Genomic DNA, 72,089 nt, shown 5'->3' on the forward strand with positions numbered 1-72,089 from the left:
TGGAGGAAAATCTATCAAGCAAATGGAAAGCAAAAAAACAGCAGGGTTTGCAGTCCCAGTCTCTGATAAAACAGACTTTAAACCAACAAAGATCAAAAGAGACAAAGAAGGCCATTACATAATGGTAAAGGGATCAATTCAACAAGAAGAGCTAACTATCCTAAATATATACACACCAAATACAGCTGCAAGCAGATTCATAAAGCAAGTTCTTAGAGACCTACGAAGAGACTTAACACTTCCACACAATAATAATAGGAGACTTTAACACTCCAATGTCAATGTTAGACAGATCAACGAGACAGAAAATTAACAAGGATATCCAGGACTTGAACTCAGCTCTGGACCAAGCAGACATAATAGACATCTAGAGAACTCTCCACCCAAAATCCACAGAATATACATTCTTCTCAGCACTGCATCACACTTATTCTAAAATTGACCACATAATTGGAAGTAAAACACTCCTCAGCAAATCTAAAAGAACAAAAATCACAACAAACAGTCTCTTAAACCACAGTGTAATCAAATTAGAACTCAAGATTAAGAAACTCACTCAGAACTGCACAACTACATGGAAAGTGAACCCTTCAAAAAAAATCAATGAATCCAGGAGCTGGTTTTTTGAAAAGATCAACAAAATAGATTGACCACAGTCAAGACGAATAAAGAAGAAAAGAGAGAAGAAATAAATAGATGCAATAAAAAATGATAAAGGGGATATCACCACCAATCCCACAGAAATACAAACTCCCCATCAGAGAATATTATAAACACCTCTATACAAATAACTGAAAATCTAGAATAAATGAATAAATTCCTGAACACTTACACACTCCTAAGACTAAACCAGGAAGAATTTGAATCTCTGAATAGACCAAAAACAAGTTCTGAAATTGAGGCAATAATTAATAGCATACCAACCAAGAAAACTCCAGGACCAGACAGATTCACAGCCGAATTCTACCACAGGTACAAAGAGGAGATGGTACCATTCCTTCTGAAACTATTCCCATAAATAGAAAAAGAAGGAATCCTCCCTAACTCATTTTATGAGGCCAGCATCATCCTGATACCAAAACCTGGCAGAGACACAACAACAAAAAAGAGAATTTTAGGCCAATATCCCTGATGAACACCAATGTGAAAATTCTTAATAAAATGCTGGCAAACTGAATCCAGCAGCACATCAAAAAGTTTATCCACCACAATCAAGTCGGCTTCATCCCTGGGATGCAAGGCTGGTTCAACTTATGCAAATCAATAAACGTAATGCATCACATAAACAGAAACAACAACAAAAACCACATGGTTATCTCAATAGACGCAGGACAGGTCTTTGACAAAATTCAACAGCCTTTTATGCTAGAAATTCTCAATAAGCTAGGTTTTGATGGAATGTATCTTAAAATAACAAGAGCTATTTATGACAAACCCAAAGCCAATATCATAATGACTGGACAGACCTGGAAGCATTTACTTTGAAAACCTGCACAAGACAAGGATGCCCTCTCTCACCACTCCTATTGAACATTGTATTGGTAGTTCTGGCCAGGGCTGTCAGGCAAGAAAAGGAAATAAAGGGAATTCAATTAGGAAAAGGGGAAGTCAAATTGTCTCTGTTTGCAGACAACATGATTGTATGTTTAGAACACACCATCGTGTCAGCCCCAAATCTTGTTAAGCTGGTAAGCAACTTCAGCAAAGTCTCAGGATACAAAATCAATGTGCAAAAATCACAAGCATTCCTATACACCAATAAGAGAAAGACAGAGAGCCACATTATGAGTGAACTCCCATTCACAATTACTACAAAGAGAATAAATTACCTAGGAATCCAACTTACAAGGGATGTGAAGGACCTCTTCAAGGAGAACTACAAACCACTGCTCAATGAAATAAAGGACACAAACAAATGGAAGAACATTTCATGCTCATGGATAGGAAGAATCAATATTGTGAAAATGGCCATACTGCCCACAGTAATTTATAGATTCAATGCTATCCCCATCAAGCTACCACTGAATTTCTTCACAGAATTGTAAAAAACTATTTTCAATTTCATATGGAACCAAAAAAGAGCCCAGATAGCCAAGACAATCCTAAGCAAAGAGAACAAAGCTGGAGGCATCACGCTACCTGACTTCAAACTGTACTACAAGGCTACAGTAACCAAAACAGCATGGTGCTGGTACAAAAACAGATATATAGACCAATGGAATAGAACAGAGGCCTCAGAAATAACACCACACATCTACAACCATCTGATCTTTGACAAACCTGACAAAAATAAGCAATGCGGAAAAGATTCCCTATTTAATAAATGGTGCTCGGAAAACTGGCTAGCCATATGTAGAAAGCTGAGACTGGATGCCTTCCTTACACCTTATACAAAAATTAACTCAAGATGGAGTAAAGACTAGTTCTAAATCCATAAAAAACATAGAAGAAAACCTAGGCAATACCATTGAGGACATCGGCATGGGCAAATACTTCATTAGTAAAACACTGAATGTAATGGCAACAAAAGCCAAAATAGACAAATGGGATCTAATTAAACTATAGAGCTTTTGCACAGCAAAAGAGACTATCATCAGAGTGAACAGGCAAACTACAGAATGAGAGAAAATATTTGCAATCTACCCATCTGACAAAGGGCTAATATCCAGAATCTACAAAGAACTCAAACAAATTTAAAAGAAAAAAAAACCAAACAACCCCATCAAAAAGTGGGCAAAGGATATCAACAGACACTTCTTAAAAAAAGACATTTATGCAGCCAAGAGACATATGAACAAAAGCTCATCATCACTGGTCATCAGAGAAATGTAAATCAAAACCACAATGAGATACCATCTCACACCAGTTGGAATGGCAATCATTAAAAAGTCAGGAATCAGCAGATGCTGGAGGGGATGTGGAGAAATAGGAACGCTTTTACACTGGAACATCACACACCGGGTCTTGGTGGGGTGGGGAACTGGGGGAGGGAGAGTATTAGGAGGATTACCTAATGTAAATGATGAGTTGATGGGTGCAGCAAACCAACATAGCACATGTATATATATGTAATAAACCTGCACGTTGTGAACATGTACCCTAGAACTTAAAGTTTAATAAATGAAAAAGAGGCAACATGAGTTTCAACATATTTGTGGAAGTTTTTCTCCCCATTTCCAAAGTCTCCTGAAGATTAAGTAGAGGACCAAGATGAATGCCTGCACGAGTACAATGTTAAATAGAATTGGTGATAGCAAAAATCTTTTCTTCTTCCAGATCAGGCAACAAGCTTTCAATATTTTATCATTAAATATAATGTTTATGTCATTATTATTATTATTGAAGTATATTTTAAACATAATATAACATACAGATTTTAAATGTGGAGATTAATCAGTTTTGGTAAATGTGTACAGGCCCCAATAAGTTCCATGTGGTAGGAAGAATTCTTAGATGACCCCCAAATTTCCGAGTCTCTAGGGTTCACACCCTATATGATCCCCTCCCTCAAATGTGGGTAAGGTATGCAAATATGATGAAATATCACTCCCTTTATTATGCTTTGTTATAGAGACAAAGAGATTCTGCAGTTACAATTAACATCCCTAGTCAATCGATTCAACAAAAAGGGTGAGCCTAATGTAATTAGGTAGCTTTAATTTTAATTTTAATTTTATTTTATTTTAAGTTCTGGGATGCATGTGCTGAATATGCAGGTTTGTTACATAGGTATGCATGTGCCATGGTGATTTGCTGCACCTATCAACCTGTCATTTAGGTTTCAAGCCCCCCATGCATTAGGTATTTGTCCTAATACTGTCCCTCCCCTTTCCCCCGACCCCATGACTGGCCCTAGTGTGTTATGTTCCCCTCCCTGTGTCCAAGTGTCCTCATTATTCAACCCACACTTAGGAATTAGAACATGAAGTGCTTGGTTTTCTGTTCCCGTGTTAGTTTGCTGAGGATAAAGGTTTCCAGCTTCGTCCATGTCCTGCAAAGGATGTGAACTAATTTTTTATGGCTGCATAGTATTCCATGGTGTATATGTGCCACATTTTCTTTATCCAGTCTATCATTGATGGGCATTTGAGTTGGTTCCAAGTCTTTGCTATTGTAAATATGCTGCAATAAACATACGTGTGCAATAAACATACATCTGTATAGTAGCATGATTTATAATCTTTGGGTATATACCCAGTAATGGGATTGCTGGGTCAAATGGTATTTCTGGTTCTAGATCCTTGAGGAATTGCCACACTGTTTTCCACAATGGCTGAACTAATTTACACTCCCACCAACAGTGTAAAAGCATTCCTACTTCTCCACATCCTCGCCAGCAGCAGCGGACACACTTCTGATTCATAAAAAAATAATCAGGCATGTTGTGAACTCCCTATAGAAGGGTCCCTGTGATTAGGAAATGAGGGTAACTTTAGGAATTTAGAGTGTGACTACTATCTGGAAGTCAGTAAGAAACATGGACTTCAATTCTACAGATGTGAGAAACTAAATTGTTCCTGCAACAACAAGAACCTGGACAAGGACCTTGGACTCCAGGTAAGACTGTAGCTCTAGCTAACACTTTCTCAACCCTTGGCAGAAGACTCAGCTATGCCATGCCTAGACTTCTGACCTACAGAAACTGTAAAATAATAAATGGATGTTGTTTAAGTTACAAAGTTTGTGGTACTTTGTTATACAGCACCAGAAATCTACTACATTCCCTCATGTCCCTTTCTAATTCATCTTATCCCAGAGGCTGCTCTGATTTCAATCGCCATATCTTAGTTTTGCCTATCCTAGAATTTCATATAAATTGCAACATATATGTAAATAAAATTTTTGGTGTCTGGCATTTTTATTCAAGTTGTGTACATCAGTAGTTTGTTCTTTTTCTTGCTAAGTATTCTATCATATGAATATATTGCAATTTTATTATTTAATCACCTGGTTATGGCACTGGGTTGTTTCCATTTTAGGGCAATTATGAATAAAGCTGCTATTTTGAACATTGTAGCCCCCAGATCTTTTGTGGCCATATGTTTTGTTTCTTTTGGGAAAGTGTCTGGAGTAGAATTCCTGAGTCATAGGGAAGGTGGATGTGTATAAGATATGGCCAGATTATTTTCCAAAAAAATGTATTATTTTTCATTCCTACCAGCAATGCATGAGCATGCCAGTACTTCTGCATCTTGCCAAAACTTGTTTTTGCCAGCCTTTTTAGTAGACCCTAGAGCAAAACTGGCAGAATTTGAATTACAGCATTGCAACTTAATGTATTACCTTGACCAAGTTACCCTCCGTCTCAGTCTTCTTATTTGTAAATTGAGCACAATATTTGTACCTAGTTCATAGGGTTGCTTTGGTGATTAAATGAGTTGATGTATATAAAGTCCTTAGAATCATGCTTGACATTTGGTATTACATAAATGAAAGCTATTGTAATTGAATATTTTTGTACTTGTGTTCATGTAAAAGATTGGTCTACAATTTTCTTTCTTGTACTCAACTTTTAAGGTTTTGTTGACTTTCTAAATTGTATTTATATTTATTGGCAAGTCTTCTTGTAATGATCCTTCAAATTTGTATCTTTAAATATAAACTCAATTTATTTCCATGTTGTTTGTATTTTCTTTTCTTCTTTTTTTGTCATTAATCTTGCCATTGTTTTTATCTGTTCTTAGTGTTTTCAAAGACTCACCTCTTAAATTTGTTGATCTGCTCCTTTGTAGGTTTATTTTCCTTGTCATTTGTTTGCGCTCTTACTTGCGTTTTCTATTTTTGGCAGATTAACTCTTCTCTTTTCCTCTTGTAACTTCTTAATTTGGGTGTTTTATTTTTCCATTCTTAGACTTTCTTTTAAAAATGTCAGCACTTAAGTCTAAGTCTACATTTCCTTCTATGTACACTGTTAGCTGCATACCAAAGATTTTGGTATGAGGTTTTCTCACTAAAATTAGTTTTAAATATTTCCCAATTTTCACTATTATTTCTTTAATAAGAATTGCATATACATGTGATTTTTAAATTTCAATATAAGCATCTTTCCTGGTTATCTTTTTGTTATTGAATTTTATCAAATAGTTTTATGCATTTTTTGAAAAAATTGCATTTCTTATATCTTACATTGTTGTTTGTCAAATTCTGGGACATTTATTGAGACTGATTTATTGCCTAGGTTATGGTCAACTTTCCTAAATCTATATGTGTTTGAAAAAAGTGTGTTTTCTATCCATCAAGTATAGTTTTTTTGTTTGTTTGTTTTTAGACAGAATCTTTCTCTGTTGCCCAGGTGGAGTGCAGTGGTGAAATCTTGGCTCACTACAACCTTTGCCTCCCAGGTTCAAGTGATTCTCGTGCCTCAGTTTCCCAAGTAGCTGGAATTACAGGCGTGTGCTACTATGCCTGGCTAATTTTTGTATCTTTAGTAGATACAGGGTTTCACCATGTTGGCCAGTGGTCTCGAACTTTTGGCCTCAACTGATCTGCCCACCTCAGCATCCCAAAGTGCTGGGATGATAGGCGTGAGCCACTATGCCCAGTCTAGTATAATATTTCATATATCCATTAGTTGAGCTTGCTCATCAAACTCTTTAAAGTCATATATCCTTGCTGCATTTTTGTCTGCTTGATTATTTATTACTGAACATTAATTCTCTTTTTCATCTGTGATCAGTTATAATTTAAATCTGCTCCTAAAACAAGACATGAAAATTTACAACTTTGTTAAGTTTAGCCTCTAATTTGGAATATTTTTGCTTTATAAATATATTTTAAGACTCTTTGATTAGTATTTGCCTCATAACTTTTTATATTTTATCTTTAATCATTTGGCATTTTTATATTTTTGGAGTTTCCTTAGTAAAGCACACTTAACTCAATGTATTATAAAAATTATAATTGACAATCTTTGTCTTGTAAGTGAAGAGTTTAATTTGTTTACGTTTTTGTTATTACTTTCTAAGTTTATTTCTACTTTCTTACTCGGTGCTTCCCATCTTGTCTTTCCATAACTGAGTAATATTTTCTACATAGCATCATTTTCTTATTCTCCTGATTATTTCTTTATAGAAAACAAATATATCCTTCTGGGCTACTTTTTGGATAACTTTTGGATAACCACCAATTTGGAGTCACTTTATCTGAGTTGACATGAATTTGTGCTACAGCCTCACATAATAAAATGATTGCATTGTGATATCTCAGGGGAAGATTTTTCATATTCTTGTAGCAACAAAATTAAGATAGGCAAGATTCCTTGCTGGCCTCTTATGCAGGGCACCCTGACACTGAGGATATAGTCCTGTTATTCACCGGATTTATGTCAGGGAGTTTTATCGGAGTCTCCATTTTTGTCTGCTCTAGGTTGTAAGTTTCACACATGTTGTAGTCAGTGAAACTAAAACTCAGGGTCACTAGAGTTTTGCAGAAGTCATCAGAGTAGCTTAGACACTAGCTGACCTCTCAGAGTTCTTACTTTTACTTCATTTTTTGTCCTCTATTGGTTCCAACCTTTGTGTGTAGGGGTGTGTGTGTGTGTGTGTGTGTGTGTGTGTGTGTGTGTGTTTGCCATTTCCATTGTATACTAAAATTTATCTTTTTCATTATTTTAAAATGTTGCCTAAATTATTAGTTATCATCTGCAATAGGGTTGTTTAGGATATCCAATCTGTCATGATAGAAATGGAAGACAGTTAGGCTTTCTTAATATTTGTAGAATCTATCCCCTTTCTCTGCCTTACCTTCCGCTTTTTAAGTTTAGACCTTCATCATTTGTCAACTGGATTCTGGTTTCACCCTACTTCACATCGTGGTGATGTCAAATGTTCATGGTGTTCTCCTTGAGTTTGGCATAAAATTTAAATTCCTTAGAGAACACAGAGAAGGAACAGTCAATAAGGATTGACTAAAATGGAAGAGTGAACTATTAGGGAGCAGAGCCGATTCAAAAATTGAGTAATCGAAAGTGTATCTTGAAGAATATAAGACCATGAAATTATATCATTTTACTTTTTATCTAAAAGCACAGATTTCTACTTTGTATCTGAGAGAAAAATCAAATTCCCCAAGTTCATCACTTGTATTTCAAAGCACATTATTTGCTTAATCTAAAAAGATCTTTGACAGCAAGTTTCAAGTACTTAAGAATGCACAAGACTTCTTGTCCATGAATAGAATGAACAGAGAGATGGATATATGTCTCATTATAGAAGTCTTCCTGAATGATAATTCTATTGCAGATGGATAATGATATGTTGCCTCTCTTTGCTGTTATTGAGCATTAGATTGTTATTAACACTGTTTCATTTTCTATTACCTACAAAGTGGGGGTGGGGGAGAACTAGGTTCTTTTCACAATACATTTTAAAGTTTATTTTATCAATATCTAGCATACCATGATTTTAAAAGCATGTTATTACTTCCTCAGTTCAATTAATTTAATACTAATTTAAAAACCTACAATCATCAATGGTAAGTAGGGGTTCAAAAATAATGAATCAGATAATACTTTCTGTTATTTTTTCATTTGTCTGTTTGCATGCAAGACACACACTCACACATTTGTCTTCATCAGCAATCCAGTTGAAAAAAGACCTGGTACTTTAAGTTCCTGGACAGAAAGGGGAAGTTTTATTGATAACATATCAATGCATCTAATACATTGGCAAACTTTTATTTAGTAAAAACTCTTTAAAGAGCAAAAAGCAAATTTTGTGAAGAATATTGCCATGATTATAAACAGACGAAGAAACACAGATGTTGAAATAACAGTGTTGATGTAGATGTTTCAGAGAAACAATATGTAGTCAATAATTCCTAACCAAAAGCCTGTAATGGATAACAGGCCTAATATATTCACATAGGTGGGCACCAAACTCAGGTTAGACAAAAACCGCTTTCCAGGAAAGGGTTATCTAAGATTGGATGACTGACTTCATGAAGCCTTCTGCTTTGTTTTATTAAGTGCCTTCATATCTTTTGCTTGTAATTTCCCTATAATCGGCTATGGTTAAAACTGGGCTGCTCTAACTCAAAATATCCAGGCCTTGCTGATTTTCTTGTCTTAATTGTTTCCTGTGACACAGCCATCAAGTAAAGCTGAAACATCATAGTATTGTTGCCTTCTAGACCAATACAGTCCAACAGTAATATAAAGCAGTCCTAAAGCACAAGCCACATATGTAATTCAAAATTTCCTAATATATTTTTAAAAAGGAAAAGGAACAGAAGAAATTAATTTTAATAATGAATTTTTATTTAACTCAATGTCCAAAATATTATAATTTTGATATATAATTTTTATAGAGATGGGGTCTAGCTCTGTCACCCAGGCTGAAGTGCAGTGACACAGTAATGACTCACTGCAATCTCAAGCTTTTAAGCTCAAGCGATCCTCCTGCCTAAGTCTCCTGAATAGCAAGGACTACAGGCATGCACTCCCCTACCTGGTTATTTTTTTTATTTTTATTTTTTGTAGAAACAGAGTCTCACTATGTTGCTCAGGCTATTAATCAGATATTTTAAGTTATATTTTTATACTAAGCTTCCAAAATCTTGTGCCTATTTTACACTTACAGCACATCTCCATTTGGACTAGGCATGTGCCAAGTGCTGAATAGCCATATGCAGCTAGTGGCTCCTACATGGACAGCACAGTTCTAGATTTAAAATATATATATTTTAAGAATTACAGGACCAGGCATGGTGGCTTATGCTTATAATCCTAGCATTAATGGAGGCTGAGGTGGGATGATTGCTGGAGCCCAGGCGTTCGAGACCAGTCTGGGAAACATAGTGAAACCCTATCTCTATGCAAAAATAAAAAAAAAAGAAAATTGCTCACTGTGGTGGCACATCCTTGTGGTTCCAGCTCCTTGAGAGGCTGAGGTAGAAGGATCACTTGAGCCCAGGCAGTCGAGGCTGCAGTCAGCTGTTATGACACCATTGCACTCCAGCCTGGGTGACAAAGTGATACCCTGTCTCAAAAAAAAAAAAAAGAAGCTCACAAAACAGCTATTTTGATTAGACTCAGCTGCCTTCACTCCATCTTTGTGAAAATAGAATATTGGGAATGTGCTTAGCTTTCATCTTAAACCCTGGGAAACTGAAATACTCATCTGGTGTTTTGTTTGTTTGTTTATTTGCTTGTTTTTGAGACACAGTTTCACTCTGTCTACCAGACTGGAGTGCAATGGTGCAATCTCAGCTCAGTGCATCCTCCGCCTCCTGGGTTCAAGCGATTCTCCTTCCTCAGCCTCCTGAGTAGCTGGGATTACAGGCGCATGCCACCACTCCTGGCTAATTTTTGTATTTTTAATAGAGACAAGGTTTCACCATGTTGGCCAGGTTGGTCTCGAACTCCTGACCTCAGGTGATCTGCCTGCCTCGGCCTCCCAAAGTGCTGGGATTATAGTCATGAGTCGCCATGCCTTGTCTCATCTGTTTATTTAACAAATATTTACTCTTTGTTGATTGTGTGCTGTATAGTGCATTTGGTGCTGGGGTGAATGTCATAAATAGTCCCCGTTCTTCCATTCTTACAAAGCTTACATTATCATAAGAAATATGGACAAATACACATTGTTGAATGTTCTGTGCAACATGGAACTTAGAAACTCTTCTAAGTGTACTATTATTTTCTTCAATTTACAGATGAGAAAAGGTTAGTCAATTAGCTCCTTGCTAGAATGTCATATCTGTCTCCATAGCTCTTTGCTCTCTCAAGCTGAAGTTATTGGTTGTTACCTAGAGGCTCCTGGAGCAGGATTTTCAACTGTGGCAGCACATTCAGAACCTCCTGAAGAGATTCTTATGGTTACCAAAGCCTGGGAACTTCCCTCAGAAATTGTGATTTAATTGATCATATGGTTTGGCTGTGTCCACACCCAAATCTTGAATTGTAACTCTCATAATCCCCATGTGTCATGGGAAGGACCCGATGGGAGGTAATTGAATCATAGGGGCAGGTTTTTCCCATACTATTCTCATGATAATGAATAAGTCTCACAAGATCTGATGGTTTTATAAATGGGAGTTCCCCTGCACAAGCTCTCTTGCCTGCCTCCATGTAAGGCATGCCTTTGCTTTTCCTTTGCCTTCAACCATGATTGTGAGGCCTCCCTGGCCATGTGGAACTGTGAGTCCATTAACCAAACCTTTTTCCTTTAAAAATTACCCAGTCTCTGGTATGTCTTTATTAGCAGTGTGAGAACAGACTAATGCAATTGGTCTGACCTCTAATTACCTAGGTGGTTCTCCTGTGCCATCAGTGTTGTCTGAGGAGAAATTCAAGGAGATGGTCATGGGAAATGGCAGCAAGTCACCAGTGACAGCAGTCCTTTTCTAACCTTCACTCACAACAAAATAATTAAGCTTTGGCTTTGTCTCAAACACCAAGTCGTAAGGTCTTTACTCAAGTTCCTTTTACCATATTCTGCTCACTTTAGAAATCATGAAACATTTAGCTCGTGCTAAATTTTCTGTTGGGTCTAGAATCTGTAGGGGGAAAAATAATACATTTTCCTCTATACAACTTAGATTCATTGATGGGGCCCTATAAGATAGACTCACAAAAGACAGATTAACAAAAGAAAACAAGCAGAAGTTGATTAACATGTGCATCACACATACACATGTTACTCAGAGATGAGTCACTCAAAGGGGTTGGTTAGAACTTGAGTTTATATAGTATCTCAACAAAAGAATAATACTTTTTAGAGAGGTGACAAGACAAAGGGAAAAACTTTGAGCTTCTAGGCATGGAAAATTGTGGAAGGGCAAATATAGAGAGGGAATTTATGAGAGATAAGAGCTAGAGAGTAGTGTTTGTTGTATAGATTCCTCTATTACCATCTTGGGGCTAATATGTGTCTAGAGTTGTCTCTGGTTATAAACTTCTGTCCTTCCTGCTAGAGAGAAGAGGAGGAGAAGACATCTTCTTCTCTTCTGTAAAGAGAAGACATCTTTATAAACTTATGTCTTATTTTTAATCAAACAGGGGAAGGGCAGCTAACTTCTATCTGTTTCTTCTTGATTGCATTCAGCCAAAATTATCCTTATGCAAAAGTGGCTTAACTTGGGGTGACACATCTTGCTACCCTTCAAGTTCACTAAATCTCTACTCCAAGACAAGTCTATGTGATCTCTTGGAGAGTTCTTTTCTGTTTTGATCCAGTTTACCTAGAGTGTGGTCCAAGAGTTTGCATTTCCAACAATATCCTAGGAGCTGCTATTTGCTTGTCCAAGGCTCACATTTTGAAAACTACTGCTCTATGGAATACGGGTCTGGATTTCTCAAATTGCTTGCAGCTACTGCTCCCACCCCCCACCATCCCACATGCAACTTGTTCCACTCCAGTGAATATGCTCACTTACTTCCCAGAATCAGCTGGCCTACCCTGTCTTACTGCACTTTCTATTTCTATATCTAGCTCTGTAATGAGATATACTTATGCTCTGACAAATGTAATATAGTGTGAGCTTTGTAGTAATGGAATCAATAATACTATTGCAGGTTTTCAGATAATCCTCACTTATCAGTGAGCACTGCATGTGAGGCATGCTCAAATTAGAACTTTTATTGCCCTAGAAATTTTGCAGTATTTTATGTAGAACTCAAGGTACAATGTCATGTGTTTTGGACAATATGAGAACAAAAAAGGATAAACAAAGAGACATAATTCACGGAGGGTAAAGTCGTCAAGTTCAAATAAAACAAGATCACCACATCTTCTTGGGGAAGAATTTGTTCCTACTTTGTTTAACTTGGTCAGTCTTTTGAGATATAGGTGGTCCTTGAGGTTCTATGCTTGATATTCTTAGAGTTTGTCCCCTTCCCCTTTCTACTTTGTGGCCAGCTTATTCCACACCCATAGAAACCCCCTTATCCTTCTTCACCTTTCTCCATGATACATTGATAGATGTTAGCAAAGTATATGAATTCCCAGCTTCCCTTTCCACTAAAAATGACATACCCATAATATAATCCTGGTCAGGAAGATGTAGGCGTAAGTTTCTAAGGAGGGCTTTCCTTCCCAAAGACAAACCTCACAAGGAGAAAACATTACCCTCTGTCCCTGCAGGGACACGATGTCTCATAAGTTCAACAGCCATATTGCAAACCAAAAAGATAACAAGAAATTAGAAGGAGTGCAGGTTTTTGATAAGATCTTTAAGTAGTCAAACCAGTCCTGAACTGCCTACAACTAAACTCTTTGTTATTTGAGAATGATAATCTCCAGTTTTATTCATCCCTTTGTTTGTCAACTTTATTGTAAGAGCCAGATTCAGTCCTGACTGGTATACATACAGAACTCTTTCTTTTCTTTTTTTTTTTTTTTTTTTTTTTTTTTGAGACGGAGTCTCGCTCTGCCGCCCAGGCTGGGGTGCTGTGGCCGGATCTCAGCTCACTGCAAGCTCCGCCTCCCGGGTTCACGCCATTCTCCTGCCTCAGCCTCCCGAGTAGCTGGGACTACAGGCGCCCGCCACCTCTCCCGGCTAATTTTTTTGTGTTTTTTAGTAGAGACGTGGTTTCACCGTGTTAGCCAGGATGGTCTCAATCTCCCGACCTCGTGATCCGCCCGTCTCGGCCTCCCAAAGCGCTGGGATTACAGGCTTGAGCCACCGCGCCCGGCCTACGTACAGAACTCTTAAACTACTCTTTAAACTACTAACCTATGACTGCTCTAAATATCAGCTTGTTAATGATGACTTCAAGCCCTTACCTTGTTGGTATTGCCAAACAAACCTTACCACTGGGGTAAAAGGCCCAGACTGCCTTACCAGGCTACAGGAATATTTGCATATAGAAGCTGAGGGAAATTATTCCTTCCTTACCTCTCCACGGTCCTAACATTCAACATCTGCAACATGAAGAAGTGGCCCTGGAAGCTCAGGAATTCTGGGGGCATGTAGTTTGTTTGCTCATGATGGTCTACATTCTTTTGTCCAGTTAAACCTTCTTTCTTGCCTCACCTATATCTGGTACCCATTTTTGGTGAGTGGAGCCAGAGTCAGTGCTGCATTTTCAGCAGATAGCTGGAGAACGGCATTTCCTCTCGTGGGTCACCTTAGTGTATTGGTGGAAGCTGTTTTTTAACTAGTATTTCTGTAGTGAAAAAGATACTTCACCACTGAATATGCAAAGACTAGATCCTTCTAAATTTACAAGCATAACAGAAACAAAGACTTGCAATGGGGACACAGAAACTTGCTAGTTAAATTATTAACCAAGCAAAGCTCAGTAAACTAAGGGGAAAAGTGCTATGTTTAATATTTTAGAACATTTTAAGTCCCTGTAGTAGTGGGCTACAGTGCTTTATTCGAGATTAGTTCCACATAAACTTGCCAAGATAAAGAACTTCTGTCAAATGACTCTTTGTTTCCCAGCTGCTTTTCGATTAGCATACAACAGTCATAGAGCCACATCTTGTGATCTTTGAGCTGCTAAACAGTTTGAATACACTAGAATTTTACATTAAATGAAAATGACTATTAAAATGCATTTGAGTTTATGATGATTGGGCCTCTGCAGTCTTACACACTGAGCAGTTCTGAAATTTCTGATGACTTCCTCTTCTCATAATTTTGTACTGCATTTTAGCATTCTGAGCTTAAGAAACACAAATTCAATTTAACTTTCATATTGCTCATTTCTAAACAAAAACTCCACATTTCTTCTAAAGTGAAAAAGTATTATAAACTTACCTAAAGGCAAAAATTTTCAGTGGTAATCTGGGCCACATACAAAAACTTTCCAATAGAAGAAAACGGTTTTCAGTGGCAGTCTTTACATTTTTAATTCCTTGCATTATGCCTATAGTGTCAATGATTTTACTATCATGTCAAAATGAAAGCCTTGGCGCAAGGTCCCTTGAACAGTGAACAAAGCAGTTTAATTAGAAGCATTTTGGGTTTTTTTTTTAGTTGCAAATTCTCATGAGTGAAAGAAATGAAGTAGAAATCTCATAATGCAAAAAGAAAATGGCATTATTTTTATACTCCCAGATGAATAAGCTAGATCCTAGAAAAACTATCTGTTATGGAAAATCTATAACAATAGTGGAATATTTTTTCCTAAGAAGATTGGCCCCATGCCCCCTTTCTCACTTCAAGTCTACTTCTTATTGCTGCCACAGCATCAGCATTTACATGTAACCTTCTCTTCTCCCCTCTGTTTCCCTATAGCTGTGAACCCCAGCTTCTAGCTCTTTTTGCACTATGTTTGAACAATAAGTGGATTTTGTGTGTGTGCAATTGCAGTGATCTATAGTGCCTTTCCATGTTCATCATGGACATCTTCCACTTCCCAGATTACCTCCGGCACTTCTGAGCCAGCTTCTCCCACTGTGCAGCATGCTCCCGGGATAAATTCCCTGCCATCAGTTGCTGCGTGGGCAGCAAATGCAAACTAATTTTAACCTTAGTTTAACCAAAGCATTATTAGAATCTTAAAACCACGGAACACACATCATATAGCAGAAACCAAAGACAAATAGGAGTGATTTGGGGGAAAAGTATGGAGCTTTGTGATGTTGGGGGTTATTCCAATGTCTGATTCTCTCAGTGAATGCCCATAGCTGAGAATAGAGTTCTGTTTAAAAATAGTTTTGCATATTTATTATTCCTGAAGCACATGTCAGACAGACAATATTTATCTGGGTCAGTGAGCTCAGTTGGTACAGTGCTAATAAGGCCAAAAGCATGGTCTCTTTCCCCATAGAAACTGGGAAAATTGACTCAGAGAAAGAAAACAAACCTATTCTACATTCACACGTTGTACCCCCAAACCTGGCCAGACATCTTGCAAATGCATGCCATGAGTAACAAGTGGGGTGGTTAAGAGACAGTGTGCTGCCTTGCAGTAAGTCCAATCAATGCAAGTGTTCTAGAGTTGACTCCAAGCTTAGATCCTTCAGGAAGCAAATCAGGATTGTGATTGATTAGGAGTGTTGGAATTCAAATGCTGGATACAACTGGCATATAGATGCATATCACTGCAGCTTGCTATATAAAATTGTAAGATAATATTATCTATGCTGATGTATACATTATTTTAAAGAATTAATAGTAAGTTCTTTATGGTTTCCACTATTTTCAGGGTTTATCTCTTATAAGTGACTCTGACTCTTGGCCACATAGGAAGACACCGTGTGGAAATATCATCGACTTTGGAGTCAGAGAACCAAGATCAAATCCTTCCTTCATCATTTAGTTATGGCATGACCTTGGGCAAGATACTTACATTTTCTAAACTGTGTTTCTGCATATGCAAAATGAGGGTATAACAGAGTTATTGAGAGGATTCAGTGAGATAAGTTATCTAAAGCTATTAACTTAGTGCCTGGGACATAGTAAACTCTTCATTAATGGTGGCTTTTATTCTTATTATAGCATAGGATAACATACAAAAATGACAAGTAAGTGACAGAATCATAATAGGCAATCAGTAAAGATCAATTCTCACCCTTCCTCTTTCATTTGGTTTCTGCTGTTTTAATGTAGGTATCACCCTTCCTTCATGGTGTTTCATTTATTTTATCTTTGCAGGGTATTTTCTGTCCTCCTTGTTCAGGGCCTCCCTATTTCTTCTGTCGCTAGTCCAGGTGTGCTGTGTCCTACATCACTTCATTCCTATGTTGACCGAGTTCCAAGGCCCTTTTTATGGAGCAGCCCTCTTTTTATTTAACCTTCTCTCAAGCTCACTCATTGGAAGATTTATTTATCCATCCAAAGAAAACTATATTAGTGGTGGTGGTCAGGAAGCCAGATGTGAGGTGTGTATTTGGAAGTTATAGGCCACTTAGTTTACATAAGGTTAGAAATATTACCTCTTTATAGACCTTTGATTTGTCCATGAACTGGATTCAGTATTGGCGCCACATTCAATCTGCTGAGTAAGTTTTTTTTTTATTTTTTTCCTGCTCAAAATGAAATTGAGAGGGGGCTTGATGAAAATAAATTGGTGGGCATGAAAGAGATTTGTAATGAACCTTAGCTCTATTCTCACAGGTTAGGTTTCTCCAAATTTACTGTTTGAGCAGCGACTCTGATGCTGTTGCCATACATCAGTGATGTATGCAGTTGAAGTCGCTGTACTCGATGTTTCCATTTGCATCTTGGACACTGCTTTTAATTCACCTTCTAAGCCAATAAGGAAGAAAAACCTCATTTGCATCTCTCATGGGGAGGCTCTTTTTTAATATTCAAGAAAGTGCATCTGTGGGTACCATCAAAGGCCTTTGATGAGAGCCCCACCAGAGAAGTCCATGATTCTAGGAATTTTGTCTGGTTATTCTTTGTTTATTCCAACTAGCTCTGAGCTCAGATCTGTCCTCACTTTTTCTTTTTTCATAGTATGTCTTAATCAGATTTTATATATATTGTTATAAATTCAATTGTTTTTCAGTTTGTCCCCAACTGTGAATTTTCTAGACATTCTGGATTCACTCATGGCCTTGTAGTTATATCTGACCTTCATCTGTGTTCTGTAGAAGTTTTGAAAACTTTTGGTAGGGATCACAAGGAGACATGATGTTGGATTCCAGGGTATTGGTATGGAAGGTCCAGCCAAATGAACCAAATGAACAGAGATCAATACATTGCATTCTTCTAAATAATAGAGTTGTTTGGAGGATTCAGTGAGATATTAAAGCTATTAACTTAGTTCCTGGAACACAGTAAACTCTCCATTAATGATGGCTTTTATTGTTATTACAGCACAGGATAGCATATGAAAAGTGACGTGTAAGTGAATTACTTTTCTTGAAAACATTTTTCTCTGAACCCATTCTTGGATATATCATCTAGTCTGGTCTAAAATGAGTTCTCTCCCAACCCTTCTTCATGATGTTGTCCACCAATAAAAGCAAAGATTTTCTCCTCAGATATTTTCCAAAGAATTCTTGTGGCAACTGATAATTGGCACACCAGGAGGAGGCTATCTTTGGCGTGGCTAGAGAGGCTGACAGTTGGCCTACAACCTAGGAGGCCATGCTCCAGTATTTTCTCACCACCCCATGAATAGTGTGAAAGACACATGGTCAAGTTTATTCACTCATCAAACTAATGCATATGGAGCTCTTATAGATGATTAAACACTCAATATAGAAAAATGAAGAAGACATTGTTTCTGCCCATCATCCAACGGGGAGAGACAAACAGATACATAAACAAATCATAACGCAGGTTAATTTATAGATAATTGACCTTTTTGATACTTCATTTATCTATTGACAATATTTTCTGCTTTTCAAATCTATTGAAATATTTTAGGTAGATGTTGCCTCCTATACCATGTTTCTCTTCAGTCTCACTATATTCTCTATTCCTATTGGTCTCCACCATTTTTTTGTTTGTTTGTTTTTAAACTTCTTTTCTTTCTTCTGGGTCTTCAGTCAATCAGCTCCATCTAATTTTCTCTTTGATGAGCTGCAGGAGCAGTATGATAAGTTTCAGTTTGTCTGCTGGCTCCCAGATCACCGACTAAATGTAGTGAGACCCTAAAATCACTTGGTAAGGCTGTGAGTCAAATCTCCAATAAAATTATGCACTGGGACGTACTTGAATCAAAGGCAAACATGGACCACTTTTTGTTGATGAACTCCCTTGAGTCAAGGACTCAAATTTCAAAACCAAATATACTAACAAGGAAAGCCATTTATAATGTATTTCTTCATTAATTCAAACTGCCTTCACATTTTTTTCCCCAAAAACTCATAGGACCCAGAACAGCAAGTATATGATTTAAAAGGTTGTATTTTAATCCAATTACAAAATATAAAGACTCTCAATTAGGCAAACTAAGACTTGTGAATATTCACATAAATTTTTTTTTTTTTTTTTTCGTGCCATTGAATATCAAGGCCTGACAAGTCATTATCTTTCTTTATACTGAATGAACTGATTAACAGCAATTACAATGATCAGAAGTGAAATGTTTAACAGAACTGACATTTAGGTGCTCATAACTGGGTTTGAAAGTCACCATATTATTGAGATGGATATGAGAAGTTACTGTGTTATTTTACCTTGTTCCAGTAGGCTCAGTCCTATGGGCAATAGTATATCACAGAGGGAGGTCAAGAGGTCCATAAAGTTAAAAATAGTATCCAGTAGAAATCTTGCAGAGGGTCATACATCTTCAGAAATCATAGAATTTGGGCATTCTCAGACTATGTTGTCTCTTTACAAGTTGGGAATTATTCTCCGACCACACAACTGGAATAAAGGTATTTGTGTGTCTATCTATTTTTCCCTTTTGTTACATGTCTTCTGTATTTGTATCTGTTCTTTATTTTTCCTTTACCCTCTAAAAAAATGATTCTTGTTAAGGAACTACTATGTAAGAAGTGTTTCTGTTTGTTTTGTGTACCAGAATCCTGAGATTTTGAGTTATGTCTCTAGGTTTAAGCAACTATCTATAAAAGTAATAGAATGAATCATTACTAAATCTTAATCAAACTATGGAGACATTGCTATGGAATGATATCTGCATACACTTTACTTAGGTTCAATTACAAATGAAGCTTGGTCCTAATGTTAACATCCAATCCAACCCTTCTTTCAATGGGTGACATTCTTAAGTAAATTCAGCTCAAGAGATTGACTTTGGCTTCTTTAGGTTTGGATTATCTTCTTTGACTTTTGTTTCCAGCACTGCTTTGCACCCTTGCTGAAGAGTAAGCTCTGTAAGGCAAGACTTGTGTCAATTTTGCTCACTTCTGAATCTTCCATGCCAAGATGGTGCTAAGTCTTATTAGGATGTTAACCATCCCTCTGTTTCCTATGATGGTAGTCACTTATGCTTTTCTGTATAATTGCCACATGTTTGTGTCTACAGTTCCTACAAATGAATATGTATGTATGTATGTATGTACACATATATATGTATGTATAGAGATAAATTTTTATTTATATATAAATATATATACATACATACACATGATACACTTTTTTTAACTAACATGTCATCATTGTGTTTATTTTAATTCTAAGATGGAAATTGGCCTGGTGTAATAAGGGAGTTTTTGATCTAAAATAATTTACACAACTTAGTGTCTGGTAACATTGGGCAAAATAACCTCTTTGAGCCTAAATTTTCTCACCTATAAAATGGATGCCTATCTCACAGGTTGTTGTCAATTTAAATATAATAATATATATGAAGTGCTTAGTATAACGTTTCACACCTAATGTATGATCAATAAATGCCATCACCATGGGGGAGTTGGTCTTATTCTCTCATTGTGGCTGAGATATGTGGGACATGATAATTATAAGGTTATGAAATTACTTAGTGTATATAGACAATGTCTGACCAGTTACTGACTATGAGATCTTGTCTGGATGACAAGGCCTAATCAGCCATAGCATAATTGAATTGCTTATTTTGGCTTTAACAATCAGTTCTGCACAATTAGTTACTATCAAGCTATTCAAACTGAATGAAGTTCCTGCTAGTGAAAGATTACTATGCAAACTATGTCTTTACTATTTGAAATATTATAATGTGACTTGATGCAGTTATAAATAAAGATTCCTTCCCTAATACCCAAAGTTAAAATATTGGTTAAAAATTGTTTGCATCAAAGTAAGCAAGATGTCTATATATTAGTGTCAATATATTTGTTCCACTGGGTTGTAGATTTTAAACATTATCCAAATGCTAATTTTAAGTTATTTTCTCAGGCATATAGGACTACAAGGGTGTACAGCAAACAGTACTAGAATTATCTTTGTATATTTACTCAAAACTCTCCCACAAAATTGCTTCAAAATTCCAAAGAGATATTGGGGTCAAGTTTACAATCCTCTGAAAATTCAACGAAAAAAATGATACTGGAAAATTACAGTTACTCACTTGATACTTTATCAAGTTGCATTTGACATCTTCATGAGGTTCTAAAGAGGTTCTACAGAGAATACCTGGGTCCATCTCCAATGCTACCCAAATACTGGAGTTCAGTCGTGTCTCTTCCTGGGCCCACTTCTGCCACTTTGATTATCTTCTTCACCCCTGAGGCATCAGGGTTTGGGATACTTTATTTACTTTTAGAGAGAGCAGAGTGACTTCAATAAGAAGTAAGGAAAAGCTATTCAAAAAGTGAGATTCTACAAAGCTAGGTGTGTGAGGAGAATGGGAAAGTCCCCAAGACAAGGCGGATGTTGCCCGAGGTGAGCATTTGCATGCAAAGGATGAGTATAGAGGAATGAATGGCTCTTAGTGGCTATCAGGGAAGTTTCAATCTAGCAGCAGTCATGGGTTTCAGAGAGTCAACCCTGAAACCATGTAATTTTATTTTCTCAGGCATATAAGGATATCATTTCTTAATAAATCATGTCTTGATAATTGGTTAAGGGTGGAATCCATAAACTGAGAAAGACCAACAGCCTATCTTCTTCCACCTACTGTGCATGTCTAGCCCATCTTTATGCTTTATTTCTATCACATGCTTTAAAAGTATTGCTGTCAGTTATATGATTGGTTTCATTTAACAAATACTTACATAGCACTTATTGTATGCCGAGCACTACTCTAAGAATTTTAAAAATATTAGCTCAGTGGTTCACAACTGGGGCAATGTCTGGAAATAATTTTGGTTGTCACAATTTGAGAGGAGGTGTTACTACTCCATCTTGTAAGTAGAGGCTAGAAATATTCTAAATATGCTAAATATTCTACAATGCACAGGACAGCCCACCTCCCCTCCCTCCCACCCCCAAAAAGGAATTATCTGGCCGAAAATATCAGTAGTATCAGTCTTGAGAAACTCTGTATATTGACTCATTAACCTTCTTAACAGCCCTATTAAGTAGATACTGTTATTATCCTCATTTCATAGATAAGAAAGTGAGGCACAGAGAGGTTAACAAACTGGCTCAAGGTCACACAGCTGACAAGCGGCAAGGCTGATACTGAAGACCAAGCATCCTGTCTCCATAATCTGTGCTCTACCGCCACACCAGGCTGCCTCTCTCTCTCATGGTTATGTGCAGGTTATCTTTGCTACTTTGAAATCTCTTCAAGAAAAGCCAGGCTTCATCTCATCCCATTTTCTGACTTTTAGACGAGCCCCCTAGACAATGCTGTCTTTGTTCTGGTTGTCCATCGCTTACATGAACGTCTTGTTATTCTGTTACTGTGAGAATATCAGATGCAGGGAATTTACTCATCCCCTAAACTGGTCCCAGCTCACAATGCATCCTGCTCTAGGATATTCATTCTCTTTATCCTCTTCTTCAATACTTCTAGCCTTTTGGCTATTTTAAAGCTAGTTTATGTATGCTTTGGAAGGCAGGTAATGAATAATGAAATTCAAATGAATCTGTTTTGTGACAAGTTAGCATCCCTGAAGAAGGTGTGAATACACAGTTTGGAAACTTATGAATAAAATTAAAATTAGCCCATTATCTGGGCATTCTTTATAATAAGACTTCTTAGGTTTTTACATTTCTTTTATAAATATATTACTTGACAGTTGCAAAAATTTATGTGAACTTGCATGATAAAGTCACCCTTATCCTCCCCCAAATAAAAGTAGGACTGGGTATTTATGTTATCTCTTTGCAGTACTGTGTGTACATTTACTGAGAAGACAGAGGATTTCCAAGCAATACAAGAATTCTGTCACATAAAAGATCCAATGGGAAACATATCAAAGTGTAAGTTTCAAAAAAGCTACTCTGAAGTTTGCAAAACACTTGGCGTCCATCAAGCAATGTGTAGGTGGACAGCTTTGGTCTCAGTAAATCAGAAACAAGGAGTAATAATTAGGCTTCATTTTGCTTTCCTCCACAGTGCTGGATTGCTGGTTCTGTTTGCGTGCTGCGAAACCATCACACTTTAACTGTAACTGCCTAGGTCTTCTGATGCCATGTTACAGATGGCCTGTGATCTGGGAGCACCCAAAGCAACATGCTGAAACTGAATACAATTCCCTTTACTCCACAGTTTTTATTTCCAGGCAAGCATCATTACCAACCCTGGGTTTGCAGACAGACAGGAGCAGAGAAGAGAGGAGGGGGAGGAGAAGCAAGGAGAGGAAATGAGTCCTTCAGCATTTAGGAAAAAAAAAGGGGGGGAACCAGCAAAGAGAATGGTAGGACAAAAACTAGGATAGTGTTGTCTTTCAAAGGCCAGGGAAGAAATATACTAAAGTAGATAAAGCAAACACCTGCATCAAATACGGTGTGATAGATTAAGTTCAATAGGCTGGGAATTGATCATCAGGTTTGGCAACACAAAGGCCATGGAAAACATTGAAGATGTGTCCTGGCAACCATTTCTGCTATGGAGAGGATATCTTGAAGTAAGAGGAACTCAGGAAAGGAGACTGGGATTCCAAGGACCTTCTCATTCTCTCTCTCTTTGCCATCCTGCAACTGATATTAGCTCTCTACTTCTAGTAACAGAGGTGATCGCAATTTATCTAGAGTTGTTTTAGTGGAGTCTTGGGAACAAACTAGATTGAGGTAAGTGGATGTGGGGAGGTGAGGAAGAGGAGGTACCAAATATGGACATCTCTTTGGAGGATTTTTATTATAAAAGGAAGCAAATAAATGGGTGAGAGCTAGAGGAACACATGGGATGAAGGGAGGTTTGTTTTGGTTTATTTTGTGGCTTAGATTAGAGATAATGCAGCTTGTTAGTAAGCTGGTGGGGTTAACCTAGAAGAGATGAGAGAAAGTAAAGGAAGAGCAGAAGAAGAGAGGTATGAGAAATAGATAAGAGAGAAAGAGAGATTAAAGAGAGATGAGAGAGAGATGAGGGACAGGTGATAAATGAAGGAAGAAGTGGAAGCCTTGAGAAGGTGAGAAGAAATGAAATTGGGTGCAGCATAGAGTGGGTAGCCTAGATATGAACAGGGACACAGGACAGTTCACCACTTTTCACCAGAGGTAAAAAGTGTACAGGGAAAAAGGCTTACCCACAGATGCAATTCTAACTAGTGCTACCGCCTGGTTTCCCGACCATGGGGTTAGTTCTTCCCATGAATTATGTTGTTTTCTGGCCACTTCCTGTTCATCCTGTTCATCCTGGTCTCCTGACCCTCTTCCTGTTCATCCTGGTTTCCTGACCCTCTTCTCCTCAGATCATGGACCCTGTCACCACAAGCAGGGCTGATATGAGATGCAGGATGGCAGAGAGTGAGGGGGAACCAGAAGGCCCTTTCTGCCCACGAAGCCCTAGACACTGTTCCTGAGTCCCTCTTTTGTTCTTTGCTATCTTCCCCATCACAGAAACAGTCCACAGGCCATGTCTTCAGTGTTTTACTGCTAATCTAAGCTGACAACTCGGGAAAATGAATTTTGTTTTTGCTTTCCTCAGAGACCAGAGACTTTGGAGCCAGAGACTTTCGCTGTCTGTTTACATTTTGCTGCAGAGAAAGAAACCAAAAACATGGAATGTTGTTGTTGCCCTTCAAACGTTGAAACTTGTACCTAGACACATAAATCTTCAATTAAGTGTGGTCCATTACAAATGGCAGAATCACTGAGTCTTTCTAAATAGTGATTCTGATTCCAATCATTCAAATTCTCCTTTGTGCTGTGTATCTTGGCAGAAGGACACAGGTGAGAAGCACCATGGGCTTCACAGTGAACAAGATGCTGGGACAAGGATCTGCTGCTCAGTTGGCTAGCTGGAGAAATTCTGTCCTATCAAAACTTTCCACCCAATATATTTATTATGTTACCTCACATCATTTGGAGTTGAAGGTCTCTATGCATTAGGTAGAAGTAGTATAAATAATTCCATTGTTTAAGTTTGAAAATATACGTACAGGGAAAGAGCTTTTCCCTCGTCAATAACCAAGCTCAGCCTGTCTTAGAAATTGATCTTCTAAATCCCAGTAAGGGCCCCATGTGGTTGATGGTTGCATTATTGAATTTATTTGGAAATTTAAAATGCCCCTTTGGATGGAAAGATTAACAGATACTTTGCCAAATTCATTTTTAAAATTTCAATTTATTTTCAAAAAGTTAAATCACTTCTTGTTCCCAGGCAACACTGAATTGAGTTAAAGATACAGATGGTGCCAAATAAGAGAGGCTTTGAGATCCTACCGTTGGATCTATTTCAACATATTCGATAAGAATTAAGAAAGTTGTTCTGCACTGAGGAGTCTGTGGGCCAATCTAATATCTGAGGAAGTCAGCATTAGCCTCACAGAATAAAAATCCAGTGTACTGAGCCTGTGCCATAAAAAGCTTCATAAAACTCACAAGCTAAAATATCTAAAAGAAATAACCAATTTTTTAAAAGGTGGCTTATAAATGGACAAGTAGAGAGAAGCAGAAATAACACAGTGGAAAGACTACTGGGCTAGGATCAGATGACCTATTCAGGTCTAGCTGCGCAACTTCCAGCTGTATGATAGAAAATGACACTCTCTCTGAGCCTCAGTGCCCTTACTTCTAAACTAGGAATAATGATATTGTGTCTGTCCATCATATCCTTGCATTTCTTCATTCATGCAACAAAGGTTTGTGTTCTATCCTGTGCTATTATCACGGTGGAACACAGTGGCCAACAGGTGACACTTTGGAGAAGCACACGTCCTGAAAAGACATTGGGCAAGTTACTCAGCCTTTTTACCTGCCTCTTGGGACTTTATTGTAAGTCAGCTCATTTAACTGAGTTGTAATGGTTAGAGTAGTGCCTGGTAAATAGTGAGTGTTGGGTGTTTTTTGCATCATCATTCCTGACCCCTCACTAGATACGGGGACTCATAGGGAATAAGACAGATTTGGCCCTTGCTCTTATGCAGTTTGTTGTAGAATTGCTGCATACAAAGGAAACTTCATATGCTTGCTTTAAGGATCCAGCAGGATAATAAATGAGGAAAAACGCTTTATAAGTTAAATTCTTTACAAATACAAGGCATTATTATTACTTGAATTCTCCACACTCCCAAGGAAGAAAAATGACTTTAATGATGTGCATTAAACTAAATAATGCAGAATTTAATTAGCTTAAACTGTGGGATTCTATATAAAAGACTTTTAGTGGGCTGCAGCATTGCTTTTAACAAATAATGAGTCCATTTTGGGGTACTAAATGAGTTCCTAATGCCTTAAAGAATGAATGTGCCCCCCTGAAGAGCCCTCCTCAGGACTAACTTGGCACTAGGGCAAAGAGAGCTCCTTGTTATCCAGACAGCTATTCGTCCTTCCCATAAACCATCTTGGGCTATGTATGAATGGTCTAACACGTTGTCTGTTTTTAGTTCCACTCTACTTTTTAATAGGCTTAACCCTTTCAATATTTAATTTCTTTAAAGCATTTGGGGGTTTTCTAGTGTCCTGTTTTATAGAAATTTAAGTTACTTAGGCCAGCACAAGAAATAATTTTTTAATGTAAATTGATTCAAACTTACTAGCCTGACAGCTGAACTCTTGGAGTTCTGGACAATCTAAATATTAGTGTAGACTTTCAGTAGCATTTTATGAGTTATATCTAAGACAATCAAAAGGAAATGAATGCATTCCAAATAGCTGGCATTTGATAATCTGTACTTCCTGGAATGTCCAACAAAGATATTTCCAAGGAAAGGGGACATCTGCAATATTTGACATAACATCTTGTCAGCCATGTGGCTGCTTCTGCATTTCTAGAAAAAGGTGAGTCTAATTTCATGAAAGTTCCTATCCACTTAGCTGTCTCTAGATGTAAATGGCTTTTGGATTCATGTGTGGCACTGGAATAAAGTAGCCATTTTTCTTTGAAATAAAATCTCTAGCACTTCTAGTATGGTTCATTTTCAGAAAAGGAAGGGATTTAAGTTTCCTCCTGTTATCTTGAAAGGTGTACTTGGCAGATGAACACGGGTAAGCAGAAGTACCATGGCCCTCAGCACAGTGAACAAGATCCCAGAACACCAGGACACAGATCGGCTGCTCATTTGGTTGCCTGGATAAATTGTGTGCTTTCAAAACTTTCCTCCAAATATAGTTACTATGGACCTTGCATCATTTAGAGTTGAAGGTCTGTGCATTAAGTAGAAGTGGCACAAACAATTCCATGGTTTAATTTTGAAAATATGCATATTATATAATACACAGATACATATATTTGGAAAGACGTGTTAAACCAATAATATGACTTTGAAAGATTTCAAATACACAAGTAGTTTTAAAAGTAATACCAGCATATACAAACACAAATTAATTATTATCCATGTTTAATAGTCACAAGCTCATTGAATTTTAAATTTCATATTCTCTAATGAGGGATAGGCAGTAATGGGATAAATCCCAAGAATCTGCAGATAGGATTAAATTGACAAGATGTAAAATAGGCATAGTCACAAAGAACACATTCCAAAAAAGAAAAGCCAGTAATTATCTAGCAATATCAAGCCTGTGGTAGCTCATCTTTCTACACAATGGTAAATCAATAATGTTTTCCCAAGATAAAATTTTAAGAATAAATTTGCAGCATCATGCTTTGGAGTCAGTTGGACCTGAGTCTGCTACTTACTAGTGCTTGATCTTGGGCAAATGATTTAAACAAGGTTCTGAGCTGTTCTCTGATGATAGTGTATAGTAATGCCTTCCTTTCAGAACTGAGACACAGGAATGTAATAATGTAATTTATGAAAAGTACTTGGTTCATAGTAAATATTTTACATATGATATATGTGTATTTATATGTGTGTGTATGTACATACATATTTCCCCCCTTACATATATAGCAATTGAGACCCTGACTCAGCTTTTCAATGGCAAAATCAGGTTTGAATCTAAGACAAGTCTTTCAAAGTTTCTCATAGTTTGTGTGATCTTCATAAAGGCCAGAAAGTCAGTAGAACTCTCAAATTCTCATTTCTGCAAATTATCAGGTTGCTCTAAATTGATTATTTCTATACCTAGTTGAGTACTACAATGAAAACAAACAAACAAAAATGTGAATTAGTATTCAAGTGAAATAAGCCACAAACCAGCATGATAGAAAACTGAGGAAGTCTTCAAGATGCTAAAACTGGAAGGAAACCAATTAACTTGGGAAGCAGGTTAAATATAAGTACAACAGACAACCTGTTGGGTTTTTATTTAATACTGATGAATAAAAAAAAAAAGTCTACTTCATTCACAGTATAAACTAAACCTTTCAATAGATAGCAACATATCAGCATATCCAAAACTTAGATTTGTCACTCTAGGTTTTACTTGCCTTTCACCCATCTTTTGCTTTAGCTTATGTATTTTGCTAGGCAATAATACTGATAATAATGATAATTCTTGAAATTCTTTCAAACTTTATTTGAAAGTAGCAGTATCTACTAAACGCCAATTCCCTTATGAATGGATAGTAATGCAAATATAGTACCACTAATAATAACACATGCACACACTCTCTCTTCTAGTCCACGTGGGAGATATAAATAACTATGAGATGCACTCTTTAATCTAAAGATGTTTACAATACAGTTTGTGAAAACTGTGAAAATGTTATTTAGCATTAGATTACTTTATGAATGGCCAAAAGCTAAGAAAAAGTAGTGGCTTTAAAAAGTATATCTATTTCCTACTGTTGCTGCACAAAATTATCACAAACTTGGTGACTTTAAATAACAGAAATGGGTTTTCTCACGGTTCTGGAGGTCAGAAATTTAAATGCAAGGTGTTGGCAGGTGCAGGCTCCCTCTAGAGACTCTGAGGGAGAAGTCTTCCTTACCTCTTGCAACTTCTGGTGGCTTCCGGCATTCCATGTGGCTGTATCACCCAAATCTCTGCTCCCTGTGCACCTTTCCACCTCCTCTGTGTGTTTGCGTCCTTTCCTCAATTTTCTGTGTGACTCTCCTTGTGAGACTCCTGTAAAAACACTTGTTATTGGATTTAGGGCTCACCTGAAAAATTCAGGATGATCTCATCTTGAGATCCTTAATTATATTTGCAAAGTTTTCCCACCCACTCCCACCCCAATAAAGTTATATCCACAGGTCCCAGGGATTAGGATGTGGAAACATATTTTTGAGGCCACAGTTCAACCCACTACAACAATGTGGAGTTTATTTCTCTCTGATAAAACCTAGGCAAACAGTCAAATGCTGATATAATTCTCCATACTGTGTCAGCAACCCAGATTCCTACTATCTGGTTTTCCTGCTAAAAGCAACTTTCTTTCTGAAGACCACCATATAATCCAAGATGGTTTCTCCAGCCACCACATCTGATTTTGAGACAGTAGAAAGAGAAATAGAGTAGCAGAAAGCCAAGAATAAAAACTGAAGCCAAAAATGGTATGGCTTTTTTTGGACTTGTATATATACATTTATATTTTTATCTCTCTGTAAGAATAGTCAAGTGGCCACCCTGAGCTACATGAGAAGTTGGGAAAGGCTCTTATTCTAGGAACTCATGTGCTCAGTTGAAATTCGAGGCTTTTATCAAATGTTGGAGGCTAATTGGCAGTCTCTTGTACAGAGAATCTGGCAGTGACTATTGGCTAACTAAACTGGCCCTTTCCTAGTCCTTTGGTCCTTTGATCTAAGAGCTCATCTCACAGTCCTACTTGCCCTTGCTACCCAGAGTGACCACAGGTCCAGTTTTGGCCAATGTAACGTGGGTAGAAATTGCTCAGGGCTTCTGGGGAAAATAAGCATTCCTGATGAAAGAGCAGACTCAGCTTGTGCTTGATGTTGGTATAGCCATCTTGTTATCATGAAAGAGTTTTCCAAATGAAATGCAGAGCTGCCCATGTTGTTCTGTTAGGAACTCTTTATTAGGAAACATAAACTCCATATTTTAGGACTTGGTAAGTTTAACCAGCTTTTCTGTTACTTGCAGCAAACACATTCTTAAACAATATCAGGCCATGGGATACATGCATATATTAAAGGATATTAAGCCATGTAAAGCAACATATCACAGGGCACTGTGACAGAGCCCAGAAGAGGGGAACCCTCTATGGCTCACGTGGTTCAGAAGGAGTTGATTGCTAATCATCAGGATTGATGAATTTCGCAATGTGGGAAAAGTGGACTTCTGGATGACATTAAGACTTAATTGACTTTTCATGACCATAACTTCCAACAGCTTGAATTGTTCTAGTCACTTGTTACCTGCAACCACTTAGATTGCCACATTAAGGGGGAAAAATCATTCTAAGAAGAATCGTATGTTGTACCCCTCACGTCAGGTTTAATAGTGCTGACGGAAATTACCTTGGAAAGGACTAGAAAAATACTAAGACCTAAGAGAGCAAGGTGCTATTTGGGGTGAGGCGGAGGGAAGAAAAATAGATCTGGAATATAAGAGGAAAGAGAAGAGCATCAAAGTTTTGAGGGAAAGAGAAAATAGTTTGGAAAGGCTGCTCTTGTTTAAAAAAATGTTCTCCACCCATGCTGGTCCCACTTTCTTGCCGCTTCAAGAGAGTTGAAAACAGATTTTTAACAGTATTGAAGGTTTCTGGAGTAACATCTGGATTTCTTTTGAATTATATACAATGTAGACAGCAAATCTTAAGCTTAGATGTATTTAAGCAAGGCACACAGGGAAATATTTGCACCTCTAAGGTTGAAACAACAGCAAAACTCAGTAAACTCTACATAGTATAAATTCAATTATGATCACACAAGATCATCTTGAGCTACGTAAATACTTTCACTCAAAGCAGAAACGCTTGAGAAGCTGGGCACTGAGCTAACCATAGAATCATTCACCCCTTTAAAAAAAAAAAACACACAAAAAATGCATAAGACAGAGAAAACAAATATGGCCTGATATATGGGTTGTTTGCACATTCGTTTCAATAGAATTCTACTTTTATTGCTTTTTAAAAATAGTGTGCATAGCATGAAAATAACCATCATGAGCAGGTCTCCATAAATTATTTTTCCTATTGTGAATAGTGCCACAATAAACATACGTGTGCATGTGTCTTTATAGCAGCATGATTTATAATCCTTTGGGTATATACCCAGTAGTGGGATGGCTGGGTCATACGGTACCTCTAGTTCTAGATCCTTGAGGAACTGTTTTCCATAATGGTTGAACTAGTTTACAATCCCACCAACAGTGTAAAAGTGTTCCTATTTCTCCACATCCTCTCCAGCACCTGTTGTTTCCTGACTTTTTAATGATTGCCATTCTAACTGGTGTGAGATGGTATCTCATTGTGGTTTTCATTTGCATTTTTCTGATGGCGAGTGATGATGAGCATTTTTTCATTGTGTCTGTTGGCTGTATGAATGTCTTCTTTTGAGAAATGTCTGTTCATATCCTTTGCCCACTTTTTGATGGGGTTGTTTGTTTTTTTCTTGTAAATTTGTTTGAGTTCTTTGTAAATTCTGGATATTAGCCCTTTGTCAGATGAGTAGATTGCAAAAATTTTCTCCCATTCTGTAGGTTGCCTGTTCACTCTGATGGTAGTGTCTTTTGCTGTGCAGAAGCTCTTTAGTTTAATGAGATCCCATTTGTCAATTTTGGCTTTTGCTGCCGTTGCTTTTGGTGTTTTAGACATGAAGTCCTTGCCCATGCCTATGTCCTGAATGGTATTACCTAGGTTTTCTTCTAGGGTTTTTATGGTATTAGGTCTAACATTTAAGTCTCTAATCCATCTTGAATTAATCTTCGTATAAAGAGCAAGGAAAGGATCCAGTTTCAGCTTTCTACTTATGGCTAGCCAATTTTCCCAGCACCATGTATTAAATAAGGAATCCTTTCCCCATTGCTTGTTTCTCTCAGGTTTGTCAAAGATCAGATGGCTGTAGATGTGTGGTATTATTTCTGAGGACTCTGTTCTGTTCCATTGGTCTATATCTCTGTTTTGGTACCAGTACCATGCTGTTTTGGTTACTGTAGCCTTGTAGTATAGTTTGAAGTCAGGTAGCGTGATGCCTCCAGCTTTGTCCTTTTGACTTAGGATTGTCTTGGCAATGCGGGCTCTTTTTTGGTTCCATATGAACTTTAAAGCAGTTTTTTCCAATTCTGTGAAGAAACTCATTGGTAGCTTGATGGGGATGGCATTGAATCTATAAATAACCTTGGGCAGTATGGCCATTTTCACGATATTGATTCTTCCTATCCATGAGCATGGTATGTTCTTCCATTTGTTTGTGTCCTCTTTGATTTCACTGAGCAGTGGTTTGTAGTTCTCCTTGAAGAGGTCCTTGACATCCCTTGTAAGTTGGATTCCTAGGTATTTTATTCTCTTTGAAGCAATTGTGAATGGAAGTTCATTCCTGATTTGGCTCTCTGCTTGTCTGTTACTGGTGTATAAGAATGCTTGTGATTTTTGCACATTAATTTTGTATCCTGAGACTTTGCTGAAGTTGCTTATCAGCTTAAGGAGATTTTGGGCTGAGACAATGGGGTTTTCTAAATATACCCAAATGTCCATCTGTGACAGACTGGATTAAGAAAATGTGGCACATATACACCATGGAATACTATGCAGTCATAAAAAAGGATGAGTTTGCATCCTTTATGGGGACATGGATGCAGCTGGAAACCATCATTCTTAGCAAACTATCACAAGAACAGAAAACCAAACACCGCATGTTCTCACTCATAGGTGGGAACTGAACAATGAGATCACTTGGACTCGGGAAGGGGAACATCACAAACCGGGGCCTATCATGGGGAGGGGGGAGGGGGGAGGGATTGCATTGGGAGTTATACCTGATATAAATGACCAATTGATGGGTGCTGATGAGTTGATGGGTGCAGCACACCAACGTGGCACAAGTATACATATGTAACAAACCTGCACGTTATGCACATGTACCCTAGAACTTAAAGTATAATAAAAAAAATTTAAAAAGAGAAGAATAATTTAATGAGTAGAATGCATATTTCTCTTCAATTATCTTAGAAATTTCTATGAAATAGAGCCCTAAATTTTTGGTATGATTGAACAATTTATTAAAAGAAACATATTACTCTTTATCAAGCTCTTTTTTTTTTTTTTTTGGGTCTTAATTAATGCAGGTTGTGTGATACTGTCAAAAAAAAAATCTGGAAACTTGAGCATTAGTCTTAGTTCTGGCATTATGAGTTGGACCTGGGTAAGGCTTATCCACTCTGACCCTCAATTCCACTCTTGATAATATTAAAAATTGGGCAAGTTACTTATGAAAATGTTTCTGGGTAAAATCTATGACTATTTAATGTTCTTCCAGAAAAGAGAAGGCGAAAAAATTGAAATAATAATCAAAGAAATATAATTTAATTTTAGTTAAATTACACTAATTCTTCTTCCTTGCAGTATTCATTAATGTATTTCCAAATAAAAGTATCTTCTCAGACACAGAAAAAAAAAAAAATTATTTTTCCTTGTGCTGAAGGAGCACAGATTTCCCTACCTGAGGATGAGTCAGTTGGCGTTTACTTGCTACCCTGTGCCATCTGGTGGCAAATGCTAAAAATTGCAGACACAAGGTCCCTGGGTTCCAGAGAGACTCTCAGGCCATATACCTGGAGTTGTCAACCCAATGGAAAAGAAATAAATACAATGACTCTCTTTAAAGACATGGGTTAAAGCCAAAGATCAAGTTATTTGTTAGTTATTCTCATTGACATTCTTAATATATATAATATCTTCCCAGTAAAAATTACTTTATGAACAAATTGATTCTTAATAGCAATAATTTTCAGTTTGCACAATACTGCAGTTTTCAAATCCCCATTCCTATTCATTAATGCACAAGATGAGCAGGAATATTGCACCTTTCTCACAAATGGAAACTGAGGCTCAGGTGGGTTAAAGAAATTGTTCAAGTTTGCAAAGCTTATATTAAAAAAAGCCACTGCCAAAGCACAAATAAAGGCTTTCTCTGTTTCCAGTCTAGATGTTTCCTTCATAACGTTCCTGTCTCTCCCTGCTTAGCATGTGAGGAAGCAGTTTTAGTTGAAGCCAGGTTGAAGCTTTAGGTTTAGCTGGAAATAGTGTTTTAAGTTAGGTGCTATTTTGGTAACGTAGTAGTTGCAAGCTTCCCCCAAAGAGTCTGAAAGAAGATTCCACAGATGTTGGTGACAAGAGTTGTGCATTCCTAAAGTTTAATATACGACTTTTTTTTTTTTGCTTGTTTGTTTTTCCTCCAGGCCTTGTATTTACATATATGCAACACCATCTCTTTGTCTTTGTGTTTTATTCTCCTGCCCTGTCTTGCAATTTATTCTTTGTAAGCCTGCTTTTCCTCAGAAGAACCATCTACTTTTCAGTAGTTTTTTTTTTTTTCCCCCCAGTGGCTTTCTCACTCCCTCCCAGTAGGTGTATTCCTTTCAGAGTTAATCAAAGGATGATATTTAAGTTGTCATCTCTGCTTGGGCATCTAGATGGCTTATGTCATTCATATCAACGAGACCTTTTCAACCCTAATATCTGTTTCAGTGATCTATAGAGTACAGTCTTGAAACTTAATTATGGTGATGTTTCAGAGACTGATGGACAGATTTAAGCATCCTGCTTTCACATCATTAGACAGCCCCAAGTTCCAGTGCTCTAAAAGATTGAAGATCAGTCTACTGCATGTCTTACTCTCATTATGATCTGCAGGAACAAGCCTACATTTCTGGGACTCTGTTAGAAGATTTCTTATCTTTTGGCTGTGATATTTTACCTTGTATAAGACAATTGAAATTTAAAGTCATTGTGAAAAACGCCTACCTAAGCCAATGAATATCATTCCAATGTTATCAGTAAGTATTTTGGTCATTGCTATATAGTTTCTTACATTCTTAGACTTGGGCAATGAGTCCTGAAGCCACTCCAGGACCAAAAAGGGGGTTTATTAACATTGTATTGATCTAAAATAATCTTCTGAGAAAACACAATAAACATGCATTTTATGACATGTCATCATTTTTGGTTCATCAAAACTATTTAAATATATGCAAATTTCAAAATGTATCTCCAATTGCATAACATTGTCTTCCCTATAGTTACCAGATCACTGAAAATTCCAAATTTTTATTTTGCTTTATTTCCATTTATCAGCAGCAGCAATAAAGATTTTGGAATAGAATTCGGGTAGCAATTTGGGGATGATGTATTAGCCCTTCCTCAGCTATGGTTGCTCTAGAGAGCTGATTAATATAAATCTCAGCTTATTTGTAAACAAGGAATATGTAACACAGAAAATAACTGATAGTGCCATTTCCAGAGCCTCCTTTCAAACCTAAATGAACTGTAGTTGGGTAAGGGTGACAGTCGATAAACACTCGAAGTAATATTGCCTAAAGTGACAAAAAATACGGTGGCATCAATCTCCTTTCAAGGCCAAGAAGCTGCTTATTCTGTTTCAAGAGCTCAGCATATAAACATAGCTTACAAGGAATTTTAAAATAATCACAAAATCCTGTGTATATTTGACTGTTAAATCAAAAGGAAGCCTGTGGTGTTGCTCAAGCCCAATAATCACTCTTTAATATTCCTGGGGAGGCAGCAGCATGATGAAAAGGATAAGGAAGGTATAAATCAACTGAAGGAATTTGGAGCAAAAGACCTTCATTTTTTAAAGGCAGAGATTAAAATCACCAAGCTAATAAGATCTGCTCAGGGATCTAGAAATGTCAGCCAAAAATGTAGAAAATGTATACTCCAAGAGTGAGCTTTACTCGAGTTGGTTTATATATAATAGTTTTCTGCTGAAAACAAATGATTAAGCTTGCTGCTTAACTTAAAGGTAGTGTTTAGTTAGAATGTTTACAGGGTGTCTTATTCATATATTAATATTCATATCTAAGAAAAAAATAAATAAATGTTACAAATAGATTTTGCATTCATTTCCTAGCTCTTTCCTTGCATCTGGCATTCACTGCTTTGCTCCAGATAATACTGCCTTGCAAACACCTTCCCCTGATCCAAGGTCCTCAGCGGTCCTCTTTGTGTATGGGTGATCCCCTCTTCCTATTTTAACTACTTAAAATATTGATATTATCTACTGATTTGGCAGTCATTCCTACTAGATTGGAGGTGTCTTAAGGAACAAAATAATATCTTGGTAACTTTTATGTATCTCCATGGCCTAGGAAAGTTCTTGAGAAATGGCAGGGGCTCAATACAAAATTGCTGATTTTTATGTAATTCTCTTACTATGTCTCAACATAAACACATCTCCAATCCAGCTGATCAACTTACTGATCCCCAGACACAGAACATCCTCACCTCTTTACTTTTTACATTTTTTCCTTTCTTGGTAGACATAGTCTATGAAACACTGTTTCCCAGAAAACATGGATTTTTCCCTTCCTGCAGTATTTAGTATTTCCTCCAGTTTTCCTAGTTAGCTCTTACTACTACATACTGCCTTGAGTCGTCACTTATCTTTTAAATTCACAACCAAAATCCCTAAATTAGGTTAAGAAAAAACTCATATTTTTGATCTCGTTATATTCAAGTTACCCAGAGCACCAGCACACTCGGGTGCTCAGTAAATCTGTGTTTAAAGGAGGTAGGTTCAATGATAGTCTAATGGTAAGATAGCATCATAAAAATAAAGCCCAGCACCTGACAACACAACTAGAAACTATGAACAGTATTTTGATAAATTACGTAAAGCTCAGGCTGAAAACATGTAATGCACAATGATTTGATGAAATTCACTTTTAAAGGTAACTGGGATCACTACAGTGAAAACGTTACATAGAAAATTCTACTCATTTGTCACAGTGTAGGAAAAGAAAATGCCACTTTCTCTGTGAAGATTTTCCTTATCCATTCCCTTCCCTTCCCCAGCCAAACTAGAAGTAGCCTTCTAAGATAAATAACCAAAACATAGAATTTATTTTTCAAACACTTGTTTTTTTTCTCAACGATGCTTTGGATATTTCCATTTTCGACTTGGAATGTACTAATGTGGTCTGTCCCCTTCTAAACCATAAGGTATTTAAGGGGTCAAGTTTAATTTATTTTTTAAAGACTCCCAACACTTAGAGCAGAGCTTACACACAGAAGGGATTCAATGCATGCATGCATACATGAAGGAATAAGGGTCTATGTCAGGCCAAGTAGAGTGGCTCATGCCTGTAATCCCAACACTTTGGGAGGCCAAAGTGGGCAGATCATTTGAGGTCAAGATTTCAAGACCAGCCTGGTCAACATGGTGAAACCCTGTCTCTACTAAAAATGCAAAAATTAGCCAGGCATGGTGGCACGCACTTGTAATCCTAGGTACTGGGGAGGTTGAGGCAGGAGAATCTTTTTTACCTAGGAGGTAGAGGTTGCAGTGAGCCAAGATCACACCACTGAACTCCAGCCTGGGTGACAGGGCAAGACTCCATCTGAAGAAAAAATAAAAATAAAAAAAGATCCTATGTCATTAATAAGGGGCATTCAAGTTAAAATGTCTGTGTCTGGAGACTAACAACTGATCTTAATCCTAAGCAGCACATTTTTAAAATTTAAAATTTTAAATTATACTGTCTGTGGCTAAAATACCTCTTAATTGGATATTTCATTTAATATTGCCAGTGTGGATTTTGTGTGCATGGGTGAAAAACAATTATTACTCAATGGCACGTCTTAGAATAAATGGCATCTTTGATTTGAGGAACGAGTATATAGGTCCAAATCTCAAACTTAAGGACCAGATATTGGATTTCTATGTGCCCCCAAGAGAGTACGTGGTTGAGAGTAAGGAGACAAACTTTCCATCTTTTCAGAGAGGTGCAGAGTCTTTGTTTCTATGTCATTCCTGGAATGAAACCAGTAAGTCTTGTCTATGACTGGAATACATCATAGCTAATATTGACTTCTGAATAACTAACTACAAGGAATGGTTTTTAGGGGAGCCAGCCACCTGTTCACTGTTTTTCCTGCATTCCTTTGTTCTTAAATGTGAATCTGCTAACCTCGCATGTCCCTATGATCACTGTGATGCATAGTCATCTTTAAATATAGCTGCCTTTTCCCTTCTGTCTTCATTCATGTTTTGCCTGAACCTTCTCATTCATGATAAACTCTAGTTACTTTAGAGATGTAAAATCTTGGGTCTATGGCCAAATAGCAATTGGCTAGTTTTCAAGTGAATTTCTTGGTAACAAACAGGTCCAGAAAAAACAAAAAACATGCATCACTAGTGCACCTAGAATTCTACCTAGAAATACATTCTTCAGCACTAAACATGCTGACAGCACAGTGTGAACATGACCTTAATCACAAAGGACAGCAGGCTAAACTACCCACATTGCAGGACAGGAAATAATCAAGAATAAGAACCATCTCTGATCCCCTGCCACCTAGTTTGAGATTATCCATAGAAACTATAAAAGTGAAGAGAGGAGAGAAATCACATACTGCATTAGTTTTGGATAATGGCCAGACAACTCCTTAAGCCTATACATACACACACACACACACACACACACACACACACTTCCCTTTCCCAATAAGACCACCCATTTTCCATTTTTCTTAACACATGACAAAGTTAAATATATATATGTGTGTGTGTGTGTGTACGTATGTACATATATATTCATCAAATCTCTGGTAAAAGATTATTATTTATCAGGAATAACATGGAAATTTCTGTTGTTTATACTCCCATTTTCACAGCCCAGCAGTCTAACTGCCACATGTGCATGTATATGCATCTGGGTAGGGATGAATAGGCAAATGATAAAATATGCATTAAATCAAATTGTAGTTTGATGTTTGATTATTGCTTTGAGAGACTGTCATTTTCCTTGTGATTTTAAAGAGTTAATATTTTTGTAGCTTGATTTTATTTTACATCCCCCAAAATCAGATTGCTCCCAGAAAAAAATACCACTTAAATGGGAAAAATAAAAGGAAGCAAGAAAGGGATTGACAAAAAAGCAGGCTTGAATACATAATGAATGCTTTGCCACTCATTGATAGACAACCCTTAAAACAAAGCATTGTTGTGTGAAATTTTCTAGAGAAAAGAACTGAAGAGTTTATCAAATGAATTATTGGAAAAGATTTTTTTCTGAATCTGCCAGAAAAGTACCAGGCCATTATTGCATCTTATAAATTATTTATTATTCTTAGATATGTCATAAAGTCCAATACAAATAAAGAAGAAATGCTGACAAGACAGAAACATCATTGTGAATATAGAGGTCGCTTCCTGAAGCCTTGCAGAAAAGTTCCAAGAATCTTTGCACCTTGCCCACCACTTTTTTCACTACCTACATATTTTGCTTCTTTGTATTTGAAAATATCAGCACTTCCCTTTTTGAATAAGACCACCCATTTTCCATTTTTTTAACATATGACTAAGCTAACAGAACGTAAACCTTGTGTGTCTGTAAGAGAGAGAATTAATCATGAAAAATTAAGTAAAATATAATGGAGAAGAGAAATCCAATTTTTAAAACATCTATTAATATGATTGCCTAGTTTATACGGATCTCTGCCAGATTTTGCTATTGCCCATGACTGCCTTAGCTATTCTGGAGCCGTACTTAATAAAACAGTGAAATCTCCCTAATCTTTCATTCTTACGAAGCAGGATAATGAAATACCATAGAAATAGTTTCATTTCACACTGGGAAGACATTAAATATATAACTATAAAATATTTTCTTTCTTATTCACTTTTAAGGGGCTTATAAGAATGAGTATAGTTTTAAGTAAAAGCAGAAATTTCAAAGTTTCCTAGTCACATGAAGACACACTATCTTTTATCTCTTGGTTTATTCTTTGCTCATCACTTACTTTAGAGTCTGAAAGTACATTTTTCTCTCTCATGGCCTTTCCAGTGAATGGATAGAACTAGGTCCAAAATTTTCATAGGACAGACACACTGCTTTGTACATCTTAGAATACCCCACAGCACTTCAAAAAATGCTTTACAGGCCTCAAGAATTCCATAAATACTCCTTGATTTTAGTGAGTTGTGTGTGGAGTCAGGTGCAGAGATTCTTTCACCCTCTATTACTGGTGCTTAGAAAACTCCAGTGCACTGAAAACCACACCATTTTATCAGCCCTCCTTCTCCAGGCCTGGTTTATGAGACGTCATAGCTCTATTATTTTGTATCTAAGAAATAATATCATGTATTTTAGCTATCTGCCATGTAAATCCTGTTCATAAACACACAACAAAACTAAGAAGACAACCTGCCTACTGCCAACCCTCAGTCAGGTGGCTCAAAATTGTCCTGTTTTCATCTTCTTTATCTTATATTTAACTAAATATACTTTGGATACATATTTTCTTCTTTGGATACATATGATATGCATTTTCTTCTTTGGATACATATGAGAAACGTTCTCATGCACTATGTAAAGCATTTCCCTGGCCATATTCAGATGAGATAACTAAACTATAGATGGTCTAAAGTACTAACTACGTAGAAAATTTGAGGCATTGTAGTGGGAAGTGTAATGGGGCTTGAGATACAGTGACAAAGGCTGTTGAACTGCATTTGTTGTGAAAGATGTAGCAAATGGGGGATTACTTCAATTTTTTTTTTTTTTTTTTTTTTTTTTTTTGAGACGGAGTCTCGCTCTGTCGCCCAGGCTGGAGTGCAGTGGCCGGTTCTCAGCTCACTGCAAGCTCCACCTCCCGGGTTTATGCCATTCTCCTGCCTCAGCCTCCCGAGTAGCTGGGACTACAGGCGCCCGCCACCTCGCCCGGCTAGTTTTTTGTATTTTTAGTAGAGACATGGTTTCACCGTGTTAGCCAGGATGGTCTCGATCTTCTGACCTCATGATCTGCCCGTCTCGGCCTCCCAAAGTGCTGGGATTACAGGCTTGAGCCACCGCGCCCGGCCTGGATTACTTCAATTTTATACTTTTCATTTCACCATATTCAGGATCTTAGAATGATGTTAACACAAGTATTTCTGTGAGGCAGCAGAGAGAGTATTGGGCTGGTGGTGAGGAAGCCTTCCTACTCACAGGCTGGGAGCCTCAGTAAGTATTTCCTCTCCCAACTGCAGCTTCTCCTATTATAAAGTGCGGACAGTGAACTGAGTGTTTTAATGTTTATCAGCTCTTGCATCTTACTAAGTCCATCTTTGATTCTTCCTGTCTTCCAGCCCTCCATTACTGATCATCCCACAAGGACTCCTGAGTTTTCCTTCATGATGTCTCCCCAACTTTTAAGGCCACTGTCTTGGTTCAGACTCTTTTCCACACAAAGGCTTCCTAAGTGTTTTCACAACTTTTGTGTTTATGGCTAATTCATCCTGCACATTTAGCCTCCTCAAACCATGACTTGATTGCATCCTCTCCAGCTCCTACATCTTCAAAGATGATTATTAGATAAGGGAATTCATCTTCCTCAGCCCAGTCCCTCCTTAGCCAGAGTTGTATCAGTCTTTTACTTGCTCTTTATCGAGAAATTAACTTAGAGCTGGCTTTCCATCCCTTCTGTCTAAACAGTGGATACACACCTTTCTCTTTTTTGTAATTCCAAACATAACCCTTGTTGGTGCAATTTTAGGACTACTTCCTTTACCAGTTTGCTCAATGGCACAGTGGCCTCCTTCCCTTTTAAATCCCTAATGGTGCTAACTCTCTTTTCTGCTTACATGTTCCTTGCTGTATATTAACTCATAATTATCTGGCAGTATTATCTGCCAGTTATAATGTATGTGACCTTGGGAAAATGACACAATCTCTCAAGTCCTCAGATGCTCTGTCTGTTAAATATGAATAACACATATATGTAACCACAGGTGGTTTTGAATTCCCTCACATAATGCATATGCAAAGCACTTAGCACAATGATCAGTTCCAAATGACAACCACTATTACCTAGAAACAGGTGTATTGTCCTTTCTCATTATAAGTTGACTCTTACGTTATAACAGGGCATTAAGGCAAGGAAAAGTAAAGTAACATAGATGCCTGGGTGAATGTCTTGCATATACCAACATACGCGTGTTCCTCAAATAACCATGGACATAACCAAGAGTACGTGAGAATGGGGAGTGAGAAATCCGTAAGAGAAAAATGTCTGAGGAAGATATCCTCCTCACGGTGGAACTTTCAAGGATTTCCAAGAGCAACGACAGTGAAACCATGCTGAGAAGAGACACTAAGGGGTGAGTTGCCATTCATTGCTATGTGAGACAGGGGTGGCCTTGTGGGATCCAGGAAGAAGAATTCAAGATACTATAAAGACCACCTCATTTGGAGAGCAGAACATTGGAGGTGAAGGTGAGCTTTAGTGCAGAAGGCGTTTCCTTTGGCAGTTGTGGTTTGAAGATATATCAAGGCTATGCCCGGGGTGTTTAAAAACAGTAGGCAACTTATGGGGGCTTTTCCTCCAAGAAGCAGGTCTGTTCTTGAAAAGACAGTGAGCGCACGATGACACTCCTCTCTCAGGCCCCACTGGCACCATTACCACTAGGAAAAGACAGTTTTCCTCTTTTAGAGATTGCCTATTATTTACACAAGTAAAAGTAAATGGCCACTGAGCCAGGACTTAAACTTGGCCTTGTTGGGCTCCAAAATGCTAAAATAATAGATTTAAAGAATAGGAAAGTAATAATGTACTGGCTGAGAGTAGACATTGAATCAATTTTTAAAAGTTTAAAAAATTGTTGTATATATGGTTGTAAAAATGACAATGTTAATTTTTGGAAAATAAGATATGTGACATTGCGAGAATTTTAAAAACCAGAATTATAATCTTAGATTACATGAAAATGAAACCAAGATTTGAGTGAGAAAGTAAAGTATGGTAATGTTTTCATTTTGCATCATAAGGGTTATGACAAATATGATTTTGTTCTTGATATTGATGAAGCACTTAAAAATTAAATACCCTTCCAAATAAACTGTGGATTATTAAATATACCAAACTGAATTTATCAAATATATAAAGATAAAGAATGATAATGACAATACTATATATTAAAATCTATGGAACCTGGTCAAAGCCGCAATTAAAAGCAAATTTACACCATGAAATACTATGACTAAAATGAGGAATGAAGATTTGCAACAAATAAATTAACAAATAGTTCAAAAGAAAAAAGAGGTAGGAGTTAAGATATATACAGAAGTGAATGAATGTAGGCAAAATATAGCAAAAATCTATGAACAAAAGAAATTCCTTTCATTATGTCATTCAAAGCCATTTATATAGATGTTAATAAAATATGGGATTATGTTTCAGATCACTTGATTTAAAATATTGAATATCTGGACCCCTTGAAATTAATTTTAGAAGTTCTACGGAGCAATTAAACGAAAACATTTTCACATTTCAATGCATTTAAAATTGAGGATGAGTTCTCACCTAATCCTGAGGAAAACTGAGATAGTCTGCTGTCAAATAAAGGCTACAAACTTCACTTTGGGAGCCCATCAGGATAACTAAAAGAAAAGTTCATAATTGTACAAAGCAACTGGAGCTGAGGCATAATGAGTGATGCACAGACTTCAAGACAGGAGAAATATGCCATTCGTGTTAAGATATAATAAACAGATAAAGAAATAGGCCATTTCAATATAAGTATAAAATAACAAATCATAAAAACAAGGTCAAGAACTATAAGGGGTTTGAGATTTTTATCCTACCTTCAAACTAGCAAATTACCCTACCAGTTCCATGGATGATGGCAGAAGACGCAAGACCCAAAGGACTTTATGAGTTCCATGTTTGCGTCAGTTCCCATTGCACCCCAGTGGGTGGGCCAGATGGATGCTGTGCACACAGTGAATTTACTTCACAGCTAAAGAACCCTGAGTCAAACCCAAATCTTTTACAATGGGCTGCCATGAAACATGCCTGACTTTTGTTCCAAAGGGAGATACTCTTTATTTTGCTACACGATAAACAAATCTCACCTCTGTTTCAGAGGGAGACATTATCTCTATTTTTCAAAGTTGTTTGCTGTATAAACATCCTTGAAAAGATGGTCCTAAACAAAAGTTCCTTGTACCTATGCTAACAATATGTACAGAAATAAGAAAGACCTATAGAGAATTGGCTTTGAACACAGTTGCTCTGAATTACAGATACTGATTGGTAATTGCTCGGCAACTTATCTGTACAACTCTGTGTGACATGTTTCAGGGTAAATAGGAGCCAAGATTTATTTAAGAAATAGTTCATGATTATTTAAGCAACTCTGCCAGTGGTATACAAATCCAATGGTTAATTATTTGATTTGTTTTAAAAGAATAAAATAATCTAAGCTAAACACTAGCTGGATGACCTGAATGAAAAATGAAAAACATAGAAAATTGGGAAGTAGGGAAGGTATGCAAGGGGGTCTTCATAAAGTCTGTGGAAAATTGAATTAAAAGGTAAAAATTAAAAACATAAACTTCATTTTTCAACACAAACTCCATCAAGCTCAAGACACTTTTATAGGCAATGATACCACCCATTTAGTCTGTCTCTAAATAACTGAGGCCCTAGGAATTTAGCCATATCAATGTATTCTATTTTATATTACTAATTGAAGAAAAAAATGGGTGCCCTTTAAAGATGTTTTTAAGACTAGGAAACAAAAAGAGGTCAGAACAAGCCAAATCAGGAATATAATGTGAATGCCTAATGATTTCCCATCAAAGCTCTTGCAAAATTGTCCTCATTTAATGAGAGGAATGAGCAGGAGTATTGCCATAGTGCAGAAAGACACTGGTGAAACTTCCCTGGGCATTTTCTGCTAAAGGTTTGGAAAACTTTCTCAAAATGCTCTCATAATAAGCAAATGTTATTATTCTTTGGCCTTCCAGAAAGTCAACAAGCAAAATGCCTTGAGTAACCCAAAAAACTGTTGCCGTGAGCTTTGCTCATGACCAGTCCACTTTTGCTTTGACTGGACCATTTACACCTCTTGGTAGCCATTGCTTTGATTGTGCTTTTTTTCAGGATTGTACTGGTGACGCCATGTTTCATCTTCTGTTACTATTTTTCAAAGAAATGCTTCAGGTTCCTGATATCGTTTGTGTAAAATTTCCACAAAAAGCTCTACTTTTGTCTGCAGCTGCTCTGGGTGCAATGGTTTCGGCATCCATCTAGTGAAAAATTTGCTCAACTTTAATTTTTCAGTCAGAGTTGTGAAAACTGAACCAATTAATATGTTTATGGTGTTGGCTATTGTTTCTGTTGTTCAATGTCAGTCCTTTTCAAATAGGGCACAAACAAGATTAATGTTTTCCTCAAAAATTGATGTGAAAGATGTACTGTTAAAAGATAGATAACCACAGATAGATCACAAAAGGATTATGAAAAATTCTACATATAATTAAATGATAATGTTGATACAATGTATAATTTTCTAAGAAGACACAAATTATTTAATTTTTTGGCATTTAACTCTTTAATCCATCTGGAATTAACTTTATTATATAACAAGACGAAGCATTTAGTTTCTTAAAAGCATGAGTATAGCAAATATCCCAACATCATTGGTCATATAATTTATCTTTAATCTACTTATTTGAAGAGTAAACCGTAAAAAAAGAAAATAGCAAACAATAGAGGTAGTAAAACATAAACAGTCAATAGATCTGAATTGTAGTTTTCTTACTGTCTATCCTACCATATGAGATGATGTATGGTAGCACTTAAGAGTTCACACCCAGGCGCCTAACCACCTAGATAAGAAATTTGACCTGCCCCTAAGCAGTTGAATGATTTAGGGCATATTCTTTCACCTCTTAACCTTTCTGTACCTCCAGTTTCATCCAATGTAAAATAATAATAATTCTATGTACCCTTATTAGAATTAAATGAATTAATAATTATAAAGAATGAAAACGGTGCCTGACACAAAATGCCCAAAGTAGTAACTATTATTATTTTACTATATTTATAGAGCACAGCGAAACACAGCAAATAAATATAAATGGCAAAATGTTTGTAACATATCTGAGAGGCGGAGTATGTAGCTTTAATTTGTGAAGAATGTACAAATCTTCAAGAGAAAATCAAAGACACTGACAGAAAAATTGCTAAGCAACATAAGCGGCTAATAAGCACACATGAAAATACAGTGGAAAATAAAGCATTTAAATATTTCATACCACTGACACTGAAAATGAAAATGGAAACAACCATATTTTTCTCCTATCAGATTGCAAAGATTAAAATATGTTAAAAAAAATAAGTGCTCTAATATACTACTAGAAGAAGAATGTATACACTTCCATGTCTATCAACTTCCTGGAGGAAATGTGTCAATATAGATCAAATCCTTAAACCTTTTAAAAAGAAACCCTATGACTTTAAACGTATTGCAGTGATAAAATCTAATGTCTATAATGTTGTTTCCACATCATCATAGTATTATTTATAACAGCAAAACATTAACAATGACCTAAGTGCCCAACAGTAGAGCAACAATTATGAACATTGTGGTACATGTACAGAATACTTTGTGCAAGGCTGAGACTGAGATGTGGCAAGAGAGATGCTCAGGTCACAAAATGTAAGGACTCACTCTCATCACTGTCCAAGTGCTAATACTGCAGAGGGTGAGCATTGTCTTAAATGTTGCTACCAAGATACTTATTTTGCCTTTCCTTTGTCCAGATCCTAAATATGGAGCTATTTAAAACAGCATCATAAAATATTATCTAATGATTGAAATTCATATTTTTATGGATTTCTAATGCAAAGATCCAGGTTAGGTGTATATACAGAAATATATTATTTGCCACAATCTAACTTTTCTCCTATTTGTTATTTCACATTTAATTTCTTGCTATAACTTTTTACTCTGCTGAATGGTGTTATGATGACTCTCTTTGTATATAATTCTTTCTGTATATTGTAGGTTATTTATTTTTGTTTATTTCTTAGAATTGGAATTATTGGTCAAAGACTATGAACATTTTTCAGAACTTAGATCCAACTTGATGATAGCTTTTCAGAGAGACTCCATTTTTACACCCTCAAGTGGGAAATTTAATTCTTGAAAGCCTCCAGACCATGTGTCACCTCTTCTATGGAAGCTCAAATGCATTAATAAATTGGGGTTATTTCCTCAAATCATCAATTCTGTTAACCTTCCTTGGGGGCAAGAACTTGGCTACGTACATTTTTGTTTTCCATGATGAGCTTTGCATGTTCAGAACATGTTAGAAGCTTCTTAGGAGCTAGTTGATAAATAATACCTCAAGTATAATTTTCTATCATAGCTTTATAGACTGTTTAAATCTGAGGTTTTTTTTTTTTTTTTTTTTTTTTTTTAAATCTTCTGGTAGCAGCAATATGAATGGAGGCTGGCCAGAAGTCAAGGGAAGACAAAGGATCCAGCTGGCTTCAGCAGCTCCTATAATGCAGTACAAGTCATAGTGTGGAAAACGCAGAGAAATGGTGAATTACTGTAGAAAGACAGACTGCCAGGCTACCTTGATTGCCACTGCACTGGGATTACGCACAAACTATTGGACAGGTCTTATCGAGAATTTAGTAAATTGAAATTTGAGCAACAAAAGATTAAAAACCACTTGGAAAAAACAGAAAATAATTCTGACTCTTATTTACACTGTCAAATATATTAGAAAAAGAGGCAGCGCTCTGAAATGTTTTCACGAAAACAACCTCTATGTCCAAGTAGCCATGTTTTCACTCTCAGGCCACATCTTAATTGACTTCAAGATAATCTACTAATAGTTTTGTTTTCCTGCCAATATAATGGGGATTTCCATCCAATTGATTAGGTCAGTAATCTAAGCCTGCTATTTAGGGTAGGTATGAACACAGAGTCAATAGTGTCACAGCCAAGATTTTCTTAGTCATGAGGACACGGGCTGTGAAGTCACACTGAACACCTTTGGGCTTCTTGTGGGTGGTGATTTGGGAGCAGATGGCAATGAACGTGGCAGCTAGAATTTGTAGTGCGAGGGGCAAACTGACACACAGAATAAATACTATTATATTGTCTGTCATCTCAAACCCTAGATTAAAAAAATGTATAATATTTGGCATTTAGGCCAGGTGCAATGACTCACGCCTGTAATTCCAGCACTTTGGGAGGCTGAGGTGGGTGGATCTCTTGAACTTAGGAGTTAGAGACCAGCCTGGGCAACATGGTGAAACCCTGTTGCCACTAAAAATACAAAAATCAGCTGGGCATGGTGGTGCATGCCTGTAATCCCATCTACTCAGGAGGCTGAGGCCCAAGAATTGCTTGAACCTGGGAGGCGGAGGCTGCAGTGAGCTGAGATGGCACCACTGCCCTCTAGCCTCGGCAGCAGAGTGAGACTTTCTCTGTTTCTTTCTCTACCTCTTTGTGTCTCACTCTCATATCTGTGTATTTATAAGGAAACTCTCTGTTAATCCAAAGGGGTCTACCTGTGTTTTTAAAACATCAGGAAGTCAACAATAGTATTCCCTAATAAACATGGAGTAGTAGGCACATTTGCAGTGTGACTTTAGTTTTATTGATGGACACTGTAAAATTGAAAAAAAAAAAAAAAAGTCCAATGTCTATTTTAGTGATTGACCCAGAGATAGTTACTATGATCTTCCTGTCAGGTAACATGAGATAATATTTATAGTTATCTGTTTTGAAATTTAAACTACCAGCTACTAAATAGCTTACTGTAGAATGTTCATGTCTCCTTTAGTAGCTAGGATGTAGTACAGGTTTTTAAACTCTAAAAACCATTTCAGACAACAGAAACAAAATGAAGCAATTTTACATGTTTTCTCTTTTGGTCCCACAACATCTAGATGGGTCTGGCTTCCTTGGCAGTGCTGTCCCCAGCCATGGTGGCTCCAATTTGGCTATGTAAGAATAGCACTCATCAGAATTGTGCACCACCAGCTGTGCTGTTTCCACGTCTGGTCTCCAGGATTCCGTTCTGATTGTGGTTGACCCTACTGGTTGTAGTGCAAGTGCTCTCCACATGAATTATGAATGGTTTGCCTTGTCCATTTATCATCTGGACTCTGCAGGCCATCTATGCCTGTCAGAAGTAGGCAGGTTACTACTTGTAAAAGGCTGTAAAAAATAACTTAGCACATCCAAAAAAATATGACATTCTCTGCATGTATTTTGTGTCATCCAGCTCTGGGTTTTCCACTTGCCCTCACTCAAGTCCATGCAGCTTTTCTTTCTGTCTAGCCAGTGAGGAGGTTTTGCAGTGGGAAATCTGATGAACATGAAATGTGATGCATGGAAAAAGTCAGAAGTCTTGAGTCTGAGTTCTACTTGAGGATGTGAGCACATTTATGCAATCTGGACCTGCATATTCATCTAATGAATTCAGTTTAGAAATTTGGCTCCCATCACTACTTCCTAAAAGAGGTGGAGTGCCAAGAGGGTAGCAGCTGAGAGGGGAGGGACAGAAGGCTGGAGAGTGGGCGAGACTAATTGGTCTTTTCGTATGACACAGATTAGATTATGTCTGTCTGAAGCTAGGAGGGGGAAGGGGGATTTAATCACTGTTTCTATCAAGGCAGAATGTCCTCACAGACCCAGATGCAGGGAGAGAAGCACAAGCTTCTTGACAAGAAAACGGGCAAAACTACATGTAAGGCCATTTAAAAAAGAAAGATACAACATTTCCCTTTCCAATTAGATAAGGAGAATTGGAAACTAGAGCAGCAAAGCATAATCTGACAAGAATTATGACAGCTTTTGATAATTCAATAAAAGACGGAACAGAACTTTTCTTTGCTAAACGAACCAGTAGATTTTAAAAGAGTGAATGGGATTGTTGGGGCTGTAGGGAGCATTCTAATAACAACGAAAGATCAACTTCCCAAGAAATTAGGAGTAAACATTTTAATAAAAATAACTAATATTATTAACTGTGAATTATTCTCATCTCTCAATAGACTAGGCAATCCTAGGATTTCTAATATAAAATCACTATTATAGTTTAAGTTACAGTATGTACTATAATGTAAAGCTGTATTTTTAAGGGAACTCATAGAACCTGGGCTTATCTTTCCTTCATGTGCTTTTAATATTTAAGGGGCTCCTGCATGTTGGTGAAATGAATCAAGTTTCTAAAAGAAGAAAATCAATGTATTCATTCTTAACCCTTTCTCCTTAATCTTGTGGTTCTTCTGACCTGTTCCTCCCCTTGGATTTTTCTTTCTGCCTTTTCTGAGATACTTAGCCCCTTTCTAGCAAGTTCCATTTATTTTAATAAGAAAATGTGGGGAAAAAATAGCAAGTGTTGACTTGTGACTAAAAGGTTCCTTTAGATTACATGTAGGTTCTATAACATAAGCTTCTCCCTAGACTCTGGAAATTGAATGAAATAGATATTTCCCAGTGGTCATTATCTTTGTTGTCTCTGGCCATGGACCATAGTTAAATAAACCTCCTTGTGTTTGTCTTACATACCACATCGAATATCCCAAACGCCCCTCATTATTAAACCCAGCTGTGAGCTAACTAATAGTACCAAAATAGATTTTTCTCTCCTTTTAACTGTTGGGAAAACATATACCAGAGTCATAGTTTCCTGTAAATAACTGAGCTTGTTCTGTAATTTTAGTAAATAAACTGTAGCTTTGTAATGGGAAGTTTTTTTTTTAATTGGAGGACTTAGTTCATCATATTTCATTGTATCAAAGAACTTAAAGCTCTTCTCTAGTTGTAAAAGAAGATTTCTGAGGGCTTTCCTTACTCAATAAATCTTTCTAAATTTCTTTTTCTTCTTCCACTTGCAGTTGCTAGATATTCCTTTTCTGTGAAATTGTGATCAGTGATATCCCTTGAAAGAAAAATATTGGGTTTTATATTATTACACCTTTCACACTTAAGTTCTCCCCAGATGTTTTTAGCAAGATGAATGCTAAGGTAGCATAATTACTGTGAAGGCAGAGGGCATCAGCTATTGGATGATCAGAAAAGGCTCACCTGTGAGCTCACACTACACTGCTTTCTGAAAGAAAGGATATTGGCCAGGAATCTCTAGCAAGGAAGATTATTAGTTTTGCTTTCAGAAATATCAGAGGATAACTCTAGCTTCCATCCACACATACACATGATCAGAGACACTGATAAAGTAGAGTCTGGTAGAGTGCATGTCAGAGTGGAGAGTGCAGAGAAAGGATGGATCCTGAGGGTGACATGGAAGAGGATTTTGGGTGAATGTACAATTATGGTGATGTCAGATAAGCATAGGAACCAGATAATTTTGGAATACAAATGTGATTCTGTCCTTCCGGTTTATTACAGAAAAATCCTCAGCACGGCACAATAAAAAATAATCTTCTTCTTTTTTTGGTAAATAATTAGAATTAGTTTTTGCAGACACTGCTGTCAAATACTGTTTGATTTTAGAGGTGTCAGAGTTTTCTCGGGGATCTAAGTTCAGGAGAAGTAAGCCATCCCTTCCTGATGGCCTTGTTGTCTAATAAATTACAGAGCAATATTTTAATCTGTTGCTTCGACAGTTCCTGCAACATGAGTGCAATATCAACCACATTGATCAGTCTGTGATCAGTCTGTAAAACTCACCTGTAGTCACCTCAGCCATTAATCATGTGGAACAGTTTGCTAATTTTTCCTTCTACTTTGTACTAAAAAATGACATCTTTAGATTCCATTACAATAAAGAAAAGATGGGTTATGCTTTTTTGTATTTCCAAATAAAGATGAATGCAGCTAATATTATTGATCACTTAAAATTGTGATAGTAATATACATATATATATGTATATACATCTCCTCATTTAATTCTCATAACAATCTTATGAAAGTAATATCCTTATTATTTACAGTGAGAAAAGTTAACATTCAAGCCTTTAATAATTCCCAGGATTATGACAAGTAAGAGGTAATACCAAATTTGAACCTTCATCATTTTGATCTTAAAGTCCGTACAACTACCTAAACACTCTGCTATTTTAATTGAGTTCATGTTATTACATTATAATTGTCTATGTCTATGAGGCAGCAGAGGCAGGGGTTATAAGAAATGTTGGGATTAAATTAGTTATTGTTTGTTTTACTACAATTCACATGCCATTTTCCCATTTCTGGTTATTTGTTGATGGTGAATTCTTACGCAGGTAATTAAATCAGATAAGGTACGAATAGGCTCATAGAATTCTGCTTTGGTACTTTCTGTTTGCGTTAACATTTGTGTTATTTTCAGAGAAAATTTTAGAAGTGCTCTGAGATCATCCTTCCCAGCTGTATTTTCTACTACTCAGTTCCTGTTTTTTGTCTCTGAAGAGAGAGAATTGTAGTTCTGATCAAACTCATAAAAGTAGTTAGGAATATTTCTCAATGTAACAACCTCTACAGTTGAACTCAAGGCCTCCGAGTCACAATCTAGTGATGATGTTGCATTGTATATTTTTTTCGACATTTAACTTGTCTAAACCTTACTCTTGAAAAAAATGAGTTAAGGTAACTTATAGAAAAGGTGCAACAAGAAACACAATAGTATTGGGGGAACAGAATCAGTAAATAAGATATAAGGGGAAAGAAAGAATGCAGGCAGCCTGCATTTTAAAAGAAAGAATAGCAGAATTGACTCAATTGAACAGTTGAACTCTAACTTTGCCCCTGAGCTTCTTCGACACCAGAACCAAAAGGACCCATGATGATGAATTATACTGCTTTCATCTCTGGAAAGCATGTGTTTCAGAGAACACAATAGAGTGTGTGTCAGTCCTATTATGAAACCTTCTTTATTTTCACTTTGGTATTATGTCCAGTCCCCCATATTAATTTTTCTAATATTTTTGTAGCGGCAAGAGAATTGTATGCAGCTCCAGCTTTTATAATTCCATATATTCCTAGTGTTTCCATCAACAAAAAGGTCGTTCTAAAATGAATATTCAGTGGGAAAATAAATTTAAAGCATCAAGTTACGTATTTCTGATTTATTCTCTTGGATCATCAGGAGTAAAAACCACTAAATAAATGATTAAAGATTATGAAAAGAATAATGTAGTCATTTGTAAAATAGTAGAAATGAGCCACTGAATAAAATTTGACAAATTCAAAAGTAGAAGTAATCTATATAATTTTTGTGTCTCAAAATCTGGCAGTGTTTAGCTCTGCCTCTGAATACACAGTGTTCAAATAGAACATGTAATGGTGCTGAGAATTTTGGGGGAAGTCATGGGATGAAAATATTGAAGCAACTTCATGCCAATTGTTTTGTTTCCTTTATATTCATGACCAAATTTTTGTTTCTTCTTGGAGTGACAGACCACAAAATACAACTTCACATTTTTCAAAAATTCATTTATAGCCCTGAAAAATTTCCCCATCTAGACCCAGATACTTTAGCTGGACACTACAAACAACGTGAAATGAATTTAGAGAGAGCATCTTTCAGCTGTTTACTATTGCTTTTGTTTAGTCATAATTTTACTTGACTCTAACTTTTTCCAATCCAGATTCTAGTTGGCATTTTTGTAACCTTTGATCCATTAAATGAATTATAATATCAAACTAATCTAGATTCCAGCACTCCCAACAAAATTGTTTCTTGACTTTCCTGGTACATGAATGTAAAGAAAAAAACAAATAATTAAATAATTAAGTTTAACAACAATAAAAATACACAAAATCCACAGCAGTCGTCTGTGTTCCACTTTTTATAGCACTTCTGACATTAGAACATGTATTAACTTATTCCTGATTTACATTATGGATATATTTTCTACAGAGAAAATGCTACCACTTTATGGTTGAGAAGAAGCTGATAGGCAAGAAGAGCTTATAAAATATCTAGAAAACGGATAGTCATTAGAATTCATGGGATTAGATGAATTCAGCTTATGATTTTGTTGCTCAACAGGTTTGATAAATTTGCCTCTGAATTTTGAAATAAGCATATTTTAAATTTTATTCTTCATAAAATAAATGGAAATGTAACATGTGTAATGGGAAATGTTTCTCAGTTTCTGAAACTAAAGAAGGTTTTCATCCATTATCAGGGATAATCCACTATGTGTGTTTTGGGAGAACACACTAATGAATTAGATGTACTCTCTGCATTTGCAGATAATGCAAAGATGCGCCAACAAGCTTGAATATTTCTGACTAGACTTGCATTTTTAACATCATTTCTTGATCACAAATTAAGAAAGCAAATATTTACCTGGAAAAGAGAAGATTCTAAAAAAGCATAAAACATATTTTCTGATCAGACATGCTATTATGTAAAAGAGATATTAGAGTTTCTCTATGTTGCCTACTAGAATAGATTTAGGATCAATAAGGGGCTTTTAGAAATGGGTTGCTTTCGATTATATACATAAACTACCTTATATTTTAAGCTTCATGAAGGCAAGAATGGCATCTGTCTTTCATCACACTGTATCCTAAGCATCTAGCAGTGTGTGGAAAAATAATAGTTATCTTATTGGTATTAACGGCATGAATTGAATTAGGATTTTAGAAGGAAAAGGGAAAAACTTCCCATTACCCTAGAGGACTTGCTATCTAGCGGGTACACTCCCATTCACAGATAGGAGATCAGGTTAAAAGTTTAATAGAAGAATGTTTTGGAGCCCCAAGCTGACCATAATGATCTATATTTTGTTGTTCAGATCATCTAGTTCAATAATTGTCAAACTTTTTTGTAAAGGCAAGACAGTAAATATCTTAGGCATTGAAAAGTCAGTCTTCCTCACACCTGTTCATCTCTACTGTTATAACACAAAAGCAGCCATAGACAATAGATAAATGAATTGGTATGGCTAAATGTGGCTTATGAAAAGGCCTTAGTTTGCCTACCCATCATCTTAGTCACATATTACTCTATATCTACTTATTTATTTTATCATTAACTTTGAATGAAACTTTATTTAAACATTCCAATTAGATACCAAATGTACTGTAAGACATTGAGGGGAAAATTGACTTCTGATTCAGATTAGGGCAGCTCCTTCTGAGAAATTACCATAATATTAGTGATTAAAAGTAAAAGATTACAAATGGAGACTGAAGTCAGGGAAATAAATTGTGGCATAAAGTTCAACCAGCATGTTTCCCTAAGGGATGCTCTGAAGATCCTCTTGGACATTTGTAGTGCTTGCCTTATGTGATTGTGAAAAAGTTCATTGAAATTCTGGTCCCAGGTAAGATGGAGTAAGAACATTATACCCTGTCTCTTCTATTGAATGCAGCTATAAAACATGGACAAAATGCATCAACAGGTATTTGAGAACTCTGAAAAGTAAAAAGTAGTAGGTAAATTGGGAAAGAAGATCAGAATGCTAAGTGCCACTAAATCACCGATAATCTTTGTCATTTTTTCTCTGATATATCCAGACTGGAGTTCAATGCAGCCCAAACTCAGAAATAGATGTCCTTGCAGTTACATAAAGCTGCAGGAGAAGTCCTCAAGTTTTGGGTTGCAAAATGGGAAGGAGGTCTTCAATGCTCAGAAAGTGGAAGAAATCCCCCTTTGGTGTTTATTTTCTCCTTTCTCTTCTACATGCTTCCTTCCACCCCATCATCAAGTTATCCAGTGCTATTCGTGCTGGCAGTGGCAATAACAGCAATAACAATGGTAACAGGGTGCATAGCAGCCTAATGTAGTGAGGAAAAAACTTTTCTTTCAAATCAGAAGATATTGGACCCCAAAGGGTGAGGTAAGCACTTGTTTATTTCTCTCTTTTTTTGCTGCAATTAGGCTCAAGAAATGATCACAGTTGCAGGAAGTGCATGACAGAGCTGAGAAATAAAGCCCTGTATTTCTGTCTGAACTGAAAAGAGGAGCTCTGGGAGCCAAAAGTTCTGGGGCAATCACAGAGAGGAAGGAGCTAGGAGAGTGACCAGAAAAAGTAGATATAAACTCCAGGAATACCACAAGATGCACATGTATGGCTTTGACACATAATAGCATAACGTCAACTTTGAGAACTGAACTACAAGATAGATCATCCATAACTCAGAATGACTACAGATGTCACACACATAGGGCAAATCCAAAGAATTCTGCAAAGGCATAAGGAAGTGACATTAAGACCACAACTCCTATAAGGCCTGTCAGAACTAGCAATCTGAAACCAGCCATGTCAATTGCCTGCGAAAACAGAAATATCAATGTTCTCCAGAAGACTTACACAAAACTCAGAGAATCATAGTATAATAGCAAAAATGCCCAGGATACAATCCAAAATTGCATGGCATAGGAAGAACTGGGAAAATGTCAATGTGTGTGGAAGAAGATAAACAAATGAAAACACTGAGGTGACACGGATGTTGAGATTATCTAATAATGACTTCAAAGAAACTACTAGAAAAGTCCTCAGAGTAAGATCAAATACTATAAAAATGAAGGGAAAGAGAGAAGTCTCACCAAATAAATAAAATATATAAATAAGAACCAGAAAATTTTAGAACTGAAAAATAAATTTAATCAGATTTTCAAACTCACTGGATGAGCTCGATAGAAGAATGGAAATGACAGAACAAAGAATTTGTAAACTTGAAGACAGATTTTAAGAAATACATCAAATCTGAATTATAGGGAGGAAAATGATCTTGTAAAAAAAGAATGACCAAAGTCTTAAGGACTTGTGGTACAATGCCAAAAAGTTAAAAATTTGTATCGTTGGAGACATAATAGAAGAGGAAAAAGAGCATTACACTGGAAAAGTATTTAAGAAGAAATAACAACTTCCAAATTTGGAGAAAAACGTAAACCTATAGACTTAAGGAGTGCAGAAAGCCTTAAACAGAATACACCCAAAGAAATTCAGCGATATATCATAATCAGACTCCTTAAAATTAAAAGCAAAGAAAAAATCATAAAAGAAACCAGATAAAAATATCAATCACAATACTTATAGGATAGCAATGATTTGAATGACTGCATTTTTTCATAAGGAAAAAACAGAAGTGAGAACAATAATGTGTTGAGACAAAAACAAAACAAAAACCCACCCAGATTTCTCTATGAAGTGAAAATGTCCTTCAGAAGTGAGAGTAAAATAAGGACATTAACAAATGAAGAAAAACTAAAAGGATTTATTGCGAATAGACCAGGATTAAAGAAATTGCTAATGAAAGTTCATCAGAGAGAGGGAAATGATATAAGAAGGAAACTTGGGGATGGTAAGAAATAAAGGAATTGCAACATAATGGTAAATAACTGGGTAAATATAATAGGCCATTTTCCTATTAAATTCTTTTTAATATGTTTGATAGTAGAAAGCAAAAGTTATAACATTCCCTGATATATTTTTCAGGGTGTGTAGATGTAACATTACACCACTATATCACAAACGGGGCTGGGGTAAGGATACCTAAATGATGGCAAGTTTTCTACATTCTACTTCAACTGGTAAACTACTAATTTTAAATTGACTGAGAAAAGTTATGTATATTATAATTTCTAGAGAAACTACTAAAATCTTGTACAAAGAAATAAAAAAATACAATCGAATAAAACAAAACTTTTAGTATTTTTATATTTTTATATTGGTCAATTAACTCAAAAGAAGGTAAGAAACTAGAATCCGAGGAACAAATAAGAGAGGGAAGAAATATAAATCAAATAATAAAGTGGTAGACCCAAGTTCAAACATTCAGCAAAAATGGTCTAAGAGAGCTAATGAAAAACAAAATAAACACAGATTGTCAGAATTTTTTAATAAAAGAAAAACCAGATCCAACTGTGTGTTGCCTACAAAAACTTACTTCAAAAATGATTATACAGTTTGATTAAAAGTAAGGAAATCAGAAAACTATACTGTAAAAATACCAATATAAAGAAAGTAAGAATGGCTATATTGATATCATACAAAATAGACTTTAGAACAAATAAAATTAGGAAAAAAAGAACATTAAATAATAATAGAAAATTAAATTTATCAAGAACACATAGTAATCCTAAATACACACCAAACAACAAGGCTTCAACATGATTTGAATGATTTGAATGACTGCATTTTTTTCATAAGGAAAAAACAGAAGTGAGAACAATCGTGTTGAGACAAAAACAAAACAAAACAAAAACCCACCCAGATTTCTCTATAAAGCGAAAATATCCTTCAGAAGTGAGAGTAAAATATGGACATTAACAAATGAAGAAAAACTAAAAGGATTTATTGCGAATAGACCAGGACTAAAGAAATTGCTAATGAAAGTTCATCAGAGAGAGGGGAATGATACAACAGGCATAAAACAAATAACAGACCTGAAGGAAGAATTAAATAAAATGACACAATCACTTGAAACTGCTAGATTCCATAATTCACCCAAGTGGAAATAAATAAACTGAATAGCTCTACAACTATTAAGAAATTGACTCATATTTTTAAATCTTCCAAAAAGGAAATATCCAGGTCCTAATGGGTTTCCTGAAGAATTTTGCCAAACATTTAAGGAAAAAGCAAAACAAATTTTGCATACTTCCTAATGAAAAATAGAAGAGGATAGAACACTTCCCAACTAATTTTATGAGACCGGCATTTTTCTGATAAAATTAGATAATGATAATATAAGAAAAATATTACAGGTCAACATCCCTCATTAGCATGAATACAAAAATCCTGAGCAAAATATAAGCAAATCAAATTTAGCAATATATAAAAAGTGAAATTTATGCCAGAAAAGTGAGACAACTTTAATATTCAAAAAGCAATTTGTATCCACCATGTTACAGTCTAAGGAACAAAAACAACATGGTCATTAATTCATGAGGAAAAAGAATTTGATGAACTTTCAAATTAATTTATGATAAAAACTCTTAGCAAACTAGTAACAAAGGAAATTTTACAACTTGGTAAAGAGCATCTACATAAAAACGACAGCTAATATTATACTTTATGGTAAAATATTGAATGCCTTCCCAGCACAGGTTGAGAATAAGGGAAGAATTTCTACTCTCACCAGTCACAGTCAATATTAAACTGGAAGTCCTAGTTAGTGCAATCAGGTGGCACATATACACCATGGAATACTATGCAGCCATAAAATAAAGAGCTCGTGTCCTTTGTAGGGACATGGATGCAGCTGGAAGCCTCATTTTCAGCAAACTAACACAGGAACAGAAAACCAAATACCTCATGTTCTCTCTCATAAGTGGAAGTTGAACAATGAGAACACACGGACACATGGAGGGGAACATCCCACAGTGGGGTCTGTTGGGGGCTGGCGGGCAAGGGGAGGGAGAACATTAGGACAAATACCTAATGTATGCAGGGTTTAAAATCTAGATGATGGATTGATAGGCGCAGCAAACCACCTTGGCACATGTATACCTCTGCAACAAATGTGCACGTTCTGCACATGGATCACAGAACTTAAAGTAATTTTTTTTAAATTTATTTTTATTATACTTTAAGTTCTAGGGTACATGTGCATAACGTGCAGGTTTGTTACATATGTATATTTGTGCCATGTTGGTGTGCTGCACCCATCAACTCGTTAGCACCCATCAATTCATCATTTATATCATGTATAACTCCCCGATGCAATCCCTCCCCCCTCCCCCCTCCCCATGATAGGCCCCAGTGTGTGATGTTCCCCTTCCCGAGTCCAAGTGATCTCATTGTTCAGTTCCCACCTATGAGTGAGAACATGCGGTGTTTGGTTTTCTCTTCTTGTGATAGTTTGCTAAGAATGATGGTTTCCAGCTGCATCCATGTCCCTACAAAGGACGCAAACTCATCCTTTTTTATGGCTGCATAGTATTCCATGGTGTATATGTGCCACATTTTCTTAATCCAGTCTGTCACAGATGGACATTTGGGTTGATTCCAAGTCTTTGCTATTGTGAATAGTGCTGCAATAAACATACGTGTGCATGTGTCTTTGTAGTAGAATAATTTATAATCCTTTGGGTATATATACCCAGTAGTGGGATGGCTGGGTCATATGGTACATCTAGTTCTAGATCCTTGAGGAATTGCCATACTGTTTTCCCTAATGGTTGAACTAGTTTACAATCCCACCAACAGTGTAAAAGTGTTCCTATTTCTCCACATCCTCTCCAACACCTGTTGTTTCCTGATTTTTTAATGTTTGCCATTCTAACTAGTGTGAGATGGTATCTCATTGTGGTTTTGATTTGCATTTCTCTGATGGCGAGTGATGAGGAGCATTTTTTCATGTGTCTGTTGGCTGTATGCTAAAGCCTGGCAGAGACACAACAAAAAAAGAGAATTTTAGACCAATATCCCTGATGAACATCGATGCAAAAATCCTCAATAAAATACTGGCAAACCGGATTCAGCAGCACATCAAAAAGCTTATGCACCATGATCAAGTGGGCTTCATCCCTGGGATGCAAGGCTGGTTCAACATTCGCAAATCAATAAACGTAATCCAGCATATAAACAGAACCAAAGTCAAGAACCACATGATTATCTCAATAGATGCAGAAAAGGCTTTTGACAAAATTCAACAGCCCTTCATGCTAAAAACGCTCAATAAATTCCGTATTGATGGAACGTACCTCAAAATAATAAGAGCTATTTATGACAAACCCACAGCTAATATCATACTGAATGGGCAAAAACCGGAAAAATTCCCTTTGAAAACTGGCACAAGACAGGGATGCCCTCTCTCACCACTCCTATTCAACATAGTCTTGGAAGTTCTGGCTAGGGCAATCAGGCAAGAGAAAGAAATAAAAGGTATTCAGTTAGGAAAAGAAGTAGTCAAATTGTCCCTGTTTGCAGATGACATGATTGTATATTTAGAAAACCCCATCGTCTCAGCCCAAAATCTCCTTAAGCTGATAAGCAACTTCAGCAAAGTCTCAGGATACAAAATTAATGTGCAAAAATCACAAGCATTCTTATACACCAGTAACAGACAAGCAGAGAGCCAAATCAGGAATGAACTTCCATTCACAATTGCTTCAAAGAGAATAAAATACCTAGGAATCCAACTTACAAGGGATGTCAAGGACCTCTTCAAGGAGAACTACAAACCACTGCTCAGTGAAATCAAAGAGGACACAAACAAATGGAAGAACATACCATGCTCATGGATAGGAAGAATCAATATTGTGAAAATGGCCATACTGCCCAAGGTTATTTATAGATTCAATGCCATCCCCATCAAGCTACCAATGAGTTTCTTCATAGAATTGGAAAAAACGGCTTTAAAGTTCATATGGAACCAAAAAAGAGCCCGCATTGCCAAGACAATCCTAAGTCAAAAGGACAAAGCTGGAGGCGTCATGCTACCTGACTTCAAACTATACTACAAGGCTACAGTAACCAAAACAGCATGGTACTGGTACCAAAACAGAGATATAGACCAATGGAACAGAACAGAACTCTCAGAAATAACACCACACATCTACAACTATCTGATCTTTGACAAACCAAACAAAAATAAGAAATGAGGAAAGGATTCCCTATTTAATAAATGGTGCTGGGAAAACTGGCTAGCCATATGTAGAAAGCTGAAACTGGATCCCTTCCTTACACCTCACACAAAAATTAATTCAAGATGGATTAAAGACTTAAATGTTAGACCTAATACCATAAAAACCCTAGAAGAAAACCTAGGTAGTACCATTCAGGACATAGGCATGGGCAAAGACTTCATGTCTAAAACACCAAAAGCAATGGCAGCAAAAGCCAAAATTGACAAATGGGATCTAATTAAACTAAAGAGCTTCTGCACAGCAAAAGAAACTACCATCAGAGTGAACAGGCAACCTACAGAATGGGAGAAAATTTTTGCAATCTACTCATCTGACAAAGGGCTAATATCCAGAATCTACAAAGAACTCAAACAAATATACAAGAAAAAAACAAACAACCCCATCAAAAAGTGGGGAAAGGATATGAACAGATATTTCTTAAAGTAATTTTTTTAAGTACAAAAGAAAAAAAGAATTAAAAACAAAGGCAACTCACTGAGAATAGTATTTTCCACAAATGGTGTCAGAAGAATTGTATATCAAATGAACAACAATAAAACTTCAACCTAAACCTTATATCTTATACAAAAATTAACACATAATGGATTATAGATATAAATGTCAGACACAAAACTGATATAAACTTATTTTTTAGGACAAATACAGACTAAAATTGCGTGACTTAGGGTTAACCAAGAGCACTTATACATGGCACCAAAAGCATAATCCATCAATTTAAAAAATAAAGAGAATTTTATCAAAATTAAAAACTTGGGTAGCGAGTGAGAAATGCTATTGAGAGAATGAAAAGATAAGCTGCGGACTAGGAAAATACTTGTAAATTATATTTCTAGACTATTATTTTAATTCAGAATATGTAAAGAACCCTCAGACCTCAATACTAAAAGAACCAAACAACCCAATTAAAAAATGAGCAAAGGACTTGAAGCAACAGTTCACCAAAAAGAATATATATATGAAATGTAAGCACATTAAAATAAAATTAACGTCCAAGACATCCTCGATTAAAGCAATGTTGAGATACCATTACATACCTATTATAAAATGTAAAATAGGCTATATATATATATATATATATATATATATATATGTAATATCAAAGGCTGGTGAGAATGCAGAGCAATTAGAACTTTATAAATTGCTGGTGAGAACGTAAAATGTTACATCCACTCTGGAAAACAGTTTGGCAGCTTCTTAGAGGATTTCCATATGACCCAGCAATCGCATTCCTGGACACTGGCCCAAACTGGCACTGGCCCAACTGGAAACAAACTAAGACATCCATCAGCGAGTGAATAGATAAACAAATGGTGAAACATTCCTACAATGGAACACTACTCTCAATGAAGAGAAATGAACTCTTGATACGCACAACTTACATGTCTTTCAAAGGCAATATGCTGAGCTAAAGCAGCTAGTCTTAAAATGGTAAATATTATGTCATTTCATTTATATGATATTCTCAAAAAGTCAAAATATATCACTGGCAGGGGCTTGATTACAAAGGGGTAAATGAGGGAATATTTTGTGGTGATGAAACTGTTTTGTATTTTAATTATGTTAACAGTTATATGAAACCATTGTGTAAAAATTCAGACAAATTAAAAATTATATTTTTATTGTATTTATTTTGAACAATGTAACTGTTTTACTATTAAAATTGTATTGGGAATAGTAAAGTTAAAATGTGAAAGAAATTTTGAGTTAGGAGATATTCATTCTACATCAGTCTCTAATAGGTCACCCTCATCAAGGGAATTCATTTTTAAACTAAATTACTTTAGTTCCCAATCTATAACATGGATGCAATAATAACTGACCCAACTGTCTCTATAGCAGTGATTCTCAATGTTTTTTGTTTCAGTTTTATTTATGTTCTTCAAAGTTATTAAAACTGCCAAAGAATTTTTGTTTATGGGTTATGCCTATCAGGATTTACAATATTAGAAATTAAAACTGAGAACAAATATATTTAATTCAATTTAAATTTAAATTTACAATAATTAACGAATTATATATGATTCTTTATGTAGAAATCATGAATATGTTTTAAGATGGTGTGTGTTATACAGTCATAAGCAGAGCTGAAAGTTACTTATTTCCATGTGTATGAAAACATAAAATTATTGCCTTAGCAAAAACTTAGAATCAACATCTCAGAATCAGCTGCAAATCCTGTATTCTGTCACTATGTCATGTTGCTCTCCAAATAAATGTCTTGTTAGGGACATTACAAATCCTGTTTATTTCTACCTCCCTTCCCTCTGGACTATATTGGAAAGTATATTAAACAATTCTGGAATCATTAGATATTTTTACAGTCTAGAAATGCTATTCTTATTTAGTTTGCCTTTTTCCCATTTTTCTCTTAATTATTTCTCCTGAATAATGTCTTCCCAAATATTGTCTGAATTTTTCTGAATAACAACAGCTGTTCATTCCCAGATTGGCTATGACCCCACACCAGCAATGGCACCAAGCCAATGATCTCTCCATGACAGCATCAAGAAAATTAGCATTTTCTGGATCCTGTTCACTGACAGATCCTCTTTACATTTGAACCCACAGGAGATGTTTGCAAGAGCAAAGTTAAATGAAAATGTATAACTTCTGGACTTTTTACTTTGGCATATTTAAGAATATTGGCATGTTTCAAATGTCATTAATAAAAAAATATATCTGGATGTTACTACATAATAAAATTAAGGAGTTTGAAATGTCTTCAAGGTATTACTCATCCTTTATCCAGTAGCATATTGATGTAAGAGTTGCTGCAAATATTTCTCATAGAAGAAAAGGGAAGAAGACTTCATAAACATCCCAGGTAGCCCACTGTAATAGTTATCTTTCAATGCATAAAGAACTACTTTAAAATGATACTTACGTAGCTTGTGATTCTGTGGGCCAGCAATTTGAGCTAGGCTCAACTGGCTATTTCTTCTGGACTTGGCTGGACTTATAAATCTACAGTCAGCTGGGATGGCTCATTTCTGCGACACAAGGTCTTATATTTCAGCAAGCTAGCCCACATGTTGGCACGTCAGAATTCTGAAACAGCAAATGATCAAGACTGTCTTGGGGCATAAACTTGGAATTTCTGAACTTTCACTTCTGCCACATTCTATGGGTCAGAGCAAGTAATAAGGCTAGCCCAGATTCTATGGGTAGGGTTGTATTCATCTCTTGATGGGAAGAACTGCTAAATAACATAGTAAGGGTATTTTTGTAGGAAAGAACATAATACAACTGGTTTTAGAAGCAATTTTCCACACCCATTTCATAATGAGACCTAAAAATCTACTCCAAGTCAATTTTCAGCACGAGAAAGAGATTATAAAGTTGTAAAGATAGAAATAAAAAAGTGTCAAAAGTATTCAAATATACAAGGAGGGACACTCTTTGTTGGTGGAGACAGGGAGAGACAAAAGAGCTGAGTTTTAAGGAAAATAAAGTGTAATTTGAGCTTTATTGTGTGGGTATCTAGGGCATAACTGGGGTAATGGAGAGTGAAATTGAGAAAATTTGAGCAGAATTCCATAAAAGTTCTAAGAGTAAAAATTATTATTCTATAGAATCATCTTATAGACAAAGCAATGTATTGTGCATTGCATAAGCATTTGAAGAAAGCCTGCAAAAACACACTTTTAAATTCTATAATGAAGAAAATTGCCTTATCATTGCAAGACTGGTGGTTTGTTTAACCTTCTTTCTATACTTATCTGCTGATGTCCCTAATTTTCAAAGTATGTTATCCCTCCCCCTCAATTTTTATAGCCTTTGGATCGGCCCTAAGTGGATCATGCCTGTGTGCATCCCAATTGCTATCCTGTTTCTGTCATTTGTCTTTCCTACATGACACTGAAAAGTCAATTCCAAAAGTATCAGCTTGGAATTACACTCTTCTTAAAAATTCGGTGTTTTATTTAAACCATCATTGTCAGTCCATGAACATTTATTCAGCTCTTATCATATGCTGGGTGCTGGATACCGGCTAGTTCTGTTATTTAAAATATTATCACTTCCCAACTGCACAATTTCTTTTTAACCAATTTGAAGAACTTTCTCATCTATTATTTGACTAAGTTTCTGTGAATTGGCTAAGCAGATGTTATTTTCTCCATTCTACGTGTGTGGAAACTGAGGCACTGTGACTAAGGCCATGTCACAAGTTAATCAATTACCCAGTTCCCCAAATTAAAAAAAAATGAAGACTGCAAGCCCTAAGAAAGAGATGGTGTATTGAGCTGTTCATTCCAAAGAATCAAGTCTTCTAAATTGTCCCTTATTCAAAAAAACACTTGCTCTATGAACACAAATAATTTTCCCATGGAAAATGTGCTCTTCTTTCTGGCAGCTTTCCCCTTTTCTCCTCTTCCAAAATGTTCCTCAACATTTACTTCCTCCAGGGAATTTCCCCAGAGAATTGGCAGCTATAAAAATACTTTATATTTTAGATTGCATTTTAAAATTTAAAATATGGAATTTATTTGATCCATGCTTGGTGGGTTCAGTGGCCATTCTTATCTTATTTTGATGAAGCATCTAATATGATTGCAAGACGTTAAAGAATTCTCCTGGTTCATAGCTAGTTGAAGAGCCAATATTATGACTGAAGAATCAGGGAATTCCCTTCTACAATTCACTGGCTCTCATCAGTCATCACAGTTTCTCCTTAGTGCCTGTGATGTTGCTAACCCTAATGGCACATTCTTCCTCTTTAAATGTCTTTTTATTGGAACCATGTTCTCTCATTCCATGTTATAAACTGAATTGTCCCCCCAACACTCAAAATCCTACGTTGAATCCCAACCTCTATTACTTCAGAATGTAACTGTATTTCGAGATAAGGTCTTTTTTCTTTTTATTATTATTATTCTTTAAGTTCTAGGGTACATGTGCACAACGTGCAGGTTTGTTACAAAGCTCTTTAAGATGTGTTTAAATTAAGGTTGTTAGGATGGGGCCATAGTCAATATGATCAGTGTCCTGACAAGAAGAGAGAGGAACCTGAGGGAAACGCACGCAGAGAGAAAAGGCCATGCAAAGACACAGGGAGAAGATGGCCATCTTCAAGCTAAGGAGAGAAGTCTCAGGAGAAACCAAACCTGCAAACACCTTGATCTTGGACTTCCAACCTCCAGAACTATGAGACAATTCATTCCTGTTTTTTAAGCCACCCAGTTTGTGGAATTTTGTTGTAACAGCACTAGCAGACTAATACACCTTTTAAACCCTATGGTGCAGTCAGGCTTCCTACTCCTTCAATATTATTATGCTACTGTTGTTCCAACAAGACTATTCTCATTTCCTGGTAGTTTTTGTCTCAATATAAAAGTTTTCACATTCTGGGGCTTTACAGGATTTCAGAAATAAGAAAGAAAACACATATAAGCCTTGGCCACATTATTCTTCCTTCAAGATAAATCCATCAAATGATCTCTGCACTAAAACAACTGTTAAAGATTTTCAGGTAAGGAAATGGAAAAAAAAAGAAGAAGAAGAAGAAGGAAATTCGATCAGACTAGTGCTATTTTATATTACCTCCCTGTGGCTTAAGTCTCTCAGGCCCCCAGTGATAACATCTAAGGAGTGAGTTCTTGCAATATTTAAATGCTTATCCAGAGCTAGAAAAGTGTTGATGTAGAGCTCTGCATCTGCCGTGACCGCAATAACAATGCCTGTTGTTAAAATAGAATTTGTTCCTTCCATCTTATGTGTCTTTTCTTTTTCATCCTGGAAGCACATAATTCCAAAACTAGAAACAGGCAGAATTTCCATGGCAAAATGCTAAGCCATGCTTGGTAAAGTCTTTTTGATTCTCCTGTTTTCTACCAGTCTTTGTTGTTTCCTGATCACTTTTGAAGTGAAGCAGTGACTTCTTTTTCCAGCCTTTGGAGGACTTGGTCATTCTTTCAGAAGAATGCATTTTTGAAACACAGGGAACAGATGAGACATGGTGTAATGGTTCTTATCACATCAGAGTTCTGGCAAAGAATTTAGAGGGAGAAATAACTCAAATCAATGCCATCACACCTGCCAGATTTCAGGGCAACTGATGTGCCAAATATTTGACAGAATGGTGATGAATGAACAATGAGAATGTTTAGAAAACATTAAAAAACTGCTTTATTCTGAGATCTGCTCAGCACACAGACAAAACACAACTTGATAGATTAGAGCCATAGTCTAGAAAATAGAAAATCACACAGCTATTCTTCTTCAGGCAAATTTTAGTGCAATGGATAGAGGAACAGGTGAATTCTTTGTTAAGAACCTATGCGATTCTGGGCCTGGCCAGGGCTACCTACACTTCTGGTCTGGTGGGCTGCTTGACTGTGGGTCTTGGCTGGTCAGGAGAACTACCAGGGAACAAGAATCACTTCACAAGGCTGGATCCATTTGGATGTTCTTTGGAATCAACTTCATGGCAAGTAGCCAAAATAAAAGCTGCCTCCCTTCTTTGCAACAAACAACCTTCTCAGGTTACACTAGAATTGAAATGGCCCCCTAGACTGAGTAGGAACCAGGATCAAAGCTGGTCCACTTAAGGATCTGGAATCAAATCCCAGGTCTCCCCAGGGATCAAACCTGCCTCTAAGCCTGGCAGGCAGAGGTGGTGGGGGTGAAGAGTATCCCTCGATGTAGGCCAAAATAGGAAAAATCTTTCATCAAGAATCCTTCCTAAAATATCTATAGAAATTTGTTTTCCTGTGTTATGTTGCCTTGCGGCCCAGAATACTACATATTTGTCAGTTTAATTCACTTCTTTTGCCCTTCATGGTGAACATGTGGAAGGTAACAGATAAGAGGGGATAGCACACCCTGAACCTGAAATCTAACATTCTTTCCACTCTATGGACCTCATTAATATGGAGAAGACCATGGTGTCAGAAGGAGGATTATTATCTGAAGGGGAGGAAAACATGAAGCTGCCCTCTCTGCCTTAAAGCTTCAAAGTGCATATAAATAATTCAAAATGTAGATTATTAACTTTGTTCATAAAGTTAACTTTGGCTAGAAATTCAGCATGCCAGGATAAATAAAAAAAAAAAAAAGTTTCTCAAAGAGAATTAGAAAACATGGAAAACACAGAGTTCTGTTTCCAGATTTCTTTTTAGGAAATAATTTTTAAGTCTTTGTAGGTAGTTTTTAATAATAAAAGTAATTAATGCTCCCTATATATTAAAAAATGAGACATTACAAAAGGATGTAAAGTAGAACCTATAATACTCTCTTCTCCCCGCTCAGTCCTCCTCCTCTGAATCCAATACCCTAGCATAAAAACTGCTAACAGTCTAATGTATAGAACTGTACAACTGTCTCTATGAATTTACACATCTACATCCCATATCAAGTCAAATTATAGTAATTTAGATATTATATACTTGAAAATCTCTAAAAGTGTAGATTTTACTCACCACAAAAAAATGATATGCCCTCATGACACAAAAAGAATATGTGAGGTAATGCATGTGTAAATTAGCTCAACTTGGTCATTCCAAATTGTATACATATTTCAAAACACCATGTGCACACTATAAATATATATATATATTTATTTATTTGTCAATTAAGGTATATAGCAAAAATGTATCCATTCCTTTCTTTAGGACTTCTAGATTTTACATCAGGCTTGTAAAAACCTCCCTTAAGCCAAGATTTTCATATTATCAGTTGCATCTCATCCCAATACATCTATGATGGCATTTTTTAAAAAAATCTAAATCTTTAATTATCTGAAATTTATTCTAGTGTTAATTTTGAGGTAGGTATCCAACTCCAATTTTTTGAATGACTATATAACTATTCAAAACATCAGTGATTGAATAATTATCATTTCCCCACTGATTTGAAATGCCATTTTAATCATACAGTGAATTCCAATAAATATTTTAATTTATTGATTCACTATTCTGTAGCATTGGATTATCTTTTCTCTTGCTGGTAGATTATTTTAATTACTGTAGCTTTATAAAAACAATTTAAAATCTGATATGAATATTTCCTCCTGATTATTCTTCCATACACCATTTTCCATATAAGTCTCGGATATTTATAGATCTAGACAAAATGTATGAAGTTTTAAAAAAAGCTATGTTGTGATTCACATTGAGTTTTAATTTACTGTATAGATCAATGATTATATCATTACAGCATTGAGTCTTTCTGTACAATAAAGATTGTTTACCCCATTTTAAAGATACAATTCTCACACTTAAGTTTTATCATTTTTAAAAATAGGTACTGTGTATTTATTTTTTTGTATATTTCCATGAGTTTTTGCTATTTCTTTGACTAGAATATTTTTATTCAGTTATCTTTTCTGATTATTAACATTTGTAGGTTAATGTTCAACTTGTACCCAACTAAATTTTAAAAATGCAATTGATAACCTGTGTTTTTTTCCCTCCAGATATGCAGTCATAACATAATGTGTAAATAATCTACCACCCTTGAATGTTAACTCCATGAAGGCAGCCAGTTCATCTTTGCATGGCAGTAGTCTTCCCTGGGCATACACGGGGGATTGGTTGCAGGACCGCCTGTATACACCAAGGTCCACTCATGCTCAAGTCCTGAAGCTGGCCCTGTTGAACCTGCCTTTAGGAAAAGTTGGCCATCTGTATTCACAGATTTTGCATGCCTGAATATTGTATTTTCCATCATTGTTTGGTTGAAAAAAAATGTGTGTATAAGTGGGTCCATGAGTTCAAATCCATGTTGTTCAAGAGTCACCTGTATCTGATAATTACCATTGTATATAATACCCTATTATATGACTGGCATTGACAGGCCCTCAGTCAATGTTTGTGGAGTAAGTGGATAAAATACTTTTTATCCACTTATAAAAATGGGATATTTTCCCATTTAACCAACAAGTTGCATGTTTCTTCTTTAGTCTTAAATTACCAATAATTGTAGGCATCACTATGACATTTCTGATTAATGTGTTTCAAGTCCTTCAGTCTTCACCATGATCCTTTTAGTTGTCATAAATATTTTTTCACGTGAAGTAAATTCATATCTATTCTTATTTCTCTAACAGGTTTTCCTCTTGAATCAAGAATGGGTAAGGAAAATTTTCAAATGTCATATTGGCATATGTTAAAGACACCATTTTTTTTCTCCTTTGACTTATAAGTATGCTGAGTATTATTAATGCATTTTTAAAATATTGAATCAGTTTTGGATTCCTGGACTGAATCCCACTTGGCCATGGTGAATTATTCTTTTAATGTACTGCTAGATTCTATTTGCTAATATTTTATTTAGGATTTTCATCAACATTTTTTCTTTTTGGTATATTGTTTTGGTATTAGCATTATCTTATGGGCTTCAGATAAAGGAGTAGGAAGTTTATCTTTTGCATTATAAGAGATTTGTATTACAGAACATCTCAAATCATCTCTGATTTGGAGCTCTCCTCTCCCTCAATTCTGCTAATATGAAAGAAATGCTTTTAGAATAAATACTGGCTTTCCCAGGTTGGAACTATGATTCTGATATCTGGCCTTTTTAGGTTTGGTAGCTGGTTGTAGCTTCTTGGAGAAGAAAGCTTTAAAATTACTGGGAGTCTTTGATATATATGTCCCTGAATATTTGAGAAACTTTTCCTCCCTAGTGCATACTAAATTTGAATTTTATCATGTTATTCTCCTTTCTATGTATCACATGTTTATTTTTATAACTCTTATTGGTAAAAACATGCTTCATATTATTAAAGATCTTGATCAAACACTATGCTTCTACTACACATAAACATTTAAAGAGCTAACTCCTGAGAAGATTACTTATCACCCAACTTCAGTACATTTATTATAATAATATTGAAACACCATCAATTATCATCTAAGAGAAAGATGAGTGGTAAAATCAAATGGAGTGACTAAAAGGTGCTAGTATGATATTGCCAAAAACATGAAATTATTTTGCTGATATCTAGGTGAATTGTGCTATTTCACTTACAAGAGGATAACTGGAGGGACTTGATTTAATTGGGAATAATGATGTTAAGTGAACATCAGATGCTGGTGCACAATTTGAAATGACACTTTATTTTTTATGTATTTAGATTTGGAATGACATTTTATTAATTTACCTTTTAGGTAAATTTAAAAACGTCTTTGGTGAACACAGACCATAATAAGTGAAGATGGTTGTGTAAAACACAATTGAGACACTGCTAAAGAGACCAAACTGTTTAAACCTGTGGTTTGGGGCAAACCCTCCCCTATAGGTGGCCTACAGGGAGGGCAACACTGACTCTGGTCAGTGGTTTGGGCAACACTGTATTCCATTATCCTAGAAAACTGAGGTGCTAGTAATTACCAAAATAACAGCATTTTGGCTGCTGTAATGTGATATTTTTAAAAATCTGAAATCTGGACAATGTCTGCCTCACAGTGTCTCCAGAGAATTATATGCTACATTAAAATTTCAACTGGAATAAAGTGTATTCCTTTAAAAGCACCCCTCATTGTTTTTAACTTTTCCAATGTATGTTACTGTTTTTATTCCAAGTACGTGTTACCAATGAGGTTGAGCAAATGATAATTTTGGTTTATTTTTATTTTTTTCCTGGAGTCAGTTTGGATTTCCTCTATATTCGGAGGATACCAAAAGGCTTTAAGAAAAGTAGGAGAAGCCTATGGAAGAAGGAATGGGGAGAACAGTGATGTCCTGGGTGACAAGGAAGACAGAGAGCCTTTGTTCTAATGAGGGCATTCTTGGTGGGCCCCTAGATAGTGTCAGGATGGGGGCTAGTCACCAGAATGGTCACAGTTGGATTTGAAGCTTTGAACTCTCCAACTTCTGGGGAGGAGAGAGGAGCTAGAGACTGAGTTCATCACCAATGCCTGTGATTTTATTAATGATGTTTACTAATGAGACCTCCAGAAAAACCCCTATGC

This window comes from Rhinopithecus roxellana, chromosome 2 (genome assembly GCF_007565055.1).
Source record: "Rhinopithecus roxellana isolate Shanxi Qingling chromosome 2, ASM756505v1, whole genome shotgun sequence".
NCBI lineage: Eukaryota > Metazoa > Chordata > Mammalia > Primates > Cercopithecidae > Rhinopithecus > Rhinopithecus roxellana.